This window comes from Struthio camelus, chromosome 13 (assembly GCF_040807025.1).
Source record: "Struthio camelus isolate bStrCam1 chromosome 13, bStrCam1.hap1, whole genome shotgun sequence".
Classification (NCBI taxonomy): domain Eukaryota; kingdom Metazoa; phylum Chordata; class Aves; order Struthioniformes; family Struthionidae; genus Struthio; species Struthio camelus.
In genome coordinates, this window is record NC_090954.1 from 24,425,772 (window position 1) to 24,495,098 (window position 69,327).

Below are 69,327 nucleotides of genomic sequence, written 5' to 3' on the forward strand. Positions count from 1 at the left end.
GCCAGGGAGGAGGGGGTGGGCAGGGGCAGGGCTGGCACACAGCTGGGGACCTCCAGGGCTGGCCCAGGCTACGGTGCTGCGGCCAAGGAAGTGCCACTGACAGAGCGCTCTGGGCCTGCAGCACTGCCGTGAGCATGTGGAAGGTGCTGATGGATAAGCCGATGCTTGCGCCGGACATGCTGCGGGAGCTGCTGAGCTTGCTGGAGGAGCGGCCACTGCGCAAGCAGTCCAGCTCCGACAGGGACAACAACTGCATCCTTCCGCTGGCCGTGAGTTAGGGGACGAGACCTCCCGTGCCCCCAGGCTGGTGCCTGCCTCCCTGGGCCCCCTCCCCCTCTCCACTGCTTGTGTGCCCCCAAGCAGGGACCTCTCCTGGGCCCATGGCTACAACATGGCCAGCGCCAGGCCTCCGACTGTGCCAGCGCACAGGGCTGCCAAGTGCTGCCTGGCCTCTCTGCACACCAACAGCCAGGCTGGCCATGCCCAGGAAATCTCCATCCGACGCTGTCCCTGCATCCGCCGACCTCGCTCAGCAGGCTGGAAAGCCAGGGTCGGGTTGGGGGCAAGGTGAGGGGCAGGAGTAGGGCTCCTGCAAAACCTGGGCAGGCAGCACGGCCTGGGACAGGGAGCCTGGCCAAGCGTGCACGCTACACGAAGCCTGCCGAGGTGATGGTCATGCTGAGGCAGGAAGGCTCACTGTGTACAACCAGGAGCTGAGGCCCAAGAGCCTGCGGGCGCTGGCCCTGGTCAGGCAGCCAGGCTGAGGCCTCCAGCTGCATTTCCCATGCTCCAAGGCTGTGCTCGAGCCTCCCACCTGGAGGGCTGTGGAAGCATGCTGGGGACTGCTCGGGAGTGAGAGGTGTGTCTGGGTGTTTTCTGCAGGCAACGAGGGCACTGTGTGAGATCATCCGGGAGCCCGTCTGCCCAGAGGCGGTGAAGGCGTTTTTCCCCCAGCTCTTCCTGGCGCTGCTCTTGCAGATGGTCTTCACAGCAGAGTTCAGCCACCAGGAAGCAAATATCTTCTTGAGGGAATGTCAACGGGATGAGTCCCGTCCCACCAGCCACGTCAGGTGCTCGATCCCGCTCGCCCTGTCTCTGCACTGCACCTGGAGGCAGGGCCGGGCTGCCAGTGTGACCTGGGCTTTGCTCTGCATGCAGGTGCGCCGTGCAGGCCATGAAAAGTCTGCTGCGCTGCGCCCACTATGAGACCATAGCCGTGGCTGTTGAGAGGAAGGGCGGCTGGGACCTATTTCTGCATGCGGACACCTCCCAGAAGGGAGTGGTGGTGCTGGCCAGGTAGAGCCCTTTCCGGCCTGCTCTGGCCCAGCACCTCTTCCCTGGCTGTGGGGTGTGCCTCCCCATGTGCTTCTTGGTGGGGGAGGGGGAACGCCACTTCTCCAAGAAAGGGGCTGCAGCCTCAGCCCTTGTGGCAAGGGCTCGCCCAGCAGAAGGGCCCTGGGAGCTGCCATGCTGCCCAGCTTGGAGAGCTGCTGGGGGAGCAGGTGGTGTTAGGAGCTGTGGGAGAGGGTCGTGCGCAGGAGAACCTGGGGAGGGCCCAGGGGCACAGGAATCCAAAGCGGGCAGGAGAGGGGATGTGTGGGCAGGCCATGCCGCCTGGGCAGGAAGGCTGTTTCTCCGGTCTCCCACCAAAAGGAACGTAATGATGCCTGACGCTGACTTTCTAATGGCAAGGTGTGGTAGGGCAAGAGCAGTGCTCCATGAGCAAATGCCGCTGGCTGCAGGAGCTGCGTGCCAAGCAGAGCGATGCCAGAGGAGGTTTGCCTGCTCGGCTGAGGCCCAACACTGCCTTCTTGCCTCTGACAGAGCAATGAGAGGGGCTGCCAGTCACCTGCGTCGCTGGATCTTCCGCCAGCTGGCAAGGCTGCTGAGGAGGGAGGACCAGTTTCATCAGCTGCCCGTCATGGCTTTCTTTGTCGAGGTGGGCCTCATGGCAAGCAGTGCCTCTCTGGAGGGGCCTCTAAATGCTGTGCTCGCTTGTGCACATGCATGTGGGGTGATGCTGGTGAATGGAGCTGGGGCAATGCATACGCTCCTGTTAGTAGCCCCGGCCTTGGCTCGTTTCTGCTGGGCGACCACTCGTAAGCACTTGTATTTCGTGCCTGCTTTGTGGCAGCTCTCTGTGTTCAATTGCTCCTCCAAGGGATGAGAACAAGAGGCTGCGGAGGGTTCAGGGGACGGGAGGAGGAGGCGAGCAGTGTGTGCAGTGTGCCGTGAGGCGCGGGGCTGGGAGCAGGGCCCAGGGGTGTCTGCACAATGCCTGCTGTGTTTGGGCTGAGCTTTGTGAGGGCCTGGTGCCCTTGCCCTGGATGGTGGGTGGGATGGAGAGCTGCACGCTGCAGGCAGTGCTGCCGGCTGTGCCAGTCTTTCAGTGCTGTGTCCATTTCAGCTGCTGGAATGCCCTGACCTTGCCGACATGGATGAGGAGGTCCTGCCACTCGTCCAGGGTTATGCGCAGAGTGAGAGCCTGGAGATGCGCAGACTGGCGTTCAGAGGCCTCGTGGCCCTGTTGAATAGACCCAAGATGGTGAGGAGGGGGGCAGGCGGGTGAAGCCATGCTGGCAGCCTGGGGCTTGACAGGAGACACTGGGTCAGAGAGTGGCTTGGACTTGGCTGGCAATCCGGAGGTGTGGTAGCTGCTCCCAAGTCTCCGCTGCCCCATTCATCTGCCCCGAGTGTCATGCCAGGCCCTTGGCCGTGCTGCACAAGGAGAAAGGCACCAGTGCCCAGCGGGAAGATCTAGGAGAGGGACAATGAGCTGGAGCACAGGGCCGGGCTAAGGCAGCCAGCTGCTCCTGGGCCTTGAGGCAGCAGCTTTGCTCCCTACAGAGGCCAGTGCATGCTGAGGGCCCCCTTGGAGATCTGTGCCCTGCACTGCAGCCTCTGTGCCCAAGGCCTGCGTGTGTGCAGAGCCCTGGCCCTGGCCACTGAGCCCTGATGGGAAAAGAGCAGGCAGAGCACTTTTGGGCGGGCGGGGGGGGGTCGGGTCTGGCCTTGCTTCCCACAAAGAAAGTTGTGCGTTTCCCACAGAAAAGGAGAATGCAGAGCCTGCTCCCAGACAGCATGGAGTGGCTGCAGGATGCTTGCAGGGAAGTGCGTGTGGGAAGCCTGATGCTGCTGAGAAACATCCTCAGCTACCTGGAACAGAAGGGCTCCAACCCGATTGTTCTGCAGCTGGCCGAGAAGCTTCTGCCTCGCTTTGATGACGTAAGGCTGATGGGAGAGCCGGGGCTCTGCTGGTGTGTCCGGGGGTCCGTATGCGTGGTCTGGGTGCTGTGTGCCCCTCTGCATACGTGCCTGTTGGCACGTCCCCGCACAGGCCCTGCTGTATGTCAGGAAACCTTTTGCCCTGTGGTTCTCAGCCCATGCCCTGTGCTGGCCTTGGTGTCCGGGGCTGTGGGAGTAGAGCAAACCAGCCCCCTGTCTGCTCTCGGCTGCTGCGTCTCGTGCTTGGCTGCGTGCGGCGCTTGCCGTGGCCTGGGGCAGCGATGAGCAGAGAGGTAGGAGCAGGCTAGAGAGCGAGGGAGAGGCCGTGCCGCGGGGCTGTCCCTTTCTGTCCTCTTGTTGTGTGCGGGGGCCCTGATGGAGGCCTCGGGAAATCCAAGAAGCTCCCTCCAGAGGGAGAGGGAGACAGAGCCCGTCATCAAAGCGGGGCTCATTGTCCAGGCTGCCTCAGCAGAGGCTTGTCCTCAGCTCTGACCTCTGGCCGGGCTGGGGGACAGTTGTGCCCGGAGAGGACGAGGCCTTGCAATGGCAAACGCTCTTGTCGGGCCCCGTTCCTGGAGTCGTTGCTGAGGCCTCCCCTCCTCTCCTCCCTGGCTGCAGGAAGACAGCAGAGTGCGAGAGCTCTCCATGCTCCTCTTCAAAGACCTGCTGGAGATTGTGGTGGGGAAGAACAAACGGAACCTGAAGCAGCATGCACAGAGGAGCCTGGTGCCGCTCTTCCTCCACATGAGTGACAAGGTGCAAAGAGTGGCCCAGGTAGGGAGCAGTGTTTTGGGGAAGCAATGCTGACATGCCGAGGGTGGAGGTGAGCAGCAAGGCAAGGGCTGCTGCCAAGTGTGCCTTGGAACGCATGGCAGCATGAGGTGCAGCTTCCTGTGTGCCGAAGGACAAGGCAGAGCTGCCTCTGCCTTCAGGGAGGGCCAGACCTAGTGGCACGCTGCGTCGTGCCATTTGGGGCTGGGAAAGGCTGGGAGCCTTGCCAAGACGAGGGGGACCCAGGGTGTCCTGCCGTGGCTGCGGTGGCATCTCCTGGTCTCTGTTGCTCTGCAGGCCTCTCAGGAAGCCCTGGTGAGCGCTGCACAGTTCCTCAAGTGGGAGGAGCTCAAGCAGCTGGCCAGAAGAGCGGAGACATGGAAGATCGGGGAGTGCGTGGTAAGGACGTGGCCAAAGGCCCCGGGGCCGCGGCGGGATGAGGCCTGCCGCCATGGCCAGTGGGCAGGGTGCACAGCTGTGCCCCTCACGCACTGCTGCAGCCCAGAGCCCTCTACTCTAAGTGCCCGCTGGGGTGCTGAAGGGGCCCCTGGCCTGGCTGGGCCTTGGCAGAAGCATGGCGGGGATCTCAGCACCCGCAGGCCCCGCTCTGCCCTCTGCTCCCTCTGAACCTGGCTACCAGCCAGCTTCTAGCTGGGAGGCGTGGGCAGGAAGGAAGAGGAGGCCGGAGCTGGGAGGAGGGACAGGCCTGGCCTTCTGGGGAGGCTCGGTGCCAACCCCCTGTCCTTGTGCTGTCTGCAGCTGCTGAGGGACAGGAGCAGAGCGGAGCAACACCTGCGCCAGAGCCTGCCATACCTGGAGAACCCGGACGCATCCTTGCGGGAGGCAGCTGTGAGGTTCATTGGTGAGCCACAAGCCCAGGGCCATGCCTGCCCACCCAGACGGGCACACAGGAGGGTCTTGAGTCCCTCCCACCGTCCCTGGGTCCTGCACCGTGGGGACGGGGCTGGGGCCAGCCTTGCCCAAGGGGAGCAGGCTGCATGGCCAAGCTGGCAAGGCCAGATGGGAGCTGTGCTGCTGGGGGCTTGCTGGGGAGTATGAGGGGTGAGCGGAGGTGTTTGCCTAGGGCTCATCGGGCAGCAAGTGAAGAAGCGGAGGAAGGAGAAGGTGCAGGAGCTGTGCACTGGTGAGTGAGAGCAGCGCTGTGTCAGGCAGCCCTGGCAGGGAGGAGGGAGGAGGCTGGGAAGTGAGCTGCAGTTCACTGGCCTGCCCCAGGTGAGGAAGGCTCTGTGTCCCTACGTGGGGGAGAGCAGGGGGTATTTGGGGCGCATCTGGGGCTTGGCCGACCTGCAAGTGCCAGCTGATCCATTTGTCCTACCTGCTGCCTCCTCCGCATGGGAAGAGCTGAGTGGGGCTGGCCCTGCCTGGGGGGGGATTCCTGGGATCTCTGCAAAGGTGGGAGTCTGTTCTCAGCTCGGTGCCTTTCTCTCGCAGCCCTCCAGCCCCTGGAAAATGATGCGGAACCTTTAGTCCGTTGCCTGGTGTCACAGACCATCATGAACCTGAGGGTGCCAAGGAGAACATCAAGATTCCACCTCGGAGCACTGTGTCCCTGGCTCCCGAGAGCATGGGCGAGGTGGCACCCTCCCGCCAGGACGTGACTCTGTTTGAGCAGAGCTGACGCAGCTGTGCCAATGTCATGGTGCTGCACACCACGGACACACGCAAGTGTGCTGGAAGGTCTGGCTCATTGCTGGCATCTCCCGCAGCCCCAGGACAGCTCGACTCCTCAAGCACAGCCCCTGTTGTGCTACCGCTTCATGGCTTTGTTGGGCTTCCCGCAAAGATACAGCCCCGTTTCCTCAGCCGGAGTGAGTGTTCTTTTTTTAGGGAGCCAAAGGCAAGGGGCAAAACTTGCTGCCTGCATGAATCTGGCTTGTCCTGGGGGGGACGGGGTGTCCACTCGTTCCAATATGCCAGGCCAGCGTAGAGCGGCCTGACACACTTTGGTTTTGCTGCAAAGCGTCAACTGCTCTGCTGGCCCACAATAGCCAAGGGAAAGGGGGAGAAAAGCTTTGGCCTCCCCTGCCCTCTCCAGTCACCCCAGGGCAAGAGCAGGCCCCTGCTGTCTTCAGGGCTTGCATCTCAGGTGGAAGGGCAGAGCTGGGGTATGACATGCAGCTCTGTTTCTATCGCCACTGCCTACCCTGCGCATGCAGGCCTCAAGGCCGAACCGTCCATGAACTCCAGAATCATTGCTGAGCATGTAACGGCCAAACCCATTAAAAGCAGCTAATAAAGATACACAGCTAGCTCATGGGGCTAAAAAGTAGACTGCAGGGGACAAGATGGGATGCACGTGGGTTGGGGTTGACCTCGGAGGAGATAAGGGACTGTGGGAAACAAGGACATGGCAACCAGTGTGGGCTGAAGGCCAAGACCAACCAGAAGGAGAGAGACACCAACCAGAAGGAGAGTAAAGAAGACTCAGTAAAGAAGATTGGGGGAGACCTTCCCTGGCAGGTGGGAAATAAAACTGTAAAGGGTCTAATTAGGCCAGAATTCCTTTGTTCAAGGTCCCTCCCTGGAGGCACCCAGCTCCAGCAGTTACTATGCTGCACCATCATTTAAAGAAATAAAATTTTGCTGCTAGATGTGCGTGAGGCTCTGCTTCTTGGAAACCTAGGATCAAAGTGTTTCCACAGCACTTTGGCACCCCAGATGGGAGTGTAGCCAACCACCATTGGACCCTCTTGGCTCCAAACATCCAAATTTAGAAAAGGAAAAGGAACAAAAAGGAGAAAAAAGCCGTTACAGTCAAATCGATCCCTAGCTAGTTAGCTGTCCCTTTATGTCAGGATGATTGTCCATCTTACAATTAATGTGGGGGTTAACCCAAGGAAGGATCCTTCGATTCTAAGAAATGAGCTCTGCTGCAGCTTATATTGGAAGATGAAAAGCCTCACTGAATGGATTATTGGTATGTGTGGGATAATTGGATGTGGGACCGGCGAGATCCAAGGAGGACAAACGGCACCCTCTGTAAAACTACTCTTGCTGCAGCAGATATAGGTGTCCCAAATAACGCCCCAGGAGCTACTGCTCCGCCTTACACTCCTCCGGTGGCGCCTCCCGAAGATCTGTCTATCTGTCCCTCTCCTCCTCTTACTCAGACTTCCCCTCCTCCCGTGGCAGGACTCCATCCTATGGTTGCTAATGTTTTACCTAATGCAGCAGCACTCCAACCGAGTGCAGCGGGGGCGGGGGGGGGAGCTAACCCCCCCTCACGTGGTACTGCATGTATTTACTAGCCAACCCTGGAGTCCGAGTGATTGAGCATTGTGGGCAAGCAAAATGCCCAGGTTGAGGGAGGATGCGGAAAGGAGCGCTCAGCTGTTTTCTAATATATATGCACTGGGTAGAATCCAAACTGGCGGGATACCCAAGTACTCTTGAGAGAGTTGTTCTGACCAAACTGGCGGGATACCCAAATACTCTTGAGAGAGTTGTTCTGACCAAACGAGCGAGATGATAAAATAGTTAATAAAGAGGCAAAGTTTGTACAACAGACTGGGGGAAACACAAATCGTTAGCCAGCAAACGATCCAAATTGGGATTACAATAACGCAGGGGACAGAGTCGCTTGCCAGACAGGACTCCGGAACTCGGTAGAAGCTATTAGAGCATGTAGCAAACTAGGAGTGGATTGGACTAGAGTGCAGGAGCGTAGACAGAGCTTGGACAAAGAGGCCAGGGATTTTGGGGGACGACTAGGGCAAGCCTTGTTGAACTATGGGGGAAGGACTTTCCAGAATTGGAATGATGCACTAGCCATTAGTGTCTTTGTCCATCAGGCCGCTCCGGATAGCCCAAAAGAGTTGAAGGAGCACATGCCAGGGTGGCAAGGAGAAACTTCACAAAGGATTTTAAGCGTGGCAGTATTGGTCTATGACGGGAGAGAGGAGAAACAGCAAGGGAAGCAAGCAAAGGAACGGAAAAAGGAAAACCAAGAAGAGGCTAATCTCTTAGCAGCAGCTTCAGCACAGAACTTGCAAATTAGAGGAAGGGGTAGAGGAAGAGACAGAGGAGGCCGAGGAAGGCTAGGGCAATGCCAAGGGCAAGGACGAGAAGGGGACAGGAGAAGACGGGGAGACAGTGAGGGACCGGAATGTTATTTCTGTGGCAATGTAGGACGTATGCAGAGAGAATGTCCCCTTTGTCCAAGAAGGCCCCCAGGAGTAAGGAGCCCCCAGGCAAGCGGATCAGCTTGGGAGGGTGGACAGTATTCACAATGACTAGAGACAGGGGAATCCAGAAACTCTGAGGAGAGAGAAATGTTTAGCATATTGTGTACATCTTCGAGATGCTGTCTCTTAGGGAGATACCTGCTTTTTCAAGAGCTGCAGACAAACTTCCAAAAGAGCAGTACCATCTTCATGTTTGCTTAACAGAAGGATTATCCTAGTTAAGGCGGGCTTATCTCCTTCAGTGTTCTGCCTTCAATAACTAAAAATGGTAACGTAACTTCTTGTTTGTCATAACGCACTATTGGGAACGGGATTACAATCGAAAAAGAGGAATGCCTATACTTTGTGCTTCACGAATTAGTGCCTGGCTGCAAAAGCACAGCTGCATCTCAGTTCTTGAGTCTCCAAACCAAATCCGTGCAGTAAGGCTTTCTTAACAACCCAGCAACACCTTGGCGCCTTTTCAAGTGACTTGTGATTTGTGGCATAATGATTAAAGCTTTTGCTTCTCTCTATTTGGTTTTCCGAAACATTAATTTGTAATTTAACTCGATTGCCTTGTCTGATGTGTTTGTATGAGAACCCTTTGTCATTTTATAATCAAAAATACTATTGTTGTAGCTGCAAGCAATCACCCAAAGATTTCTATCTGTAACTTTACTGGGATCCTGGGATGCAACTGGAATTACTCAGCTCCTATTACATCTCAACAGCAGCTGCAGTCCAATTCTACACTAAACCAGTACAAAAGAAAAATCAAAAGAACTTCATTAGTGAGGAACTCTTTTTGAAAGGTCACTAACAGCAACAGGAATTTTTAACCTTCACCTGGTAGTGATATTGCTAGCATCAACATTGTTCTCTTTACTGCTCATAATCCTCCTACACCTCTGTGTGTGTGGTAGTTATTGCGAAAGACACAAGCCCTGCTGTTATATACTGAATTAATATATGCTGATCAGTAGACACTGAGGTCTATTTATACCACGAGGCAAGAGGCTCCTGTACGGCCACTTTGTGAGGTGGAGGGTTTGACTCTAGTTGTGGGGGGGAAGGTGGCAGGACCTTCGCCCTCCACTTTCCCAAGTGATCGACCATGACCTTGGCACATACAAACAACTAGTGGTAAAGTCACTAGCAGAAAGCCCGGCTGAGAAGTCCTCGCTGGGGAGCAAACGAGAAACTTCCTCCTGAAATTTGAAAGGTACGTGACTTCCAATATGACACACCGTGGCTAGATCACACCTGATTTGGCTAATGGTACAAATCATGGACGTAGTATAAATAGACATCACTCAGGACAGCCATTTGAACTCTCCTGAGGAACAACGCGCCTCTACACTGCGATCTCCCCTCGACTGGGGACATCTCTTAAAGTTGAAAGATCCCGCACACTCCATGAACAGAGGTCAAAAAACCTATCATTTAATCTAAGGTAAACTTCACAAAAAAAAAAAAAAAAGGAGAAAAAGTGCCTCACATTCTCCTCTATGATGTGCACAAATACTCTACCCCAATATATGTATCCAGCAGGTGTGCTCATAGAAACCAAGGGAGGACTGTTGGAGAAGGAAATTGTAGCCGATTTAGCTTCAGCTTCGCATAAGTCTCACTCTTGCTTAGCATCAGTGCCTAAAGTAGATGAAGCCTGCAGGCCTCAAGGCTGAACTGTCCTTGAACTCCAGAAACATTGCGAAGGATGTGACCTTGCCAGTGTTGTAACTGCCAAACCAGTTAAAACTAGCTGACAAAGATAGAAAACTAGCTCATGAGGCTACAAAGTAGACTGCAGGAGACAAGATGGGATGCACGTGGGTTGGGCTTGACCTTGGAGGAGATAAGGGCCTGGGAGAAACAAGGACATGGCATCCAGCCTGGGCTGTAGGCCAGGAGCTGTCAGAAGGAGAGAGACACCAATCAGAAGGGGAGAGACCACCTACTCAGTAAAGAAGATTGGAGGAGGCCTTCACTGGCAGGTGGGAAAATAAAACTGTAAGGGGTCTAATTACCCCAGAATTTCTTTGTCCGGTGTCCTTCTCCAGAGGCACCCACTTCGAGCTGTTTCTATGCTGTAAAATCATTTAAATAAGTAATTATTTTATTTAAAATAATGCCCTGAAGCCTGCAGGCCGAAGCTTTTACCGAACCTGTGGGCTGCTGCTGACGCAACAACTGCAGAAGCAGCCAGAATCAGCCCTCCAACTTACAGAACACAATGGACAGAGGTCACGGTTAGCCTCCGGATAAGATAAGGCACTTTGAAGCAGGAACACAGCAACCGTCCTGGGATGTAGACACAATCCATTTACAAGGAAAGAGACCAGCAACTCAGGAAAGAAGACTGGAAGAGACTGTCACTGGCAGGCGGGGAAATAAGACTGGAAGGAGTATAATTAGCCCAGAATGTCTTTGTTCTGGGTCCCTCTTTGGAGGCACCCAGCTCCAGCTGAAACAAACGATCGTATAAGAGTCTGACTCTGACTTAATGGTGAATGCCTGCGGACCTTTATAACACACCCATCTCGGAAGGACTGTCATTGAGCTCCATGGCTTGAGAGATAAAGTAGCCCCTGTAGCCACTAGAAAGGTTACTTGCTTTCCAGCAACTTTCCTGGTTATGCAGCCCTGACTAGCCAAAGGGATTGCATCCAAAAACATACATACACATCGAATACAAGCACAAGGATATTCCTCCTCAACTAGTCATTCATCAGTTCGGCCTACATCTTGATTTTCTCCCAAAGGAGGATTCACCCCTGACTGTGGCTGAATTCGTGCACAGCTTGGGCACTCACGCTGCATATGTCCTCACTTCCCACAATAATAACCCTCCCAAGAACCTAACCCAGGTGCAGAAGTTAATGGAATTCCCCTTCCTCCCCTCATGACTCCTTGTCCTACTGCCATCCCACCCGTCCACCATCCAGAAAAAGAGCCACAACCTTGTTTAATCACAACCTCATGGGCAGAGAGGAACCTTCTCAAGTTCAACAAAGGCAAGTGCAGGGTCCTGCACCTAGGGAGGAAGAACTCCATGGCCCAGGACAGGCTGGGGGTTGACCTGCTGGAAAGAGGGTACAAGAGAGACATGGCCCTACTGGAGAGAGTCCGGCGGAGGGCTACAAAGATGATGAGGGGACTGCAGCATGTCTCCTGTGAAGAAAGGCTGCGAGAGCTCGGCCTGTAGAGCCTGGAGAAGACAAGACTGAGAGGGGATCTCAGTAGAGCCCAGGGACAGGACAAGAGGCAACGGGCACAAACTGAACCACAGGCAGTTCCATGTGCACAGGAGGAAAAACTTCTGGGCTGGGAGGGTGACGGAGCACTGGCACAGGTTGCCCAGAGGGGCTGTGCAGTCTCCTTCCCTGGAGATACTCAAAAGCCATCTGGGTGGGGTCCTGGGCAATGTGCTCTGGAGGACCCTGCTTGAGCAGGGGGGTTGGACTAGATGATCTCCAGAGGTCCATTCCAACCTCAGCCGTCCTGTGATCGGTGATTCTCCAGGACCTTGACAGTGTTTGCAAAGGAATTTGTGCAGCTACTGACACAAACCCCTCATCTAGGGGACTTCCTCTTGTAGACATGGCCCCACCCTAGGTTTCCGAGGAGCAGAGTCTCATGCACATATAGGAGCAGAATTAATTATTTCTTTGACATGAATTACAAGAATAAATGACAGTACAGGAAGTAACAGCTCGAGCTGGCTGCCTCCACGCAGGGACCCTGAACAAAGACATTCTGGGCTAATCAGACCCTTTGCAGTCTTATTTCCCCTCCTGCCAGTGACAGTCTCCTCCAGTCTTCTTTACTGAGTCACTGGTCTCTCCCCTTCTGACTGGTCTCTCTCTCCTTCAGACAGCTCCTGGCCTACAGCCCAGGCCCTTATCTCCTCCAAGGTCAACCCCAACCCACGTGCATCCCATCTTGTCTCCTGCATCCTATTTTACATCCTCATTAGCTGCTTTTGTAGCCTTAGTAGCTGGTCATAAATGGTTTTGCAGCTACATTGCCAGCAATGTTTCTCAAGTTCATTCACAGTTTGGCCTTGAGGCCCGCAGGCTTCATCTACTTTAGGCCCTGAGACTAAGCTGAAGCTAAATCAGATACAATGTCCTTCTCTGACACTTCCCATGGTGGGAGGGTGTCACTTACTTAGCCAACTTGAGACTTCCCACAAATCCAATCCCCACTTAGAAGTATTCTAAGAGAGAAGAGTCACTCTTGCATTGCTGTCCTTTCTCTCATCCATTGCATCTTTCTCCTCCCCCATTGCATTGAGCTCGACACGGTAGGTGCAAAGTCCACTGGACTCCACGGGAAGAACTCCACCTTTGCAGTTCTTTGTTCTTACAGATGTCATCCATTATCAGATTGCATTTCTCTGGGAAAGGGCAAAGGAGCAAGCCACCGCTTCAAACCAGCAATGCTTGCTGCACCAGCTGCAGCTCACCTGCGCAGCACATTCCCTCTACTGCTCATCGTTTCTGCTCCTGGAAGGATGGATTTCCAGCCTTCAGGTGCTTGCAGGAGTCCAGGGCATGCCTTAAAACAAAGGCCAGCCTGTGGCGCCCTTTGTGCTGAGATTCATCCAGCTTTCTTGGCAACACCTGTGGTCAGTCACAGCCAGGCTTCTGCCCTCAACCTTCTTCCATTGTGCGGATGTATTGCTTGGCCACAACGCAATAAGCAGAGAGAGTTCCACTTCTTGGAATAGGTGCTAGCATGCCACACTAGAAAGCACAGCGGTGCCTCTGTCAACATCAACACCTACCGGTGGGAAAAGAGCCTCCTAGGCTGAAATCGACTCACGTATGAAGGTCAAAGAACACCAACTCAAGGGTTTGGAAAAGAAAGAGTGCTTTTCTCCTCAAAACAAACAAAAAAAAAACCCTCAGTTTTCATACAGTCCTCCCAGAGAAATTGCTCCTTGAGTTCACACGAGGTTAGCTGTTTTGCTTTTGTAAAACACAGGGAAAAGGTTTTAGGTTTTACAACAATTTCTTTTAGACAACGGGCAGGCGTCCTTTTCCAGCTCCAACCGTGCCAGCTGAACGGGCCAACATCCTCCTACTTGCAGGAGTGGAGGGCATAATTTCTACGCCGTACAACGTGCTCCAGCCTGAAGCAGTCCAGGCTGCTCACCAGCTCTTTGCCCGACGTCCGTGTGGTTTTCCGCCCACTTGGGAGCCCGGCCACGGCCCCGGGGGCCAGCAGAACTGGCAAGGCCAATAATCTGTGCCGTGCAGAGAAGGGGCCAGGTGCCGGGCGGGAGAACGCTGCCCGGAGGCGGCGGGGCTGCGGGCAGAGCGAGCGGCTCTCTGCAGCCGCCTCTTCTCCACAGAGCCGAGCTGCAGCTTCTGCTTGGCGCCAGCAGCTGCCGCGGGCGGGTGGAGAGCCCGCCCCCCGCCCGGCCAATCGGGGAGCGAGGGGAGGCAGCGAGCGAATGGGTGCCCGGGAGGGGCGGGGTGAGCCGTGAGCGACACGCAGGCCGCCCAACGGCCGCCCGGCGGGCTGTCCCTGCGGCCGCGGCCGGGGCCAGCGTGGCGCAGGGCCCGGCGGCGGCGGCCTGCTGCGTGCGCGGGGGCCGGGGCTGGCCCGGGCGGGGCCCGTGGGCGAGGGGCGTGCGGCGGGGGCGTCTGCGCCACGGCCGCGCCCCAGCAGCCTGCTGCGCTCCCTGTGCCGGCGCGGGGGGCCCGGCTGGCGCCCCGTGCCTGCCATGGCCCCGCCCCTCCGCCCCCGGCCCCGGCCCCGGAGTTGGGTGCTGCCGTGGCCCAAAATGGCGAAGCAGGCAATTCCCCCTGAGCGCAGGAAAGCGCTTTTTCCCCGCGAGGGCGCTTAAGCAGTGGAGCAGGTTCCCCGAGAGGCTGTGGAGTCTCCGCTGCAGGAGAAGCTGCAAAGCCGCCTGTGCTGGTGTGGGGCAACGTGCTGTAGGTGCCCCTGCTGGAGCGGGGCTGGAGCAGAGCATCTGCAGCGGTGCCTGCCACGCTCAGCTGCCCCAGCACGGCCCGGTCCTGCCCTTCCTCTGCCTGCTGGGGTGGGGCGCGAGGGGGCCCGGCGGGAGCGTGAGCGGCGGGGCTGCAGGGTAGGGGGCTGGTGCGAGGGGGAGGGCGGCTGGGGAAGGGGTTGGGGCTGGCAGTGGGGGTTCGGGCATCTCCCTGGGGTTGGTGCTTGGGGGCTGGTGTTGAGGGCAGGGCTGGGGACGAGAGCTGGCTGCATGGGGTGAGGGGTTGGGTGAGGCGTGGGGCGAGGTTTGGTGGTTGTGCTGCGGGTTTCCGGTGCTTGCTGTGAGTGTTGGCTAGCTTTGTGGGGGAGTGGGCTATGGCAGGGGTGAGGACTGGGGTGAAGGCTAGCATTTGTTGGCTAGGGCTGAGGGTTGGAGATGCCGGTGAGGGCTGGAGCAAGAGTTAGGGAAAGGGGTTGGAGGTCTGGGTTGTGGCTGGAGGGTTAGAGTTTGGGGTGAGGGATGAGAGGAGGGGATTGGGGCAAGAGGTATGGTGGGGTCAGGTTTTGAGGTGGTGCTGGTGGTTAGTGGTGAGCAGGTGAGTGCAGCCAGGCGTGGGCAGCCGGGGATGAAAGAGGAGGGAGGTGGCCATGCGGAGCCGCGCGCGGCCCCTCGAGCTGCCTCGCCCTGCCCTGCCCCAGCTCCCTCCTGCCCGGGGCGGCCGCGCTGCGGCCCTGGAGCCCCTGGTGGCGCCGGCTGCTGCTGCTGGAGCAGCTCGCGCAGCAGAGGTGACCTCAGAGCCGCCCCCGGCGGGGCCATTGTGACCCCCCCCGTTGTGACACCGGCGGCGCTGTCAGGTGCGGGCAGTGTCCGGGCGGACGGTGACGGGAGAGGGCAGGAGCGCGTGGAGCTCGAGGAGGAGCCCCCGAGCGCAGCCGCGTCTTTCCCTGCCGCCCCGGCAGCCCCGCGGAGTCGAGGCGCTTGCCGAGGCCTTGCCAGCTCCTGCTGCGGGTGAGAGCGACGGGGCCGGGCTCGGCAGTGCCACGGGGCTGCGGGGGCCCTCGGCCGCGGCGGGGGCAGGACCTTGCGGCAGGGGCTGAGGCGCAGGAGAGCTGGCTCCAGGGCCGGGGCGGGCGCGGGGACCTTTGACTGCGCTGCCCCCACCTCCGTGGGGACCCTCCCCAGCTCTGCATTAAACAAGTGTCCCCCTCCTGCCTCTGCTCCGTGCCGCAGGATGGCGGAGAGACCCCCCAGCCGCCCGCGGGTGGCCTGGGAGCAGGAGTACGGCTGCCCGCGCCGGGCATCCCAGGAGCAGGACAGGGTTGCCGAGGAGAGCAGCTCTGCCTCGAGGCCCTTGGAGGGGTTCGAGTCCCAGGCGTGGCGGAGAGGTGAGTGAGCGGCCCCGTGGGGCTGGGCCGGGCTGGGGTGAGGGCCGGGGAGCGCACCCTGCTCTGCGCCGGGCTCCCATCTCCCCAGCACGTGGTGTCGGGGTGCCCGGGGTGGTGGCACAGCGGTGCCCGGATGCCAGGGCCCGCTCGGGGCTTGGGAGCTGGCCCCAGCGCAGCACGCGCCCGGGAGGGAGATCGCAGATGGACGCAGCTCCTGCTGCCTGGGACGGGCAGCGAGCGGCAGCTCCGTGGCAGGAGGAGAGATGCTGCCCGTCTGGCAGCACGTTCCCCAGCCTGGTGCAGTTGAGGTTTGCCCTGCCTGGCTGGCTGCAGCAGGGCAGCCCATGTGCTGGGCACCGTGCAGCCTTGAGCAGCGTGGGGGAGACTGCGTGCCCGGGAGCAGGCCCATGGCTGGCCGGCGGGCAGAGCTCACTGCGCGGCTCTCTGCTGCCTGCCCTCCATCTCTGCAGTGCTCCTGGCTCTCTTCCTTTCTCAGGTGCAAGGTTTTCCATCAGCAGCTGGTCCGAGCTGTCCAGAGAGGATGAGGAAGCCTTGGACTTCATCCAGGCCTTTGTGGGTGGCCGAGAACAGGTAAGTGCAGCCGTTTCCATGGGGGCTGTGCCTGGGTCTCCCTGCGGGTCCGCCCATGTCTGCTGGCAGGCTGCTGGGGAGGTGCTGGCTGTGCAGAGCTGCTGCCGTCCGGGGTCCCGCCCAGCACTGCAGCCCCCTGGCTGCTCTGGTCCTGCTGGCCTTTCCTGTCCCCTCTCGCGCTCACTCTGTCTCTCTTCCCCGTCTGTCAGCAAGAGGCGCAGAAGCTGAAGTTTCTAGCGTCCATCGGCACCCTCTGTGGAGGCAGCAGCGCCAAGACCTTGTCCTGGGGCCTGGAGGTGTTCTGCTGCCGACACGAGCTGGCCGAGCATATCGAGGTGAGGGGAGAGGCAGCAGGTGTGAGGACAGGGGCAAGGCCAGCTGGGCCCTGGGTCTGCTGGTGCTGGGTGATGGCAGTTGCCGCGCTGACTGCCGGTTGTGCTGTGCAGGTGCTGCTGGAAGAGGAGCCCTTGGAGCGCCTGGGCACAGCGGTGCGCCAGCAAGCCATGCTTGCTATCACGGCAATGAGGTAGCTAGCAGAGCCCCTGGTTTGGCCAGGACCTGTGCACAGCATGTGCCTGATGGCACCATGCCTGGCTGGGAGGTGTGCACCATGGTGGGAGGAGGCTGGCGGTGCTGTCTGCTGCGCTTCTGCTCTCCCCTTGCTTGTCAGTAGGGCAGATGGGAGGGCAGAGGGTTGCCTGCTGCAGCTCCCCAGGGCCCCTTGGCTTGTAGTGCAGAAGGGGAGGCAGGTGGTAGAGAAGGGGGGAGGCCTAGCTGCCTGGGCTCTCCTCTGGCCCTGGGCCAGTTCATGGAGGGAGGAGGTGCCTCCCTGCAGGGCTCCCTCACGTGCTCTCTGTAGCAGCCGGGGGACTCCTGCCCCAGCGGCCCACAGCCACCTCCCCAGGGCATCCAGGCACTGCTCCCAGCACCAGTGTCCAACAGGCATCTCTCTCTCTCTCTCGCTCTCTCTTTGCAGTGCAGTGGAGCCGGTTCTGGAGGGCAAAAAGAGCAGCCTTCTCCATGCCTGCTTCAAGAGTGTCTTCTTGCTTCCTCCAAGAGAAGACATGGAGACCGTGGACATGTCCCTCTACTCCAAGGTAGGTGCTGGGTGAGCTACAGGGAGCCCGCCAGCCCCTCTGGGCTTGCCCCTGGCTCCGCTGTGCTGAGAGGTGACTGCCAGCTCCAAGGCTGGGCAGGATCTCAGCTTTGTTTTCCCACCCTCCTGCCTTCATGCCCTTCCCGTGGGCTGGGCCATGGGCAGTGCCCAGGGGCTGGTCCGTGCACAGCAGGTCTCCTGCCCTGAGGCCTCTCGTTGGCCCGTGCAGGGCAGCGGGTGTCCTCGCTGGGCAGCAGGGGTTCAACTGAGTCTGCTGTGGGTCAGAGGCAGTGGGGAAGGAATGCCACAACCCCCTGTCCTCCTTGCAGACCCTCGATGCCATGGACAACATGTTGGAGGTGCTGGTGCTCAAGTCGGCCACTTCCAGCCTCCTGGAGCTGCAGAAGATCTTGCAGGTGTGGCATTTGCAAAGAGTGGGCTGCATTGGGCCTGTTCCTCGGCCCAGAGGGAAGTGACACCCTCGAGTGGACATTCCCCCCCCGAGTGCCATGTACAGGCAGCACGCTGCAGGCAGGGGGCGTTTCTCGCTTGGGTGAGCGGAGGTTCCCCACTGGGCTCTTCTGTGAGCCCAGTGTCCCCTGGCTACAGCCCAAGTCCCTTCCCACCCCAAACATCCTCCAGGCTCTTGGGAACACCTTGCCCCCATGAGCACTCCTGGGCCACCTCTGCCCCCAAAGCTCTCCTTGCACCAAAGCAGTGGGAGGAATGTCACCCTTCTTCTCTAGGCACTGCACTGATGGCAGCTGGTGCTGCTGTCCCCCCGCCTCCGCGTGCCTTGTGCTTTCCTTGCCAGATCAGAATGGGGCAGAGACCCACTGGGAGCTGCCCGTGCTGCAAGGGGAGCCGAGCCCAGAAGCTTGGTTCTTCTGCCATGCCAGGAGGCCGGAGGCCAGGCTGCCCACTGCAGACCCCTAGGGAAGGTGTGGCCTGAAAGGCCTGCCATCCTGAAGAGGGCACCCGGGGCCATGTGCATGGCCAGGAGCAGAGGCTGGGAGGGGGCTTAGGTGTGGCTGGCTGCCTGAGGGCAAGGTGGGCCTTGCAGGCTGGGGCCTGTAGGGGCAGGAAGGCCATTCCAGGCTTGCTCTAGCTCCGAGGAAGCCTTGGTGCACTGTAGGACTGCAGGCAGGCGCTTAGCAGAGCTGCTCCTGCTGGAGTGGGCGTCAGCTCCCCGGGCAGAGCAGTAGCCTTTCTCCTTGCAGATGCTGCTGCCCTTCACCAAGACGGAGAGAGCAGCTGTGCGTGAGAGGGCCGTGGGGAGGATTGGGAGGCTGAGCAAGTTGCTGGCCAACTATTCCTCGCTGGAGGTAAGGAGCCAAGCACCGTGCAGCCCCCGCTTTGGCCCTTTGCAGCAGCCCAGAGCACAGTGCAGCTCAGGGGGTCCCTCGGAGGGAAGCGTGGGCACAGGTTAAGGCACTGAGCAAGGCTCTGCCCTGAAGCAAAGCTCTTTGGCCCTCTCTCCATGGGCTTTTCTCTGCAGTCCCTTTGTCGCAGGAGCCAGCTGTGCCCCCAGCCCTGTGCAGGGGAGCAGTGCGCGCGGAGCATGATGTGAGCCACAGCCTGGCAGTGCTGCCTTTGCTGGGCTGCTGCTTTGGGAGGCAAGGCCTGCAGGGCCCTCGAGAGCTTTGGCTCCGCTGGGATCCATGCCTGGGCAGAGTCTTGGCTTCAGGGCTTTGGTGGCGACTGCCTCCCGTCAGCCCTTCTACCTGTCCCACCCGCCTTGCCCAGGTGTGGCACCCCTTTGGAGGAGTGGATGAGAGCCCTGCCTGCTATGGGAAGATCCCCGTGCCGATGCTGGGACAGCTGGTGGGCTGTCTCATCCTTTGCTGTGCTTACGAGGACGCGGAGACCAAGGGCGGGGCCTTGGATGCTCTTCATTGCCTCTTCAGATTCGTCGTGCAGCGAAAACGTAAGAGAAGCTGTGCTGGGCTGTGTGCTTCTGCACGCGGCCACGCTGGCAAGGCCGGGGAAGGCATCGCACTGCCTCGGCCCCTCTGCTCAGTGAGGCAAAGGAGCAGGAGGCGCGGCTGATGTAGGAGCAGGGGAGCAGGCTGTTAGTACCTGTCCTGGATACCACTGGCCTGGAAAACGCTCAGCAGCCCCTGCTCAGAGGCTACGGCTTGTGTCGGGCTTCGCACCGGAAAGCCCGTGAGGCTTTTGGTACCCTTTGAAGCAGTTGCCCTTCTCTGCCCTGGAATAGGCCCCGACCCTCCCTGGGAATCCTGCTCCCCATCCATTCCTGGCATGCCCTTTGTCTCTGCCAGGCTGGTTTCTCTCTGACGCCATGAGTCTGCCAGCTGCAGCTCTGCATGACTCCTGCTGACCGCTGTGTCTTTCTGCTGCTGTTCAGGCCGGGCGATGCTGCAGGATGATCCAGAGTATGTGGAGCCCCAGAAGGAGAGGGAAGCCGACAATGAGCTCTGCCTTTCGTGGACGAGCAACATGAGCGTGATCATGAGGGTGAGGAGCACTTCCCTTGCTGGGACTGTTGGGCATGGGGTCCTGAGGAGACGTGGATGAGCAAAGGGATGCCTAACGAGTGGGGCTGAGGGGGCCTTGGGGTTGATGCAGAGGTGGTGGTGGAGAAGGAAGCAGCTCTGAGTGGCACCTAGAGTACTGGTTGCTGCCTGGTAGCAGCCCTGCTCTCACTGCTGTGTCTCCCGCTGTCCCTGAGCAGGGACTAGCCAGAGGCTTGGCTCCAAGAGTCCCAGCAGCAGCTGCAGCCTGCTGGCCACCGGCAAGCTAGGGTTGCCTGCAGAGCCAGTGCACTGTGAGCCTGCTCCCGAGCATCCTGCCTTGCCCTGGTGGCCCTCTGGCCACATGCCCCATGCTGCTGCTACCCAGCACAGCGCGTGCTCCTGGCTCTCCTGGGCCACGGTGCCAGCACTGCCCCGCACCTCTCTCCAGAGCCACATCCACTGCTTAGCTAAGCAGCAGTAGTGCGGCCCGCAGCGTGACATTTCTTCTCTCCTGGGTCCTTTCTGCCCCAGCTGTTTGTGAAAAACCTGCAGCCTTCCGAAAGGACAGACGTCATTGTCACAGCCATCGAGGGCATGAGGAACTGCAGCACCTACAATACGGAGGTGGCTTCCCACATGCTGACCATGTTCCTGCTGGACGCTTTCTCTGTGCTGGAAGATGTAAGGAGCCTGGGGCTGGCGTGCATGGGGCTCGACCCTCTGGGGCGCTGTTTCCCCGCCGAGAGCCAGTGTTCTTGGGCAGCGGAGCCCCTTGGAAGGCAGCAAGGAGCGGTGGGAGTGGTGGAGAGGGAAGGAGAAGTGAGTGGGAGCTGGGGTATTGGCTGCTCTCTGGGAGCAGCCTCACCGTCCGCCTTGTGTCTTCCAGGTGCCACGCATCATAAGGTGCCTCTACAGGAACGTCAAGTATGTGAGGGAGCTGTCGGCCCGGGTCACCCTAAACAAGACCCTTTGCCAGCTGGCCTGCTTGGAGCCCAGCGAGGTGACCATGAGCCTGCTGTACTGCTCGCCACTGTGCAACAGGTATGGGGCCTGTCAGCCTGGACGGGCTCCTTAGCCATGGGGAGAAGGGCCCAAAGAGGGCCAGAGGCAAGCAGAAGGCCAGCACACGGCTGAGGGGCAGGGCCCTGTGTCTCGCCCACCGTTTCCCAGCCCTGGTGCCTCAAGCAGGCCTTGAGGAGCCAGAGCTGAGCAAGTGTCCCTGCCTTGAGCCGCAGAGCGCAGCGGCTCTGCACGCTCCCTGCCGCGCAAGGGGCTTCAGCTTGGTCATGTGCTGCCTGCCTGGGCAGGACCCTCTTGGGGCTGCCAGGGAGGAGGGGGTGGGCAGGGGCAGGGCTGGCACACAGCTGGGGACCTCCAGGGCTGGCCCAGGCTACGGTGCTGCGGCCAAGGAAGTGCCACTGACAGAGCGCTCTGGGCCTGCAGCACTGCCGTGAGCATGTGGAAGGTGCTGATGGATAAGCCGATGCTTGCGCCGGACATGCTGCGGGAGCTGCTGAGCTTGCTGGAGGAGCGGCCACTGCGCAAGCAGTCCAGCTCCGACAGGGACAACAACTGCATCCTTCCGCTGGCCGTGAGTTAGGGGACGAGACCTCCCGTGCCCCCAGGCTGGTGCCTGCCTCTCTGGGCCCCCTCCCCCTCTCCACTGCTTGTGTGCCCCCAAGCAGGGACCTCTCCTGGGCCCATGGCTACAACATGGCCAGCGCCAGGCCTCCGACTGTGCCAGCGCACAGGGCTGCCAAGTGCTGCCTGGCCTCTCTGCACACCAACAGCCAGGCTGGCCATGCCCAGGAAATCTCCATCCGACGCTGTCCCTGCATCCGCCGACCTCGCTCAGCAGGCTGGAAAGCCAGGGTCGGGTTGGGGGCAAGGTGAGGGGCAGGAGTAGGGCTCCTGCAAAACCTGGGCAGGCAGCACGGCCTGGGACAGGGAGCCTGGCCGAGCGTGCACGCTACACGAAGCCTGCCGAGGTGATGGTCATGCTGAGGCAGGAAGGCTCACTGTGTACAACCAGGAGCTGAGGCCCAAGAGCCTGCGGGCGCTGGCCCTGGTCAGGCAGCCAGGCTGAGGCCTCCAGCTGCATTTCCCATGCTCCAAGGCTGTGCTTGAGCCTCCCACCTGGAGGGCTGTGGAAGCATGCCGGGGACTGCTCGGGAGTGAGAGGTGTATCTGGGTGTTTTCTGCAGGCAACGAGGGCACTGTGTGAGATCATCCGGGAGCCCGTCTGCCCAGAGGCGGTGAAGGCGTTTTTCCCCCAGCTCTTCCTGGCGCTGCTCTTGCAGATGGTCTTCACAGCAGAGTTCAGCCACCAGGAAGCAAATATCTTCTTGAGGGAATGCCAACGGGATGAGTCCCGTCCCACCAGCCACGTCAGGTGCTCGATCCCGCTCGCCCTGTCTCTGCACTGCACCTGGAGGCAGGGCCAGGCTGCCAGTGTGACCTGGGCTTTGCTCTGCATGCAGGTGCGCCGTGCAGGCCATGAAAAGTCTGCTGCGCTGCGCCCACTATGAGACCATAGCCGTGGCTGTTGAGAGGAAGGGCGGCTGGGACCTATTTCTGCATGCGGACACCTCGCAGAAGGGAGTGGTGGTGCTGGCCAGGTAGAGCCCTTTCCGGCCTGCTCTGGCCCAGCACCTCTTCCCTGGCTGTGGGGTGTGCCTCCCCATGTGCTTCTTGGTGGGGGAGGGGGAACGCCACTTCTCCAAGAAAGGGGCTGCAGCCTCAGCCCTTGTGGCAAGGGCTCGCCCAGCAGAAGGGCCCTGGGAGCTGCCATGCTGCCCAGCTTGGAGAGCTGCTGGGGGAGCAGGTGGTGTTAGGAGCTGTGGGAGAGGGTCGTGCGCAGGAGAACCTGGGGAGGGCCCAGGGGCACAGGAATCCAAAGCGGGCAGGAGAGGGGATGTGTGGGCAGGCCATGCCGCCTGGGCAGGAAGGCTGTTTCTCCGGTCTCCCACCAAAAGGAACGTAATGATGCCTGACGCTGACTTTCTAATGGCAAGGTGTGGTAGGGCAAGAGCAGTGCTCCATGAGCAAATGCCGCTGGCTGCAGGAGCTGCGTGCCAAGCAGAGCGATGCCAGAGGAGGTTTGCCTGCTCGGCTGAGGCCCAACACTGCCTTCTTGCCTCTGACAGAGCAATGAGAGGGGCTGCCAGTCACCTGCGTCGCTGGATCTTCCGCCAGCTGGCAAGGCTGCTGAGGAGGGAGGACCAGTTTCATCAGCTGCCCGTCATGGCTTTCTTTGTCGAGGTGGGCCTCATGGCAAGCAGTGCCTCTCTGGAGGGGCCTCTAAATGCTGTGCTCGCTTGTGCACATGCATGTGGGGTGATGCTGGTGAATGGAGCTGGGGCAATGCATACGCTCCTGTTAGTAGCCCCGGCCTTGGCTCGTTTCTGCTGGGCGACCACTCGTAAGCACTTGTATTTCGTGCCTGCTTTGTGGCAGCTGTCTGTGTTCAATTGCTCCTCCAAGGGATGAGAACAAGAGGCTGCGGAGGGTTCAGGGGACGGGAGGAGGAGGCGAGCAGTGTGTGCAGTGTGCCGTGAGGCGCGGGGCTGGGAGCAGGGCCCAGGGGTGTCTGCACAATGCCTGCTGTGTTTGGGCTGAGCTTTGTGAGGGCCTGGTGCCCTTGCCCTGGATGGTGGGTGGGATGGAGAGCTGCACGCTGCAGGCAGTGCTGCCGGCTGTGCCAGTCTTTCAGTGCTGTGTCCATTTCAGCTGCTGGAATGCCCTGACCTTGCCGACATGGATGAGGAGGTCCTGCCACTCGTCCAGGGTTATGCGCAGAGTGAGAGCCTGGAGATGCGCAGACTGGCGTTCAGAGGCCTCGTGGCCCTGTTGAATAGACCCAAGATGGTGAGGAGGGGGGCAGGCGGGTGAAGCCATGCTGGCAGCCTGGGGCTTGACAGGAGACACTGGGTCAGAGAGTGGCTTGGACTTGGCTGGCAATCCGGAGGTGTGGTAGCTGCTCCCAAGTCTCCGCTGCCCCATTCATCTGCCCCGAGTGTCATGCCAGGCCCTTGGCCGTGCTGCACAAGGAGAAAGGCACCAGTGCCCAGCGGGAAGATCTAGGAGAGGGACAATGAGCTGGAGCACAGGGCCGGGCTAAGGCAGCCAGCTGCTCCTGGGCCTTGAGGCAGCAGCTTTGCTCCCTACAGAGGCCAGTGCATGCTGAGGGCCCCCTTGGAGATCTGTGCCCTGCACTGCAGCCTCTGTGCCCAAGGCCTGCGTGTGTGCAGAGCCCTGGCCCTGGCCACTGAGCCCTGATGGGAAAAGAGCAGGCAGAGCACTTTTGGGCGGGCGGGGGGGGGTCGGGTCTGGCCTTGCTTCCCACAAAGAAAGTTGTGCGTTTCCCACAGAAAAGGAGAATGCAGAGCCTGCTCCCAGACAGCATGGAGTGGCTGCAGGATGCTTGCAGGGAAGTGCGTGTGGGAAGCCTGATGCTGCTGAGAAACATCCTCAGCTACCTGGAACAGAAGGGCTCCAACCCGATTGTTCTGCAGCTGGCCGAGAAGCTTCTGCCTCGCTTTGATGACGTAAGGCTGATGGGAGAGCCGGGGCTCTGCTGGTGTGTCCGGGGGTCCGTATGCGTGGTCTGGGTGCTGTGTGCCCCTCTGCATACGTGCCTGTTGGCACGTCCCCGCACAGGCCCTGCTGTATGTCAGGAAACCTTTTGCCCTGTGGTTCTCAGCCCATGCCCTGTGCTGGCCTTGGTGTCCGGGGCTGTGGGAGTAGAGCAAACCAGCCCCCTGTCTGCTCTCGGCTGCTGCGTCTCGTGCTTGGCTGCGTGCGGCGCTTGCCGTGGCCTGGGGCAGCGATGAGCAGAGAGGTAGGAGCAGGCTAGAGAGCGAGGGAGAGGCCGTGCCGCGGGGCTGTCCCTTTCTGTCCTCTTGTTGTGTGCGGGGGCCCTGATGGAGGCCTCGGGAAATCCAAGAAGCTCCCTCCAGAGGGAGAGGGAGACAGAGCCCGTCATCAAAGCGGGGCTCATTGTCCAGGCTGCCTCAGCAGAGGCTTGTCCTCAGCTCTGACCTCTGGCCGGGCTGGGGGACAGTTGTGCCCGGAGAGGACGAGGCCTTGCAATGGCAAACGCTCTTGTCGGGCCCCGTTCCTGGAGTCGTTGCTGAGGCCTCCCCTCCTCTCCTCCCTGGCTGCAGGAAGACAGCAGAGTGCGAGAGCTCTCCATGCTCCTCTTCAAAGACCTGCTGGAGATTGTGGTGGGGAAGAACAAACGGAACCTGAAGCAGCATGCACAGAGGAGCCTGGTGCCGCTCTTCCTCCACATGAGTGACAAGGTGCAAAGAGTGGCCCAGGTAGGGAGCAGTGTTTTGGGGAAGCAATGCTGACATGCCGAGGGTGGAGGTGAGCAGCAAGGCAAGGGCTGCTGCCAAGTGTGCCTTGGAACGCATGGCAGCATGAGGTGCAGCTTCCTGTGTGCCGAAGGACAAGGCAGAGCTGCCTCTGCCTTCAGGGAGGGCCAGACCTAGTGGCACGCTGCGTCGTGCCATTTGGGGCTGGGAAAGGCTGGGAGCCTTGCCAAGACGAGGGGGACCCAGGGTGTCCTGCCGTGGCTGCGGTGGCATCTCCTGGTCTCTGTTGCTCTGCAGGCCTCTCAGGAAGCCCTGGTGAGCGCTGCACAGTTCCTCAAGTGGGAGGAGCTCAAGCAGCTGGCCAGAAGAGCGGAGACATGGAAGATCGGGGAGTGCGTGGTAAGGACGTGGCCAAAGGCCCCGGGGCCGCGGCGGGATGAGGCCTGCCGCCATGGCCAGTGGGCAGGGTGCACAGCTGTGCCCCTCACGCACTGCTGCAGCCCAGAGCCCTCTACTCTAAGTGCCCGCTGGGGTGCTGAAGGGGCCCCTGGCCTGGCTGGGCCTTGGCAGAAGCATGGCGGGGATCTCAGCACCCGCAGGCCCCGCTCTGCCCTCTGCTCCCTCTGAACCTGGCTACCAGCCAGCTTCTAGCTGGGAGGCGTGGGCAGGAAGGAAGAGGAGGCCGGAGCTGGGAGGAGGGACAGGCCTGGCCTTCTGGGGAGGCTCGGTGCCAACCCCCTGTCCTTGTGCTGTCTGCAGCTGCTGAGGGACAGGAGCAGAGCGGAGCAACACCTGCGCCAGAGCCTGCCATACCTGGAGAACCCGGACGCATCCTTGCGGGAGGCAGCTGTGAGGTTCATTGGTGAGCCACAAGCCCAGGGCCATGCCTGCCCACCCAGACGGGCACACAGGAGGGTCTTGAGTCCCTCCCACCGTCCCTGGGTCCTGCACCGTGGGGACGGGGCTGGGGCCAGCCTTGCCCAAGGGGAGCAGGCTGCATGGCCAAGCTGGCAAGGCCAGATGGGAGCTGTGCTGCTGGGGGCTTGCTGGGGAGTATGAGGGGTGAGCGGAGGTGTTTGCCTAGGGCTCATCGGGCAGCAAGTGAAGAAGCGGAGGAAGGAGAAGGTGCAGGAGCTGTGCACTGGTGAGTGAGAGCAGCGCTGTGTCAGGCAGCCCTGGCAGGGAGGAGGGAGGAGGCTGGGAAGTGAGCTGCAGTTCACTGGCCTGCCCCAGGTGAGGAAGGCTCTGTGTCCCTATGTGGGGGAGAGCAGGGGGTATTTGGGGCGCATCTGGGGCTTGGCCGACCTGCAAGTGCCAGCTGATCCATTTGTCCTACCTGCTGCCTCCTCCGCATGGGAAGAGCTGAGTGGGGCTGGCCCTGCCTGGGGGGGGATTCCTGGGATCTCTGCAAAGGTGGGAGTCTGTTCTCAGCTCGGTGCCTTTCTCTCGCAGCCCTCCAGCCCCTGGAAAATGATGCGGAACCTTTAGTCCGTTGCCTGGTGTCACAGACCATCATGAACCTGAGGGTGCCAAGGAGAACATCAAGATTCCACCTCGGAGCACTGTGTCCCTGGCTCCCGAGAGCATGGGCGAGGTGGCACCCTCCCGCCAGGACGTGACTCTGTTTGAGCAGAGCTGACGCAGCTGTGCCAATGTCATGGTGCTGCACACCACGGACACACGCAAGTGTGCTGGAAGGTCTGGCTCATTGCTGGCATCTCCCGCAGCCCCAGGACAGCTCGACTCCTCAAGCACAGCCCCTGTTGTGCTACCGCTTCATGGCTTTGTTGGGCTTCCCGCAAAGATACAGCCCCGTTTCCTCAGCCGGAGTGAGTGTTCTTTTTTTAGGGAGCCAAAGGCAAGGGGCAAAACTTGCTGCCTGCATGAATCTGGCTTGTCCTGGGGGGGACGGGGTGTCCACTCGTTCCAATATGCCAGGCCAGCGTAGAGCGGCCTGACACACTTTGGTTTTGCTGCAAAGCGTCAACTGCTCTGCTGGCCCACAATAGCCAAGGGAAAGGGGGAGAAAAGCTTTGGCCTCCCCTGCCCTCTCCAGTCACCCCAGGGCAAGAGCAGGCCCCTGCTGTCTTCAGGGCTTGCATCTCAGGTGGAAGGGCAGAGCTGGGGTATGACATGCAGCTCTGTTTCTATCGCCACTGCCTACCCTGCGCATGCAGGCCTCAAGGCCGAACCGTCCATGAACTCCAGAATCATTGCTGAGCATGTAACGGCCAAACCCATTAAAAGCAGCTAATAAAGATACACAGCTAGCTCATGGGGCTAAAAAGTAGACTGCAGGGGACAAGATGGGATGCACGTGGGTTGGGGTTGACCTCGGAGGAGATAAGGGACTGTGGGAAACAAGGACATGGCAACCAGTGTGGGCTGAAGGCCAAGACCAACCAGAAGGAGAGAGACACCAACCAGAAGGAGAGTAAAGAAGACTCAGTAAAGAAGATTGGGGGAGACCTTCCCTGGCAGGTGGGAAATAAAACTGTAAAGGGTCTAATTAGGCCAGAATTCCTTTGTTCAAGGTCCCTCCCTGGAGGCACCCAGCTCCAGCAGTTACTATGCTGCACCATCATTTAAAGAAATAAAATTTTGCTGCTAGATGTGCGTGAGGCTCTGCTTCTTGGAAACCTAGGATCAAAGTGTTTCCACAGCACTTTGGCACCCCAGATGGGAGTGTAGCCAACCACCATTGGACCCTCTTGGCTCCAAACATCCAAATTTAGAAAAGGAAAAGGAACAAAAAGGAGAAAAAAGCCGTTACAGTCAAATCGATCCCTAGCTAGTTAGCTGTCCCTTTATGTCAGGATGATTGTCCATCTTACAATTAATGTGGGGGTTAACCCAAGGAAGGATCCTTCGATTCTAAGAAATGAGCTCTGCTGCAGCTTATATTGGAAGATGAAAAGCCTCACTGAATGGATTATTGGTATGTGTGGGATAATTGGATGTGGGACCGGCGAGATCCAAGGAGGACAAACGGCACCCTCTGTAAAACTACTCTTGCTGCAGCAGATATAGGTGTCCCAAATAACGCCCCAGGAGCTACTGCTCCGCCTTACACTCCTCCGGTGGCGCCTCCCAAAGATCTGTCTATCTGTCCCTCTCCTCCTCTTACTCAGACTTCCCCTCCTCCCGTGGCAGGACTCCATCCTATGGTTGCTAATGTTTTACCTAATGCAGCAGCACTCCAACCGAGTGCAGCGGGGGCGGGGGGGGGAGCTAACCCCCCCTCACGTGGTACTGCATGTATTTACTAGCCAACCCTGGAGTCCGAGTGATTGAGCATTGTGGGCAAGCAAAATGCCCAGGTTGAGGGAGGATGCGGAAAGGAGCGCTCAGCTGTTTTCTAATATATATGCACTGGGTAGAATCCAAACTGGCGGGATACCCAAGTACTCTTGAGAGAGTTGTTCTGACCAAACTGGCGGGATACCCAAGTACTCTTGAGAGAGTTGTTCTGACCAAACGAGCGAGATGATAAAATAGTTAATAAAGAGGCAAAGTTTGTACAACAGACTGGGGGAAACACAAATCGTTAGCCAGCAAACGATCCAAATTGGGATTACAATAACGCAGGGGACAGAGTCGCTTGCCAGACAGGACTCCGGAACTCGGTAGAAGCTATTAGAGCATGTAGCAAACTAGGAGTGGATTGGACTAGAGTGCAGGAGCGTAGACAGAGCTTGGACAAAGAGGCCAGGGATTTTGGGGGACGACTAGGGCAAGCCTTGTTGAACTATGGGGGAAGGACTTTCCAGAATTGGAATGATGCACTAGCCATTAGTGTCTTTGTCCATCAGGCCGCTCCGGATAGCCCAAAAGAGTTGAAGGAGCACATGCCAGGGTGGCAAGGAGAAACTTCACAAAGGATTTTAAGCGTGGCAGTATTGGTCTATGACGGGAGAGAGGAGAAACAGCAAGGGAAGCAAGCAAAGGAACGGAAAAAGGAAAACCAAGAAGAGGCTAATCTCTTAGCAGCAGCTTCAGCACAGAACTTGCAAATTAGAGGAAGGGGTAGAGGAAGAGACAGAGGAGGCCGAGGAAGGCTAGGGCAATGCCAAGGGCAAGGACGAGAAGGGGACAGGAGAAGACGGGGAGACAGTGAGGGACCGGAATGTTATTTCTGTGGCAATGTAGGACGTATGCAGAGAGAATGTCCCCTTTGTCCAAGAAGGCCCCCAGGAGTAAGGAGCCCCCAGGCAAGCGGATCAGCTTGGGAGGGTGGACAGTATTCACAATGACTAGAGACAGGGGAATCCAGAAACTCTGAGGAGAGAGAAATGTTTAGCATATTGTGTACATCTTCGAGATGCTGTCTCTTAGGGAGATACCTGCTTTTTCAAGAGCTGCAGACAAACTTCCAAAAGAGCAGTACCATCTTCATGTTTGCTTAACAGAAGGATTATCCTAGTTAAGGCGGGCTTATCTCCTTCAGTGTTCTGCCTTCAATAACTAAAAATGGTAACGTAACTTCTTGTTTGTCATAACGCACTATTGGGAACGGGATTACAATCGAAAAAGAGGAATGCCTATACTTTGTGCTTCACGAATTAGTGCCTGGCTGCAAAAGCACAGCTGCATCTCAGTTCTTGAGTCTCCAAACCAAATCCGTGCAGTAAGGCTTTCTTAACAACCCAGCAACACCTTGGCGCCTTTTCAAGTGACTTGTGATTTGTGGCATAATGATTAAAGCTTTTGCTTCTCTCTATTTGGTTTTCCGAAACATTAATTTGTAATTTAACTCGATTGCCTTGTCTGATGTGTTTGTATGAGAACCCTTTGTCATTTTATAATCAAAAATACTATTGTTGTAGCTGCAAGCAATCACCCAAAGATTTCTATCTGTAACTTTACTGGGATCCTGGGATGCAACTGGAATTACTCAGCTCCTATTACATCTCAACAGCAGCTGCAGTCCAATTCTACACTAAACCAGTACAAAAGAAAAATCAAAAGAACTTCATTAGTGAGGAACTCTTTTTGAAAGGTCACTAACAGCAACAGGAATTTTTAACCTTCACCTGGTAGTGATATTGCTAGCATCAACATTGTTCTCTTTACTGCTCATAATCCTCCTACACCTCTGTGTGTGTGGTAGTTATTGCGAAAGACACAAGCCCTGCTGTTATATACTGAATTAATATATGCTGATCAGTAGACACTGAGGTCTATTTATACCACGAGGCAAGAGGCTCCTGTACGGCCACTTTGTGAGGTGGAGGGTTTGACTCTAGTTGTGGGGGGGAAGGTGGCAGGACCTTCGCCCTCCACTTTCCCAAGTGATCGACCATGACCTTGGCACATACAAACAACTAGTGGTAAAGTCACTAGCAGAAAGCCCGGCTGAGAAGTCCTCGCTGGGGAGCAAACGAGAAACTTCCTCCTGAAATTTGAAAGGTACGTGACTTCCAATATGACACACCGTGGCTAGATCACACCTGATTTGGCTAATGGTACAAATCATGGACGTAGTATAAATAGACATCACTCAGGACAGCCATTTGAACTCTCCTGAGGAACAACGCGCCTCTACACTGCGATCTCCCCTCGACTGGGGACATCTCTTAAAGTTGAAAGATCCCGCACACTCCATGAACAGAGGTCAAAAAACCTATCATTTAATCTAAGGTAAACTTCACAAAAAAAAAAAAAAAAGGAGAAAAAGTGCCTCACATTCTCCTCTATGATGTGCACAAATACTCTACCCCAATATATGTATCCAGCAGGTGTGCTCATAGAAACCAAGGGAGGACTGTTGGAGAAGGAAATTGTAGCCGATTTAGCTTCAGCTTCGCATAAGTCTCACTCTTGCTTAGCATCAGTGCCTAAAGTAGATGAAGCCTGCAGGCCTCAAGGCTGAACTGTCCTTGAACTCCAGAAACATTGCGAAGGATGTGACCTTGCCAGTGTTGTAACTGCCAAACCAGTTAAAACTAGCTGACAAAGATAGAAAACTAGCTCATGAGGCTACAAAGTAGACTGCAGGAGACAAGATGGGATGCACGTGGGTTGGGCTTGACCTTGGAGGAGATAAGGGCCTGGGAGAAACAAGGACATGGCATCCAGCCTGGGCTGTAGGCCAGGAGCTGTCAGAAGGAGAGAGACACCAATCAGAAGGGGAGAGACCACCTACTCAGTAAAGAAGATTGGAGGAGGCCTTCACTGGCAGGTGGGAAAATAAAACTGTAAGGGGTCTAATTACCCCAGAATTTCTTTGTCCGGTGTCCTTCTCCAGAGGCACCCACTTCGAGCTGTTTCTATGCTGTAAAATCATTTAAATAAGTAATTATTTTATTTAAAATAATGCCCTGAAGCCTGCAGGCCGAAGCTTTTACCGAACCTGTGGGCTGCTGCTGACGCAACAACTGCAGAAGCAGCCAGAATCAGCCCTCCAACTTACAGAACACAATGGACAGAGGTCACGGTTAGCCTCCGGATCAGATAAGGCACTTTGAAGCAGGAACACAGCAACCGTCCTGGGATGTAGACACAATCCATTTACAAGGAAAGAGACCAGCAACTCAGGAAAGAAGACTGGAAGAGACTGTCACTGGCAGGCGGGGAAATAAGACTGGAAGGAGTATAATTAGCCCAGAATGTCTTTGTTCTGGGTCCCTCTTTGGAGGCACCCAGCTCCAGCTGAAACAAACGATCGTATAAGAGTCTGACTCTGACTTAATGGTGAATGCCTGCGGACCTTTATAACACACCCATCTCGGAAGGACTGTCATTGAGCTCCATGGCTTGAGAGATAAAGTAGCCCCTGTAGCCACTAGAAAGGTTACTTGCTTTCCAGCAACTTTCCTGGTTATGCAGCCCTGACTAGCCAAAGGGATTGCATCCAAAAACATACATACACATCGAATACAAGCACAAGGATATTCCTCCTCAACTAGTCATTCATCAGTTCGGCCTACATCTTGATTTTCTCCCAAAGGAGGATTCACCCCTGACTGTGGCTGAATTCGTGCACAGCTTGGGCACTCACGCTGCATATGTCCTCACTTCCCACAATAATAACCCTCCCAAGAACCTAACCCAGGTGCAGAAGTTAATGGAATTCCCCTTCCTCCCCTCATGACTCCTTGTCCTACTGCCATCCCACCCGTCCACCATCCAGAAAAAGAGCCACAACCTTGTTTAATCACAACCTCATGGGCAGAGAGGAACCTTCTCAAGTTCAACAAAGGCAAGTGCAGGGTCCTGCACCTAGGGAGGAAGAACTCCATGGCCCAGGACAGGCTGGGGGTTGACCTGCTGGAAAGAGGGTACAAGAGAGACATGGCCCTACTGGAGAGAGTCCGGCGGAGGGCTACAAAGATGATGAGGGGACTGCAGCATGTCTCCTGTGAAGAAAGGCTGCGAGAGCTCGGCCTGTAGAGCCTGGAGAAGACAAGACTGAGAGGGGATCTCAGTAGAGCCCAGGGACAGGACAAGAGGCAACGGGCACAAACTGAACCACAGGCAGTTCCATGTGCACAGGAGGAAAAACTTCTGGGCTGGGAGGGTGACGGAGCACTGGCACAGGTTGCCCAGAGGGGCTGTGCAGTCTCCTTCCCTGGAGATACTCAAAAGCCATCTGGGTGGGGTCCTGGGCAATGTGCTCTGGAGGACCCTGCTTGAGCAGGGGGGTTGGACTAGATGATCTCCAGAGGTCCATTCCAACCTCAGCCGTCCTGTGATCGGTGATTCTCCAGGACCTTGACAGTGTTTGCAAAGGAATTTGTGCAGCTACTGACACAAACCCCTCATCTAGGGGACTTCCTCTTGTAGACATGGCCCCACCCTAGGTTTCCGAGGAGCAGAGTCTCATGCACATATAGGAGCAGAATTAATTATTCCTTTGACATGAATTACAAGAATAAATGACAGTACAGGAAGTAACAGCTCGAGCTGGCTGCCTCCACGCAGGGACCCTGAACAAAGACATTCTGGGCTAATCAGACCCTTTGCAGTCTTATTTCCCCTCCTGCCAGTGACAGTCTCCTCCAGTCTTCTTTACTGAGTCACTGGTCTCTCCCCTTCTGACTGGTCTCTCTCTCCTTCAGACAGCTCCTGGCCTACAGCCCAGGCCCTTATCTCCTCCAAGGTCAACCCCAACCCACGTGCATCCCATCTTGTCTCCTGCATCCTATTTTACATCCTCATTAGCTGCTTTTGTAGCCTTAGTAGCTGGTCATAAATGGTTTTGCAGCTACATTGCCAGCAATGTTTCTCAAGTTCATTCACAGTTTGGCCTTGAGGCCCGCAGGCTTCATCTACTTTAGGCCCTGAGACTAAGCTGAAGCTAAATCAGATACAATGTCCTTCTCTGACACTTCCCATGGTGGGAGGGTGTCACTTACTTAGCCAACTTGAGACTTCCCACAAATCCAATCCCCACTTAGAAGTATTCTAAGAGAGAAGAGTCACTCTTGCATTGCTGTCCTTTCTCTCATCCATTGCATCTTTCTCCTCCCCCATTGCATTGAGCTCGACACGGTAGGTGCAAAGTCCACTGGACTCCACGGGAAGAACTCCACCTTTGCAGTTCTTTGTTCTTACAGATGTCATCCATTATCAGATTGCATTTCTCTGGGAAAGGGCAAAGGAGCAAGCCACCGCTTCAAACCAGCAATGCTTGCTGCACCAGCTGCAGCTCACCTGCGCAGCACATTCCCTCTACTGCTCATCGTTTCTGCTCCTGGAAGGATGGATTTCCAGCCTTCAGGTGCTTGCAGGAGTCCAGGGCATGCCTTAAAACAAAGGCCAGCCTGTGGCGCCCTTTGTGCTGAGATTCATCCAGCTTTCTTGGCAACACCTGTGGTCAGTCACAGCCAGGCTTCTGCCCTCAACCTTCTTCCATTGTGCGGATGTATTGCTTGGCCACAACGCAATAAGCAGAGAGAGTTCCACTTCTTGGAATAGGTGCTAGCATGCCACACTAGAAAGCACAGCGGTGCCTCTGTCAACATCAACACCTACCGGTGGGAAAAGAGCCTCCTAGGCTGAAATCGACTCACGTATGAAGGTCAAAGAACACCAACTCAAGGGTTTGGAAAAGAAAGAGTGCTTTTCTCCTCAAAACAAACAAAAAAAAACCCCTCAGTTTTCATACAGTCCTCCCAGAGAAATTGCTCCTTGAGTTCACACGAGGTTAGCTGTTTTGCTTTTGTAAAACACAGGGAAAAGGTTTTAGGTTTTACAACAATTTCTTTTAGACAACGGGCAGGCGTCCTTTTCCAGCTCCAACCGTGCCAGCTGAACGGGCCAACATCCTCCTACTTGCAGGAGTGGAGGGCATAATTTCTACGCCGTACAACGTGCTCCAGCCTGAAGCAGTCCAGGCTGCTCACCAGCTCTTTGCCCGACGTCCGTGTGGTTTTCCGCCCACTTGGGAGCCCGGCCACGGCCCCGGGGGCCAGCAGAACTGGCAAGGCCAATAATCTGTGCCGTGCAGAGAAGGGGCCAGGTGCCGGGCGGGAGAACACTGCCCGGAGGCGGCGGGGCTGCGGGCAGAGCGAGCGGCTCTCTGCAGCCACCTCTTCTCCACAGAGCCGAGCTGCAGCTTCTGCTTGGCGCCAGCAGCTGCCGCGGGCGGGTGGAGAGCCCGCCCCCCGCCCGGCCAATCGGGGAGCGAGGGGAGGCAGCGAGCGAATGGGTGCCCGGGAGGGGCGGGGTGAGCCGTGAGCGACACGCAGGCCGCCCAACGGCCGCCCGGCGGGCTGTCCCTGCGGCCGCGGCCGGGGCCAGCGTGGCGCAGGGCCCGGCGGCGGCGGCCTGCTGCGTGCGCGGGGGCCGGGGCTGGCCCGGGCGGGGCCCGTGGGCGAGGGGCGTGCGGCGGGGGCGTCTGCGCCACGGCCGCGCCCCAGCAGCCTGCTGCGCTCCCTGTGCCGGCGCGGGGGGCCCGGCTGGCGCCCCGTGCCTGCCATGGCCCCGCCCCTCCGCCCCCGGCCCCGGCCCCGGAGTTGGGTGCTGCCGTGGCCCAAAATGGCGAAGCAGGCAATTCCCCCTGAGCGCAGGAAAGCGCTTTTTCCCCGCGAGGGCGCTTAAGCAGTGGAGCAGGTTCCCCGAGAGGCTGTGGAGTCTCCGCTGCAGGAGAAGCTGCAAAGCCGCCTGTGCTGGTGTGGGGCAACGTGCTGTAGGTGCCCCTGCTGGAGCGGGGCTGGAGCAGAGCATCTGCAGCGGTGCCTGCCACGCTCAGCTGCCCCAGCACGGCCCGGTCCTGCCCTTCCTCTGCCTGCTGGGGTGGGGCGCGAGGGGGCCCGGCGGGAGCGTGAGCGGCGGGGCTGCAGGGTAGGGGGCTGGTGCGAGGGGGAGGGCGGCTGGGGAAGGGGTTGGGGCTGGCAGTGGGGGTTCGGGCATCTCCCTGGGGTTGGTGCTTGGGGGCTGGTGTTGAGGGCAGGGCTGGGGACGAGAGCTGGCTGCATGGGGTGAGGGGTTGGGTGAGGCGTGGGGCGAGGTTTGGTGGTTGTGCTGCGGGTTTCCGGTGCTTGCTGTGAGTGTTGGCTAGCTTTGTGGGGGAGTGGGCTATGGCAGGGGTGAGGACTGGGGTGAAGGCTAGCATTTGTTGGCTAGGGCTGAGGGTTGGAGATGCCGGTGAGGGCTGGAGCAAGAGTTAGGGAAAGGGGTTGGAGGTCTGGGTTGTGGCTGGAGGGTTAGAGTTTGGGGTGAGGGATGAGAGGAGGGGATTGGGGCAAGAGGTATGGTGGGGTCAGGTTTTGAGGTGGTGCTGGTGGTTAGTGGTGAGCAGGTGAGTGCGGCCAGGCATGGGCAGCCGGGGATGAAAGAGGAGGGAGGTGGCCATGCGGAGCCGCGCGCGGCCCCTCGAGCTGCCTCGCCCTGCCCTGCCCCAGCTCCCTCCTGCCCGGGGCGGCCGCGCTGCGGCCCTGGAGCCCCTGGTGGCGCCGGCTGCTGCTGCTGGAGCAGCTCGCGCAGCAGAGGTGACCTCAGAGCCGCCCCCGGCGGGGCCATTGTGACCCCCCCCGTTGTGACACCGGCGGCGCTGTCAGGTGCGGGCAGTGTCCGGGCGGACGGTGACGGGAGAGGGCAGGAGCGCGTGGAGCTCGAGGAGGAGCCCCCGAGCGCAGCCGCGTCTTTCCCTGCCGCCCCGGCAGCCCCGCGGAGTCGAGGCGCTTGCCGAGGCCTTGCCAGCTCCTGCTGCGGGTGAGAGCGACGGGGCCGGGCTCGGCAGTGCCACGGGGCTGCGGGGGCCCTCGGCCGCGGCGGGGGCAGGACCTTGCGGCAGGGGCTGAGGCGCAGGAGAGCTGGCTCCAGGGCCGGGGCGGGCGCGGGGACCTTTGACTGCGCTGCCCCCACCTCCGTGGGGACCCTCCCCAGCTCTGCATTAAACAAGTGTCCCCCTCCTGCCTCTGCTCCGTGCCGCAGGATGGCGGAGAGACCCCCCAGCCGCCCGCGGGTGGCCTGGGAGCAGGAGTACGGCTGCCCGCGCCGGGCATCCCAGGAGCAGGACAGGGTTGCCGAGGAGAGCAGCTCTGCCTCGAGGCCCTTGGAGGGGTTCGAGTCCCAGGCGTGGCGGAGAGGTGAGTGAGCGGCCCCGTGGGGCTGGGCCGGGCTGGGGTGAGGGCCGGGGAGCGCACCCTGCTCTGCGCCGGGCTCCCATCTCCCCAGCAGGTGGTGTCGGGGTGCCCGGGGTGGTGGCACAGCGGTGCCCGGATGCCAGGGCCCGCTCGGGGCTTGGGAGCTGGCCCCAGCGCAGCACGCGCCCGGGAGGGAGATCGCAGATGGACGCAGCTCCTGCTGCCTGGGACGGGCAGCGAGCGGCAGCTCCGTGGCAGGAGGAGAGATGCTGCCCGTCTGGCAGCACGTTCCCCAGCCTGGTGCAGTTGAGGTTTGCCCTGCCTGGCTGGCTGCAGCAGGGCAGCCCATGTGCTGGGCACCGTGCAGCCTTGAGCAGCGTGGGGGAGACTGCGTGCCCGGGAGCAGGCCCATGGCTGGCCGGCGGGCAGAGCTCACTGCGCGGCTCTCTGCTGCCTGCCCTCCATCTCTGCAGTGCTCCTGGCTCTCTTCCTTTCTCAGGTGCAAGGTTTTCCATCAGCAGCTGGTCCGAGCTGTCCAGAGAGGATGAGGAAGCCTTGGACTTCATCCAGGCCTTTGTGGGTGGCCGAGAACAGGTAAGTGCAGCCGTTTCCATGGGGGCTGTGCCTGGGTCTCCCTGCGGGTCCGCCCATGTCTGCTGGCAGGCTGCTGGGGAGGTGCTGGCTGTGCAGAGCTGCTGCCGTCCGGGGTCCCGCCCAGCACTGCAGCCCCCTGGCTGCTCTGGTCCTGCTGGCCTTTCCTGTCCCCTCTCGCGCTCACTCTGTCTCTCTTCCCCGTCTGTCAGCAAGAGGCGCAGAAGCTGAAGTTTCTAGCGTCCATCGGCACCCTCTGTGGAGGCAGCAGCGCCAAGACCTTGTCCTGGGGCCTGGAGGTGTTCTGCTGCCGACACGAGCTGGCCGAGCATATCGAGGTGAGGGGAGAGGCAGCAGGTGTGAGGACAGGGGCAAGGCCAGCTGGGCCCTGGGTCTGCTGGTGCTGGGTGATGGCAGTTGCCGTGCTGACTGCCGGTTGTGCTGTGCAGGTGCTGCTGGAAGAGGAGCCCTTGGAGCGCCTGGGCACAGCGGTGCGCCAGCAAGCCATGCTTGCTATCACGGCAATGAGGTAGCTAGCAGAGCCCCTGGTTTGGCCAGGACCTGTGCACAGCATGTGCCTGATGGCACCATGCCTGGCTGGGAGGTGTGCACCATGGTGGGAGGAGGCTGGCGGTGCTGTCTGCTGCGCTTCTGCTCTCCCCTTGCTTGTCAGTAGGGCAGATGGGAGGGCAGAGGGTTGCCTGCTGCAGCTCCCCAGGGCCCCTTGGCTTGTAGTGCAGAAGGGGAGGCAGGTGGTAGAGAAGGGGGGAGGCCTAGCTGCCTGGGCTCTCCTCTGGCCCTGGGCCAGTTCATGGAGGGAGGAGGTGCCTCCCTGCAGGGCTCCCTCACGTGCTCTCTGTAGCAGCCGGGGGACTCCTGCCCCAGCGGCCCACAGCCACCTCCCCAGGGCATCCAGGCACTGCTCCCAGCACCAGTGTCCAACAGGCATCTCTCTCTCTCTCTCGCTCTCTCTTTGCAGTGCAGTGGAGCCGGTTCTGGAGGGCAAAAAGAGCAGCCTTCTCCATGCCTGCTTCAAGAGTGTCTTCTTGCTTCCTCCAAGAGAAGACATGGAGACCGTGGACATGTCCCTCTACTCCAAGGTAGGTGCTGGGTGAGCTACAGGGAGCCCGCCAGCCCCTCTGGGCTTGCCCCTGGCTCCGCTGTGCTGAGAGGTGACTGCCAGCTCCAAGGCTGGGCAGGATCTCAGCTTTGTTTTCCCACCCTCCTGCCTTCATGCCCTTCCCGTGGGCTGGGCCATGGGCAGTGCCCAGGGGCTGGTCCGTGCACAGCAGGTCTCCTGCCCTGAGGCCTCTCGTTGGCCCGTGCAGGGCAGCGGGTGTCCTCGCTGGGCAGCAGGGGTTCAACTGAGTCTGCTGTGGGTCAGAGGCAGTGGGGAAGGAATGCCACAACCCCCTGTCCTCCTTGCAGACCCTCGATGCCATGGACAACATGTTGGAGGTGCTGGTGCTCAAGTCGGCCACTTCCAGCCTCCTGGAGCTGCAGAAGATCTTGCAGGTGTGGCATTTGCAAAGAGTGGGCTGCATTGGGCCTGTTCCTCGGCCCAGAGGGAAGTGACACCCTCGAGTGGACATTCCCCCCCCGAGTGCCATGTACAGGCAGCACGCTGCAGGCAGGGGGCGTTTCTCGCTTGGGTGAGCGGAGGTTCCCCACTGGGCTCTTCTGTGAGCCCAGTGTCCCCTGGCTACAGCCCAAGTCCCTTCCCACCCCAAACATCCTCCAGGCTCTTGGGAACACCTTGCCCCCATGAGCACTCCTGGGCCACCTCTGCCCCCAAAGCTCTCCTTGCACCAAAGCAGTGGGAGGAATGTCACCCTTCTTCTCTAGGCACTGCACTGATGGCAGCTGGTGCTGCTGTCCCCCCGCCTCCGCGTGCCTTGTGCTTTCCTTGCCAGATCAGAATGGGGCAGAGACCCACTGGGAGCTGCCCGTGCTGCAAGGGGAGCCGAGCCCAGAAGCTTGGTTCTTCTGCCATGCCAGGAGGCCGGAGGCCAGGCTGCCCACTGCAGACCCCTAGGGAAGGTGTGGCCTGAAAGGCCTGCCATCCTGAAGAGGGCACCCGGGGCCATGTGCATGGCCAGGAGCAGAGGCTGGGAGGGGGCTTAGGTGTGGCTGGCTGCCTGAGGGCAAGGTGGGCCTTGCAGGCTGGGGCCTGTAGGGGCAGGAAGGCCATTCCAGGCTTGCTCTAGCTCCGAGGAAGCCTTGGTGCACTGTAGGACTGCAGGCAGGCGCTTAGCAGAGCTGCTCCTGCTGGAGTGGGCGTCAGCTCCCCGGGCAGAGCAGTAGCCTTTCTCCTTGCAGATGCTGCTGCCCTTCACCAAGACGGAGAGAGCAGCTGTGCGTGAGAGGGCCGTGGGGAGGATTGGGAGGCTGAGCAAGTTGCTGGCCAACTATTCCTCGCTGGAGGTAAGGAGCCAAGCACCGTGCAGCCCCCGCTTTGGCCCTTTGCAGCAGCCCAGAGCACAGTGCAGCTCAGGGGGTCCCTCGGAGGGAAGCGTGGGCACAGGTTAAGGCACTGAGCAAGGCTCTGCCCTGAAGCAAAGCTCTTTGGCCCTCTCTCCATGGGCTTTTCTCTGCAGTCCCTTTGTCGCAGGAGCCAGCTGTGCCCCCAGCCCTGTGCAGGGGAGCAGTGCGCGCGGAGCATGATGTGAGCCACAGCCTGGCAGTGCTGCCTTTGCTGGGCTGCTGCTTTGGGAGGCAAGGCCTGCAGGGCCCTCGAGAGCTTTGGCTCCGCTGGGATCCATGCCTGGGCAGAGTCTTGGCTTCAGGGCTTTGGTGGCGACTGCCTCCCGTCAGCCCTTCTACCTGTCCCACCCGCCTTGCCCAGGTGTGGCACCCCTTTGGAGGAGTGGATGAGAGCCCTGCCTGCTATGGGAAGATCCCCGTGCCGATGCTGGGACAGCTGGTGGGCTGTCTCATCCTTTGCTGTGCTTACGAGGACGCGGAGACCAAGGGCGGGGCCTTGGATGCTCTTCATTGCCTCTTCAGATTCGTCGTGCAGCGAAAACGTAAGAGAAGCTGTGCTGGGCTGTGTGCTTCTGCACGCGGCCACGCTGGCAAGGCCGGGGAAGGCATCGCACTGCCTCGGCCCCTCTGCTCAGTGAGGCAAAGGAGCAGGAGGCGCGGCTGATGTAGGAGCAGGGGAGCAGGCTGTTAGTACCTGTCCTGGATACCACTGGCCTGGAAAACGCTCAGCAGCCCCTGCTCAGAGGCTACGGCTTGTGTCGGGCTTCGCACCGGAAAGCCCGTGAGGCTTTTGGTACCCTTTGAAGCAGTTGCCCTTCTCTGCCCTGGAATAGGCCCCGACCCTCCCTGGGAATCCTGCTCCCCATCCATTCCTGGCATGCCCTTTGTCTCTGCCAGGCTGGTTTCTCTCTGACGCCATGAGTCTGCCAGCTGCAGCTCTGCATGACTCCTGCTGACCGCTGTGTCTTTCTGCTGCTGTTCAGGCCGGGCGATGCTGCAGGATGATCCAGAGTATGTGGAGCCCCAGAAGGAGAGGGAAGCCGACAATGAGCTCTGCCTTTCGTGGACGAGCAACATGAGCGTGATCATGAGGGTGAGGAGCACTTCCCTTGCTGGGACTGTTGGGCATGGGGTCCTGAGGAGACGTGGATGAGCAAAGGGATGCCTAACGAGTGGGGCTGAGGGGGCCTTGGGGTTGATGCAGAGGTGGTGGTGGAGAAGGAAGCAGCTCTGAGTGGCACCTAGAGTACTGGTTGCTGCCTGGTAGCAGCCCTGCTCTCACTGCTGTGTCTCCCGCTGTCCCTGAGCAGGGACTAGCCAGAGGCTTGGCTCCAAGAGTCCCAGCAGCAGCTGCAGCCTGCTGGCCACCGGCAAGCTAGGGTTGCCTGCAGAGCCAGTGCACTGTGAGCCTGCTCCCGAGCATCCTGCCTTGCCCTGGTGGCCCTCTGGCCACATGCCCCATGCTGCTGCTACCCAGCACAGCGCGTGCTCCTGGCTCTCCTGGGCCACGGTGCCAGCACTGCCCCGCACCTCTCTCCAGAGCCACATCCACTGCTTAGCTAAGCAGCAGTAGTGCGGCCCGCAGCGTGACATTTCTTCTCTCCTGGGTCCTTTCTGCCCCAGCTGTTTGTGAAAAACCTGCAGCCTTCCGAAAGGACAGACGTCATTGTCACAGCCATCGAGGGCATGAGGAACTGCAGCACCTACAATACGGAGGTGGCTTCCCACATGCTGACCATGTTCCTGCTGGACGCTTTCTCTGTGCTGGAAGATGTAAGGAGCCTGGGGCTGGCGTGCATGGGGCTCGACCCTCTGGGGCGCTGTTTCCCCGCCGAGAGCCAGTGTTCTTGGGCAGCGGAGCCCCTTGGAAGGCAGCAAGGAGCGGTGGGAGTGGTGGAGAGGGAAGGAGAAGTGAGTGGGAGCTGGGGTATTGGCTGCTCTCTGGGAGCAGCCTCACCGTCCGCCTTGTGTCTTCCAGGTGCCACGCATCATAAGGTGCCTCTACAGGAACGTCAAGTATGTGAGGGAGCTGTCGGCCCGGGTCACCCTAAACAAGACCCTTTGCCAGCTGGCCTGCTTGGAGCCCAGCGAGGTGACCATGAGCCTGCTGTACTGCTCGCCACTGTGCAACAGGTATGGGGCCTGTCAGCCTGGACGGGCTCCTTAGCCATGGGGAGAAGGGCCCAAAGAGGGCCAGAGGCAAGCAGAAGGCCAGCACACGGCTGAGGGGCAGGGCCCTGTGTCTCGCCCACCGTTTCCCAGCCCTGGTGCCTCAAGCAGGCCTTGAGGAGCCAGAGCTGAGCAAGTGTCCCTGCCTTGAGCCGCAGAGCGCAGCGGCTCTGCACGCTCCCTGCCGCGCAAGGGGCTTCAGCTTGGTCATGTGCTGCCTGCCTGGGCAGGACCCTCTTGGGGCTGCCAGGGAGGAGGGGGTGGGCAGGGGCAGGGCTGGCACACAGCTGGGGACCTCCAGGGCTGGCCCAGGCTACGGTGCTGCGGCCAAGGAAGTGCCACTGACAGAGCGCTCTGGGCCTGCAGCACTGCCGTGAGCATGTGGAAGGTGCTGATGGATAAGCCGATGCTTGCGCCGGACATGCTGCGGGAGCTGCTGAGCTTGCTGGAGGAGCGGCCACTGCGCAAGCAGTCCAGCTCCGACAGGGACAACAACTGCATCCTTCCGCTGGCCGTGAGTTAGGGGACGAGACCTCCCGTGCCCCCAGGCTGGTGCCTGCCTCTCTGGGCCCCCTCCCCCTCTCCACTGCTTGTGTGCCCCCAAGCAGGGACCTCTCCTGGGCCCATGGCTACAACATGGCCAGCGCCAGGCCTCCGACTGTGCCAGCGCACAGGGCTGCCAAGTGCTGCCTGGCCTCTCTGCACACCAACAGCCAGGCTGGCCATGCCCAGGAAATCTCCATCCGACGCTGTCCCTGCATCCGCCGACCTCGCTCAGCAGGCTGGAAAGCCAGGGTCGGGTTGGGGGCAAGGTGAGGGGCAGGAGTAGGGCTCCTGCAAAACCTGGGCAGGCAGCACGGCCTGGGACAGGGAGCCTGGCCGAGCGTGCACGCTACACGAAGCCTGCCGAGGTGATGGTCATGCTGAGGCAGGAAGGCTCACTGTGTACAACCAGGAGCTGAGGCCCAAGAGCCTGCGGGCGCTGGCCCTGGTCAGGCAGCCAGGCTGAGGCCTCCAGCTGCATTTCCCATGCTCCAAGGCTGTGCTTGAGCCTCCCACCTGGAGGGCTGTGGAAGCATGCCGGGGACTGCTCGGGAGTGAGAGGTGTATCTGGGTGTTTTCTGCAGGCAACGAGGGCACTGTGTGAGATCATCCGGGAGCCCGTCTGCCCAGAGGCGGTGAAGGCGTTTTTCCCCCAGCTCTTCCTGGCGCTGCTCTTGCAGATGGTCTTCACAGCAGAGTTCAGCCACCAGGAAGCAAATATCTTCTTGAGGGAATGCCAACGGGATGAGTCCCGTCCCACCAGCCACGTCAGGTGCTCGATCCCGCTCGCCCTGTCTCTGCACTGCACCTGGAGGCAGGGCCAGGCTGCCAGTGTGACCTGGGCTTTGCTCTGCATGCAGGTGCGCCGTGCAGGCCATGAAAAGTCTGCTGCGCTGCGCCCACTATGAGACCATAGCCGTGGCTGTTGAGAGGAAGGGCGGCTGGGACCTATTTCTGCATGCGGACACCTCGCAGAAGGGAGTGGTGGTGCTGGCCAGGTAGAGCCCTTTCCGGCCTGCTCTGGCCCAGCACCTCTTCCCTGGCTGTGGGGTGTGCCTCCCCATGTGCTTCTTGGTGGGGGAGGGGGAACGCCACTTCTCCAAGAAAGGGGCTGCAGCCTCAGCCCTTGTGGCAAGGGCTCGCCCAGCAGAAGGGCCCTGGGAGCTGCCATGCTGCCCAGCTTGGAGAGCTGCTGGGGGAGCAGGTGGTGTTAGGAGCTGTGGGAGAGGGTCGTGCGCAGGAGAACCTGGGGAGGGCCCAGGGGCACAGGAATCCAAAGCGGGCAGGAGAGGGGATGTGTGGGCAGGCCATGCCGCCTGGGCAGGAAGGCTGTTTCTCCGGTCTCCCACCAAAAGGAACGTAATGATGCCTGACGCTGACTTTCTAATGGCAAGGTGTGGTAGGGCAAGAGCAGTGCTCCATGAGCAAATGCCGCTGGCTGCAGGAGCTGCGTGCCAAGCAGAGCGATGCCAGAGGAGGTTTGCCTGCTCGGCTGAGGCCCAACACTGCCTTCTTGCCTCTGACAGAGCAATGAGAGGGGCTGCCAGTCACCTGCGTCGCTGGATCTTCCGCCAGCTGGCAAGGCTGCTGAGGAGGGAGGACCAGTTTCATCAGCTGCCCGTCATGGCTTTCTTTGTCGAGGTGGGCCTCATGGCAAGCAGTGCCTCTCTGGAGGGGCCTCTAAATGCTGTGCTCGCTTGTGCACATGCATGTGGGGTGATGCTGGTGAATGGAGCTGGGGCAATGCATACGCTCCTGTTAGTAGCCCCGGCCTTGGCTCGTTTCTGCTGGGCGACCACTCGTAAGCACTTGTATTTCGTGCCTGCTTTGTGGCAGCTGTCTGTGTTCAATTGCTCCTCCAAGGGATGAGAACAAGAGGCTGCGGAGGGTTCAGGGGACGGGAGGAGGAGGCGAGCAGTGTGTGCAGTGTGCCGTGAGGCGCGGGGCTGGGAGCAGGGCCCAGGGGTGTCTGCACAATGCCTGCTGTGTTTGGGCTGAGCTTTGTGAGGGCCTGGTGCCCTTGCCCTGGATGGTGGGTGGGATGGAGAGCTGCACGCTGCAGGCAGTGCTGCCGGCTGTGCCAGTCTTTCAGTGCTGTGTCCATTTCAGCTGCTGGAATGCCCTGACCTTGCCGACATGGATGAGGAGGTCCTGCCACTCGTCCAGGGTTATGCGCAGAGTGAGAGCCTGGAGATGCGCAGACTGGCGTTCAGAGGCCTCGTGGCCCTGTTGAATAGACCCAAGATGGTGAGGAGGGGGGCAGGCGGGTGAAGCCATGCTGGCAGCCTGGGGCTTGACAGGAGACACTGGGTCAGAGAGTGGCTTGGACTTGGCTGGCAATCCGGAGGTGTGGTAGCTGCTCCCAAGTCTCCGCTGCCCCATTCATCTGCCCCGAGTGTCATGCCAGGCCCTTGGCCGTGCTGCACAAGGAGAAAGGCACCAGTGCCCAGCGGGAAGATCTGGGAGAGGGACAATGAGCTGGAGCACAGGGCCGGGCTAAGGCAGCCAGCTGCTCCTGGGCCTTGAGGCAGCAGCTTTGCTCCCTACAGAGGCCAGTGCATGCTGAGGGCCCCCTTGGAGATCTGTGCCCTGCACTGCAGCCTCTGTGCCCAAGGCCTGCGTGTGTGCAGAGCCCTGGCCCTGGCCACTGAGCCCTGATGGGAAAAGAGCAGGCAGAGCACTTTTGGGCGGGCGGGGGGGGGTCGGGTCTGGCCTTGCTTCCCACAAAGAAAGTTGTGCGTTTCCCACAGAAAAGGAGAATGCAGAGCCTGCTCCCAGACAGCATGGAGTGGCTGCAGGATGCTTGCAGGGAAGTGCGTGTGGGAAGCCTGATGCTGCTGAGAAACATCCTCAGCTACCTGGAACAGAAGGGCTCCAACCCGATTGTTCTGCAGCTGGCCGAGAAGCTTCTGCCTCGCTTTGATGACGTAAGGCTGATGGGAGAGCCGGGGCTCTGCTGGTGTGTCCGGGGGTCCGTATGCGTGGTCTGGGTGCTGTGTGCCCCTCTGCATACGTGCCTGTTGGCACGTCCCCGCACAGGCCCTGCTGTATGTCAGGAAACCTTTTGCCCTGTGGTTCTCAGCCCATGCCCTGTGCTGGCCTTGGTGTCCGGGGCTGTGGGAGTAGAGCAAACCAGCCCCCTGTCTGCTCTCGGCTGCTGCGTCTCGTGCTTGGCTGCGTGCGGCGCTTGCCGTGGCCTGGGGCAGCGATGAGCAGAGAGGTAGGAGCAGGCTAGAGAGCGAGGGAGAGGCCGTGCCGCGGGGCTGTCCCTTTCTGTCCTCTTGTTGTGTGCGGGGGCCCTGATGGAGGCCTCGGGAAATCCAAGAAGCTCCCTCCAGAGGGAGAGGGAGACAGAGCCCGTCATCAAAGCGGGGCTCATTGTCCAGGCTGCCTCAGCAGAGGCTTGTCCTCAGCTCTGACCTCTGGCCGGGCTGGGGGACAGTTGTGCCCGGAGAGGACGAGGCCTTGCAATGGCAAACGCTCTTGTCGGGCCCCGTTCCTGGAGTCGTTGCTGAGGCCTCCCCTCCTCTCCTCCCTGGCTGCAGGAAGACAGCAGAGTGCGAGAGCTCTCCATGCTCCTCTTCAAAGACCTGCTGGAGATTGTGGTGGGGAAGAACAAACGGAACCTGAAGCAGCATGCACAGAGGAGCCTGGTGCCGCTCTTCCTCCACATGAGTGACAAGGTGCAAAGAGTGGCCCAGGTAGGGAGCAGTGTTTTGGGGAAGCAATGCTGACATGCCGAGGGTGGAGGTGAGCAGCAAGGCAAGGGCTGCTGCCAAGTGTGCCTTGGAACGCATGGCAGCATGAGGTGCAGCTTCCTGTGTGCCGAAGGACAAGGCAGAGCTGCCTCTGCCTTCAGGGAGGGCCAGACCTAGTGGCACGCTGCGTCGTGCCATTTGGGGCTGGGAAAGGCTGGGAGCCTTGCCAAGACGAGGGGGACCCAGGGTGTCCTGCCGTGGCTGCGGTGGCATCTCCTGGTCTCTGTTGCTCTGCAGGCCTCTCAGGAAGCCCTGGTGAGCGCTGCACAGTTCCTCAAGTGGGAGGAGCTCAAGCAGCTGGCCAGAAGAGCGGAGACATGGAAGATCGGGGAGTGCGTGGTAAGGACGTGGCCAAAGGCCCCGGGGCCGCGGCGGGATGAGGCCTGCCGCCATGGCCAGTGGGCAGGGTGCACAGCTGTGCCCCTCACGCACTGCTGCAGCCCAGAGCCCTCTACTCTAAGTGCCCGCTGGGGTGCTGAAGGGGCCCCTGGCCTGGCTGGGCCTTGGCAGAAGCATGGCGGGGATCTCAGCACCCGCAGGCCCCGCTCTGCCCTCTGCTCCCTCTGAACCTGGCTACCAGCCAGCTTCTAGCTGGGAGGCGTGGGCAGGAAGGAAGAGGAGGCCGGAGCTGGGAGGAGGGACAGGCCTGGCCTTCTGGGGAGGCTCGGTGCCAACCCCCTGTCCTTGTGCTGTCTGCAGCTGCTGAGGGACAGGAGCAGAGCGGAGCAACACCTGCGCCAGAGCCTGCCATACCTGGAGAACCCGGACGCATCCTTGCGGGAGGCAGCTGTGAGGTTCATTGGTGAGCCACAAGCCCAGGGCCATGCCTGCCCACCCAGACGGGCACACAGGAGGGTCTTCAGTCCCTCCCACCGTCCCTGGGTCCTGCACCGTGGGGACGGGGCTGGGGCCAGCCTTGCCCAAGGGGAGCAGGCTGCATGGCCAAGCTGGCAAGGCCAGATGGGAGCTGTGCTGCTGGGGGCTTGCTGGGGAGTATGAGGGGTGAGCGGAGGTGTTTGCCTAGGGCTCATCGGGCAGCAAGTGAAGAAGCGGAGGAAGGAGAAGGTGCAGGAGCTGTGCACTGGTGAGTGAGAGCAGCGCTGTGTCAGGCAGCCCTGGCAGGGAGGAGGGAGGAGGCTGGGAAGTGAGCTGCAGTTCACTGGCCTGCCCCAGGTGAGGAAGGCTCTGTGTCCCTACGTGGGGGAGAGCAGGGGGTATTTGGGGCGCATCTGGGGCTTGGCCGACCTGCAAGTGCCAGCTGATCCATTTGTCCTACCTGCTGCCTCCTCCGCATGGGAAGAGCTGAGTGGGGCTGGCCCTGCCTGGGGGGGGATTCCTGGGATCTCTGCAAAGGTGGGAGTCTGTTCTCAGCTCGGTGCCTTTCTCTCGCAGCCCTCCAGCCCCTGGAAAATGATGCGGAACCTTTAGTCCGTTGCCTGGTGTCACAGACCATCATGAACCTGAGGGTGCCAAGGAGAACATCAAGATTCCACCTCGGAGCACTGTGTCCCTGGCTCCCGAGAGCATGGGCGAGGTGGCACCCTCCCGCCAGGACGTGACTCTGTTTGAGCAGAGCTGACGCAGCTGTGCCAATGTCATGGTGCTGCACACCACGGACACACGCAAGTGTGCTGGAAGGTCTGGCTCATTGCTGGCATCTCCCGCAGCCCCAGGACAGCTCGACTCCTCAAGCACAGCCCCTGTTGTGCTACCGCTTCATGGCTTTGTTGGGCTTCCCGCAAAGATACAGCCCCGTTTCCTCAGCCGGAGTGAGTGTTCTTTTTTTAGGGAGCCAAAGGCAAGGGGCAAAACTTGCTGCCTGCATGAATCTGGCTTGTCCTGGGGGGGACGGGGTGTCCACTCGTTCCAATATGCCAGGCCAGCGTAGAGCGGCCTGACACACTTTGGTTTTGCTGCAAAGCGTCAACTGCTCTGCTGGCCCACAATAGCCAAGGGAAAGGGGGAGAAAAGCTTTGGCCTCCCCTGCCCTCTCCAGTCACCCCAGGGCAAGAGCAGGCCCCTGCTGTCTTCAGGGCTTGCATCTCAGGTGGAAGGGCAGAGCTGGGGTATGACATGCAGCTCTGTTTCTATCGCCACTGCCTACCCTGCGCATGCAGGCCTCAAGGCCGAACCGTCCATGAACTCCAGAATCATTGCTGAGCATGTAACGGCCAAACCCATTAAAAGCAGCTAATAAAGATACACAGCTAGCTCATGGGGCTAAAAAGTAGACTGCAGGGGACAAGATGGGATGCACGTGGGTTGGGGTTGACCTCGGAGGAGATAAGGGACTGTGGGAAACAAGGACATGGCAACCAGTGTGGGCTGAAGGCCAAGACCAACCAGAAGGAGAGAGACACCAACCAGAAGGAGAGTAAAGAAGACTCAGTAAAGAAGATTGGGGGAGACCTTCCCTGGCAGGTGGGAAATAAAACTGTAAAGGGTCTAATTAGGCCAGAATTCCTTTGTTCAAGGTCCCTCCCTGGAGGCACCCAGCTCCAGCAGTTACTATGCTGCACCATCATTTAAAGAAATAAAATTTTGCTGCTAGATGTGCGTGAGGCTCTGCTTCTTGGAAACCTAGGATCAAAGTGTTTCCACAGCACTTTGGCACCCCAGATGGGAGTGTAGCCAACCACCATTGGACCCTCTTGGCTCCAAACATCCAAATTTAGAAAAGGAAAAGGAACAAAAAGGAGAAAAAAGCCGTTACAGTCAAATCGATCCCTAGCTAGTTAGCTGTCCCTTTATGTCAGGATGATTGTCCATCTTACAATTAATGTGGGGGTTAACCCAAGGAAGGATCCTTCGATTCTAAGAAATGAGCTCTGCTGCAGCTTATATTGGAAGATGAAAAGCCTCACTGAATGGATTATTGGTATGTGTGGGATAATTGGATGTGGGACCGGCGAGATCCAAGGAGGACAAACGGCACCCTCTGTAAAACTACTCTTGCTGCAGCAGATATAGGTGTCCCAAATAACGCCCCAGGAGCTACTGCTCCGCCTTACACTCCTCCGGTGGCGCCTCCCAAAGATCTGTCTATCTGTCCCTCTCCTCCTCTTACTCAGACTTCCCCTCCTCCCGTGGCAGGACTCCATCCTATGGTTGCTAATGTTTTACCTAATGCAGCAGCACTCCAACCGAGTGCAGCGGGGGCGGGGGGGGGAGCTAACCCCCCCTCACGTGGTACTGCATGTATTTACTAGCCAACCCTGGAGTCCGAGTGATTGAGCATTGTGGGCAAGCAAAATGCCCAGGTTGAGGGAGGATGCGGAAAGGAGCGCTCAGCTGTTTTCTAATATATATGCACTGGGTAGAATCCAAACTGGCGGGATACCCAAGTACTCTTGAGAGAGTTGTTCTGACCAAACTGGCGGGATACCCAAATACTCTTGAGAGAGTTGTTCTGACCAAACGAGCGAGATGATAAAATAGTTAATAAAGAGGCAAAGTTTGTACAACAGACTGGGGGAAACACAAATCGTTAGCCAGCAAACGATCCAAATTGGGATTACAATAACGCAGGGGACAGAGTCGCTTGCCAGACAGGACTCCGGAACTCGGTAGAAGCTATTAGAGCATGTAGCAAACTAGGAGTGGATTGGACTAGAGTGCAGGAGCGTAGACAGAGCTTGGACAAAGAGGCCAGGGATTTTGGGGGACGACTAGGGCAAGCCTTGTTGAACTATGGGGGAAGGACTTTCCAGAATTGGAATGATGCACTAGCCATTAGTGTCTTTGTCCATCAGGCCGCTCCGGATAGCCCAAAAGAGTTGAAGGAGCACATGCCAGGGTGGCAAGGAGAAACTTCACAAAGGATTTTAAGCGTGGCAGTATTGGTCTATGACGGGAGAGAGGAGAAACAGCAAGGGAAGCAAGCAAAGGAACGGAAAAAGGAAAACCAAGAAGAGGCTAATCTCTTAGCAGCAGCTTCAGCACAGAACTTGCAAATTAGAGGAAGGGGTAGAGGAAGAGACAGAGGAGGCCGAGGAAGGCTAGGGCAATGCCAAGGGCAAGGACGAGAAGGGGACAGGAGAAGACGGGGAGACAGTGAGGGACCGGAATGTTATTTCTGTGGCAATGTAGGACGTATGCAGAGAGAATGTCCCCTTTGTCCAAGAAGGCCCCCAGGAGTAAGGAGCCCCCAGGCAAGCGGATCAGCTTGGGAGGGTGGACAGTATTCACAATGACTAGAGACAGGGGAATCCAGAAACTCTGAGGAGAGAGAAATGTTTAGCATATTGTGTACATCTTCGAGATGCTGTCTCTTAGGGAGATACCTGCTTTTTCAAGAGCTGCAGACAAACTTCCAAAAGAGCAGTACCATCTTCATGTTTGCTTAACAGAAGGATTATCCTAGTTAAGGCGGGCTTATCTCCTTCAGTGTTCTGCCTTCAATAACTAAAAATGGTAACGTAACTTCTTGTTTGTCATAACGCACTATTGGGAACGGGATTACAATCGAAAAAGAGGAATGCCTATACTTTGTGCTTCACGAATTAGTGCCTGGCTGCAAAAGCACAGCTGCATCTCAGTTCTTGAGTCTCCAAACCAAATCCGTGCAGTAAGGCTTTCTTAACAACCCAGCAACACCTTGGCGCCTTTTCAAGTGACTTGTGATTTGTGGCATAATGATTAAAGCTTTTGCTTCTCTCTATTTGGTTTTCCGAAACATTAATTTGTAATTTAACTCGATTGCCTTGTCTGATGTGTTTGTATGAGAACCCTTTGTCATTTTATAATCAAAAATACTATTGTTGTAGCTGCAAGCAATCACCCAAAGATTTCTATCTGTAACTTTACTGGGATCCTGGGATGCAACTGGAATTACTCAGCTCCTATTACATCTCAACAGCAGCTGCAGTCCAATTCTACACTAAACCAGTACAAAAGAAAAATCAAAAGAACTTCATTAGTGAGGAACTCTTTTTGAAAGGTCACTAACAGCAACAGGAATTTTTAACCTTCACCTGGTAGTGATATTGCTAGCATCAACATTGTTCTCTTTACTGCTCATAATCCTCCTACACCTCTGTGTGTGTGGTAGTTATTGCGAAAGACACAAGCCCTGCTGTTATATACTGAATTAATATATGCTGATCAGTAGACACTGAGGTCTATTTATACCACGAGGCAAGAGGCTCCTGTACGGCCACTTTGTGAGGTGGAGGGTTTGACTCTAGTTGTGGGGGGGAAGGTGGCAGGACCTTCGCCCTCCACTTTCCCAAGTGATCGACCATGACCTTGGCACATACAAACAACTAGTGGTAAAGTCACTAGCAGAAAGCCCGGCTGAGAAGTCCTCGCTGGGGAGCAAACGAGAAACTTCCTCCTGAAATTTGAAAGGTACGTGACTTCCAATATGACACACCGTGGCTAGATCACACCTGATTTGGCTAATGGTACAAATCATGGACGTAGTATAAATAGACATCACTCAGGACAGCCATTTGAACTCTCCTGAGGAACAACGCGCCTCTACACTGCGATCTCCCCTCGACTGGGGACATCTCTTAAAGTTGAAAGATCCCGCACACTCCATGAACAGAGGTCAAAAAACCTATCATTTAATCTAAGGTAAACTTCACAAAAAAAAAAAAAAAAGGAGAAAAAGTGCCTCACATTCTCCTCTATGATGTGCACAAATACTCTACCCCAATATATGTATCCAGCAGGTGTGCTCATAGAAACCAAGGGAGGACTGTTGGAGAAGGAAATTGTAGCCGATTTAGCTTCAGCTTCGCATAAGTCTCACTCTTGCTTAGCATCAGTGCCTAAAGTAGATGAAGCCTGCAGGCCTCAAGGCTGAACTGTCCTTGAACTCCAGAAACATTGCGAAGGATGTGACCTTGCCAGTGTTGTAACTGCCAAACCAGTTAAAACTAGCTGACAAAGATAGAAAACTAGCTCATGAGGCTACAAAGTAGACTGCAGGAGACAAGATGGGATGCACGTGGGTTGGGCTTGACCTTGGAGGAGATAAGGGCCTGGGAGAAACAAGGACATGGCATCCAGCCTGGGCTGTAGGCCAGGAGCTGTCAGAAGGAGAGAGACACCAATCAGAAGGGGAGAGACCACCTACTCAGTAAAGAAGATTGGAGGAGGCCTTCACTGGCAGGTGGGAAAATAAAACTGTAAGGGGTCTAATTACCCCAGAATTTCTTTGTCCGGTGTCCTTCTCCAGAGGCACCCACTTCGAGCTGTTTCTATGCTGTAAAATCATTTAAATAAGTAATTATTTTATTTAAAATAATGCCCTGAAGCCTGCAGGCCGAAGCTTTTACCGAACCTGTGGGCTGCTGCTGACGCAACAACTGCAGAAGCAGCCAGAATCAGCCCTCCAACTTACAGAACACAATGGACAGAGGTCACGGTTAGCCTCCGGATAAGATAAGGCACTTTGAAGCAGGAACACAGCAACCGTCCTGGGATGTAGACACAATCCATTTACAAGGAAAGAGACCAGCAACTCAGGAAAGAAGACTGGAAGAGACTGTCACTGGCAGGCGGGGAAATAAGACTGGAAGGAGTATAATTAGCCCAGAATGTCTTTGTTCTGGGTCCCTCTTTGGAGGCACCCAGCTCCAGCTGAAACAAACGATCGTATAAGAGTCTGACTCTGACTTAATGGTGAATGCCTGCGGACCTTTATAACACACCCATCTCGGAAGGACTGTCATTGAGCTCCATGGCTTGAGAGATAAAGTAGCCCCTGTAGCCACTAGAAAGGTTACTTGCTTTCCAGCAACTTTCCTGGTTATGCAGCCCTGACTAGCCAAAGGGATTGCATCCAAAAACATACATACACATCGAATACAAGCACAAGGATATTCCTCCTCAACTAGTCATTCATCAGTTCGGCCTACATCTTGATTTTCTCCCAAAGGAGGATTCACCCCTGACTGTGGCTGAATTCGTGCACAGCTTGGGCACTCACGCTGCATATGTCCTCACTTCCCACAATAATAACCCTCCCAAGAACCTAACCCAGGTGCAGAAGTTAATGGAATTCCCCTTCCTCCCCTCATGACTCCTTGTCCTACTGCCATCCCACCCGTCCACCATCCAGAAAAAGAGCCACAACCTTGTTTAATCACAACCTCATGGGCAGAGAGGAACCTTCTCAAGTTCAACAAAGGCAAGTGCAGGGTCCTGCACCTAGGGAGGAAGAACTCCATGGCCCAGGACAGGCTGGGGGTTGACCTGCTGGAAAGAGGGTACAAGAGAGACATGGCCCTACTGGAGAGAGTCCGGCGGAGGGCTACAAAGATGATGAGGGGACTGCAGCATGTCTCCTGTGAAGAAAGGCTGCGAGAGCTCGGCCTGTAGAGCCTGGAGAAGACAAGACTGAGAGGGGATCTCAGTAGAGCCCAGGGACAGGACAAGAGGCAACGGGCACAAACTGAACCACAGGCAGTTCCATGTGCACAGGAGGAAAAACTTCTGGGCTGGGAGGGTGACGGAGCACTGGCACAGGTTGCCCAGAGGGGCTGTGCAGTCTCCTTCCCTGGAGATACTCAAAAGCCATCTGGGTGGGGTCCTGGGCAATGTGCTCTGGAGGACCCTGCTTGAGCAGGGGGGTTGGACTAGATGATCTCCAGAGGTCCATTCCAACCTCAGCCGTCCTGTGATCGGTGATTCTCCAGGACCTTGACAGTGTTTGCAAAGGAATTTGTGCAGCTACTGACACAAACCCCTCATCTAGGGGACTTCCTCTTGTAGACATGGCCCCACCCTAGGTTTCCGAGGAGCAGAGTCTCATGCACATATAGGAGCAGAATTAATTATTTCTTTGACATGAATTACAAGAATAAATGACAGTACAGGAAGTAACAGCTCGAGCTGGCTGCCTCCACGCAGGGACCCTGAACAAAGACATTCTGGGCTAATCAGACCCTTTGCAGTCTTATTTCCCCTCCTGCCAGTGACAGTCTCCTCCAGTCTTCTTTACTGAGTCACTGGTCTCTCCCCTTCTGACTGGTCTCTCTCTCCTTCAGACAGCTCCTGGCCTACAGCCCAGGCCCTTATCTCCTCCAAGGTCAACCCCAACCCACGTGCATCCCATCTTGTCTCCTGCATCCTATTTTACATCCTCATTAGCTGCTTTTGTAGCCTTAGTAGCTGGTCATAAATGGTTTTGCAGCTACATTGCCAGCAATGTTTCTCAAGTTCATTCACAGTTTGGCCTTGAGGCCCGCAGGCTTCATCTACTTTAGGCCCTGAGACTAAGCTGAAGCTAAATCAGATACAATGTCCTTCTCTGACACTTCCCATGGTGGGAGGGTGTCACTTACTTAGCCAACTTGAGACTTCCCACAAATCCAATCCCCACTTAGAAGTATTCTAAGAGAGAAGAGTCACTCTTGCATTGCTGTCCTTTCTCTCATCCATTGCATCTTTCTCCTCCCCCATTGCATTGAGCTCGACACGGTAGGTGCAAAGTCCACTGGACTCCACGGGAAGAACTCCACCTTTGCAGTTCTTTGTTCTTACAGATGTCATCCATTATCAGATTGCATTTCTCTGGGAAAGGGCAAAGGAGCAAGCCACCGCTTCAAACCAGCAATGCTTGCTGCACCAGCTGCAGCTCACCTGCGCAGCACATTCCCTCTACTGCTCATCGTTTCTGCTCCTGGAAGGATGGATTTCCAGCCTTCAGGTGCTTGCAGGAGTCCAGGGCATGCCTTAAAACAAAGGCCAGCCTGTGGCGCCCTTTGTGCTGAGATTCATCCAGCTTTCTTGGCAACACCTGTGGTCAGTCACAGCCAGGCTTCTGCCCTCAACCTTCTTCCATTGTGCGGATGTATTGCTTGGCCACAACGCAATAAGCAGAGAGAGTTCCACTTCTTGGAATAGGTGCTAGCATGCCACACTAGAAAGCACAGCGGTGCCTCTGTCAACATCAACACCTACCGGTGGGAAAAGAGCCTCCTAGGCTGAAATCGACTCACGTATGAAGGTCAAAGAACACCAACTCAAGGGTTTGGAAAAGAAAGAGTGCTTTTCTCCTCAAAACAAACAAAAAAAAACCCCTCAGTTTTCATACAGTCCTCCCAGAGAAATTGCTCCTTGAGTTCACACGAGGTTAGCTGTTTTGCTTTTGTAAAACACAGGGAAAAGGTTTTAGGTTTTACAACAATTTCTTTTAGACAACGGGCAGGCGTCCTTTTCCAGCTCCAACCGTGCCAGCTGAACGGGCCAACATCCTCCTACTTGCAGGAGTGGAGGGCATAATTTCTACGCCGTACAACGTGCTCCAGCCTGAAGCAGTCCAGGCTGCTCACCAGCTCTTTGCCCGACGTCCGTGTGGTTTTCCGCCCACTTGGGAGCCCGGCCACGGCCCCGGGGGCCAGCAGAACTGGCAAGGCCAATAATCTGTGCCGTGCAGAGAAGGGGCCAGGTGCCGGGCGGGAGAACACTGCCCGGAGGCGGCGGGGCTGCGGGCAGAGCGAGCGGCTCTCTGCAGCCGCCTCTTCTCCACAGAGCCGAGCTGCAGCTTCTGCTTGGCGCCAGCAGCTGCCGCGGGCGGGTGGAGAGCCCGCCCCCCGCCCGGCCAATCGGGGAGCGAGGGGAGGCAGCGAGCGAATGGGTGCCCGGGAGGGGCGGGGTGAGCCGTGAGCGACACGCAGGCCGCCCAACGGCCGCCCGGCGGGCTGTCCCTGCGGCCGCGGCCGGGGCCAGCGTGGCGCAGGGCCCGGCGGCGGCGGCCTGCTGCGTGCGCGGGGGCCGGGGCTGGCCCGGGCGGGGCCCGTGGGCGAGGGGCGTGCGGCGGGGGCGTCTGCGCCACGGCCGCGCCCCAGCAGCCTGCTGCGCTCCCTGTGCCGGCGCGGGGGGCCCGGCTGGCGCCCCGTCCCTGCCATGGCCCCGCCCCTCCGCCCCCGGCCCCGGCCCCGGAGTTGGGTGCTGCCGTGGCCCAAAATGGCGAAGCAGGCAATTCCCCCTGAGCGCAGGAAAGCGCTTTTTCCCCGCGAGGGCGCTTAAGCAGTGGAGCAGGTTCCCCGAGAGGCTGTGGAGTCTCCGCTGCAGGAGAAGCTGCAAAGCCGCCTGTGCTGGTGTGGGGCAACGTGCTGTAGGTGCCCCTGCTGGAGCGGGGCTGGAGCAGAGCATCTGCAGCGGTGCCTGCCACGCTCAGCTGCCCCAGCACGGCCCGGTCCTGCCCTTCCTCTGCCTGCTGGGGTGGGGCGCGAGGGGGCCCGGCGGGAGCGTGAGCAGAGGGGCTGCAGGGTAGGGGGCTGGTGCGAGGGGGAGGGCGGCTGGGGAAGGGGTTGGGGCTGGCAGTGGGGGTTCGGGCATCTCCCTGGGGTTGGTGCTTGGGGGCTGGTGTTGAGGGCAGGGCTGGGGACGAGAGCTGGCTGCATGGGGTGAGGGGTTGGGTGAGGCGTGGGGCGAGGTTTGGTGGTTGTGCTGCGGGTTTCCGGTGCTTGCTGTGAGTGTTGGCTAGCTTTGTGGGGGAGTGGGCTATGGCAGGGGTGAGGACTGGGGTGAAGGCTAGCATTTGTTGGCTAGGGCTGAGGGTTGGAGATGCCGGTGAGGGCTGGAGCAAGAGTTAGGGAAAGGGGTTGGAGGTCTGGGTTGTGGCTGGAGGGTTAGAGTTTGGGGTGAGGGATGAGAGGAGGGGATTGGGGCAAGAGGTATGGTGGGGTCAGGTTTTGAGGTGGTGCTGGTGGTTAGTGGTGAGCAGGTGAGTGCGGCCAGGCATGGGCAGCCGGGGATGAAAGAGGAGGGAGGTGGCCATGCGGAGCCGCGCGCGGCCCCTCGAGCTGCCTCGCCCTGCCCTGCCCCAGCTCCCTCCTGCCCGGGGCGGCCGCGCTGCGGCCCTGGAGCCCCTGGTGGCGCCGGCTGCTGCTGCTGGAGCAGCTCGCGCAGCAGAGGTGACCTCAGAGCCGCCCCCGGCGGGGCCATTGTGACCCCCCCCGTTGTGACACCGGCGGCGCTGTCAGGTGCGGGCAGTGTCCGGGCGGACGGTGACGGGAGAGGGCAGGAGCGCGTGGAGCTCGAGGAGGAGCCCCCGAGCGCAGCCGCGTCTTTCCCTGCCGCCCCGGCAGCCCCGCGGAGTCGAGGCGCTTGCCGAGGCCTTGCCAGCTCCTGCTGCGGGTGAGAGCGACGGGGCCGGGCTCGGCAGTGCCACGGGGCTGCGGGGGCCCTCGGCCGCGGCGGGGGCAGGACCTTGCGGCAGGGGCTGAGGCGCAGGAGAGCTGGCTCCAGGGCCGGGGCGGGCGCGGGGACCTTTGACTGCGCTGCCCCCACCTCCGTGGGGACCCTCCCCAGCTCTGCATTAAACAAGTGTCCCCCTCCTGCCTCTGCTCCGTGCCGCAGGATGGCGGAGAGACCCCCCAGCCGCCCGCGGGTGGCCTGGGAGCAGGAGTACGGCTGCCCGCGCCGGGCATCCCAGGAGCAGGACAGGGTTGCCGAGGAGAGCAGCTCTGCCTCGAGGCCCTTGGAGGGGTTCGAGTCCCAGGCGTGGCGGAGAGGTGAGTGAGCGGCCCCGTGGGGCTGGGCCGGGCTGGGGTGAGGGCCGGGGAGCGCACCCTGCTCTGCGCCGGGCTCCCATCTCCCCAGCAGGTGGTGTCGGGGTGCCCGGGGTGGTGGCACAGCGGTGCCCGGATGCCAGGGCCCGCTCGGGGCTTGGGAGCTGGCCCCAGCGCAGCACGCGCCCGGGAGGGAGATCGCAGATGGACGCAGCTCCTGCTGCCTGGGACGGGCAGCGAGCGGCAGCTCCGTGGCAGGAGGAGAGATGCTGCCCGTCTGGCAGCACGTTCCCCAGCCTGGTGCAGTTGAGGTTTGCCCTGCCTGGCTGGCTGCAGCAGGGCAGCCCATGTGCTGGGCACCGTGCAGCCTTGAGCAGCGTGGGGGAGACTGCGTGCCCGGGAGCAGGCCCATGGCTGGCCGGCGGGCAGAGCTCACTGCGCGGCTCTCTGCTGCCTGCCCTCCATCTCTGCAGTGCTCCTGGCTCTCTTCCTTTCTCAGGTGCAAGGTTTTCCATCAGCAGCTGGTCCGAGCTGTCCAGAGAGGATGAGGAAGCCTTGGACTTCATCCAGGCCTTTGTGGGTGGCCGAGAACAGGTAAGTGCAGCCGTTTCCATGGGGGCTGTGCCTGGGTCTCCCTGCGGGTCCGCCCATGTCTGCTGGCAGGCTGCTGGGGAGGTGCTGGCTGTGCAGAGCTGCTGCCGTCCGGGGTCCCGCCCAGCACTGCAGCCCCCTGGCTGCTCTGGTCCTGCTGGCCTTTCCTGTCCCCTCTCGCGCTCACTCTGTCTCTCTTCCCCGTCTGTCAGCAAGAGGCGCAGAAGCTGAAGTTTCTAGCGTCCATCGGCACCCTCTGTGGAGGCAGCAGCGCCAAGACCTTGTCCTGGGGCCTGGAGGTGTTCTGCTGCCGACACGAGCTGGCCGAGCATATCGAGGTGAGGGGAGAGGCAGCAGGTGTGAGGACAGGGGCAAGGCCAGCTGGGCCCTGGGTCTGCTGGTGCTGGGTGATGGCAGTTGCCGTGCTGACTGCCGGTTGTGCTGTGCAGGTGCTGCTGGAAGAGGAGCCCTTGGAGCGCCTGGGCACAGCGGTGCGCCAGCAAGCCATGCTTGCTATCACGGCAATGAGGTAGCTAGCAGAGCCCCTGGTTTGGCCAGGACCTGTGCACAGCATGTGCCTGATGGCACCATGCCTGGCTGGGAGGTGTGCACCATGGTGGGAGGAGGCTGGCGGTGCTGTCTGCTGCGCTTCTGCTCTCCCCTTGCTTGTCAGTAGGGCAGATGGGAGGGCAGAGGGTTGCCTGCTGCAGCTCCCCAGGGCCCCTTGGCTTGTAGTGCAGAAGGGGAGGCAGGTGGTAGAGAAGGGGGGAGGCCTAGCTGCCTGGGCTCTCCTCTGGCCCTGGGCCAGTTCATGGAGGGAGGAGGTGCCTCCCTGCAGGGCTCCCTCACGTGCTCTCTGTAGCAGCCGGGGGACTCCTGCCCCAGCGGCCCACAGCCACCTCCCCAGGGCATCCAGGCACTGCTCCCAGCACCAGTGTCCAACAGGCATCTCTCTCTCTCTCTCGCTCTCTCTTTGCAGTGCAGTGGAGCCGGTTCTGGAGGGCAAAAAGAGCAGCCTTCTCCATGCCTGCTTCAAGAGTGTCTTCTTGCTTCCTCCAAGAGAAGACATGGAGACCGTGGACATGTCCCTCTACTCCAAGGTAGGTGCTGGGTGAGCTACAGGGAGCCCGCCAGCCCCTCTGGGCTTGCCCCTGGCTCCGCTGTGCTGAGAGGTGACTGCCAGCTCCAAGGCTGGGCAGGATCTCAGCTTTGTTTTCCCACCCTCCTGCCTTCATGCCCTTCCCGTGGGCTGGGCCATGGGCAGTGCCCAGGGGCTGGTCCGTGCACAGCAGGTCTCCTGCCCTGAGGCCTCTCGTTGGCCCGTGCAGGGCAGCGGGTGTCCTCGCTGGGCAGCAGGGGTTCAACTGAGTCTGCTGTGGGTCAGAGGCAGTGGGGAAGGAATGCCACAACCCCCTGTCCTCCTTGCAGACCCTCGATGCCATGGACAACATGTTGGAGGTGCTGGTGCTCAAGTCGGCCACTTCCAGCCTCCTGGAGCTGCAGAAGATCTTGCAGGTGTGGCATTTGCAAAGAGTGGGCTGCATTGGGCCTGTTCCTCGGCCCAGAGGGAAGTGACACCCTCGAGTGGACATTCCCCCCCCGAGTGCCATGTACAGGCAGCACGCTGCAGGCAGGGGGCGTTTCTCGCTTGGGTGAGCGGAGGTTCCCCACTGGGCTCTTCTGTGAGCCCAGTGTCCCCTGGCTACAGCCCAAGTCCCTTCCCACCCCAAACATCCTCCAGGCTCTTGGGAACACCTTGCCCCCATGAGCACTCCTGGGCCACCTCTGCCCCCAAAGCTCTCCTTGCACCAAAGCAGTGGGAGGAATGTCACCCTTCTTCTCTAGGCACTGCACTGATGGCAGCTGGTGCTGCTGTCCCCCCGCCTCCGCGTGCCTTGTGCTTTCCTTGCCAGATCAGAATGGGGCAGAGACCCACTGGGAGCTGCCCGTGCTGCAAGGGGAGCCGAGCCCAGAAGCTTGGTTCTTCTGCCATGCCAGGAGGCCGGAGGCCAGGCTGCCCACTGCAGACCCCTAGGGAAGGTGTGGCCTGAAAGGCCTGCCATCCTGAAGAGGGCACCCGGGGCCATGTGCATGGCCAGGAGCAGAGGCTGGGAGGGGGCTTAGGTGTGGCTGGCTGCCTGAGGGCAAGGTGGGCCTTGCAGGCTGGGGCCTGTAGGGGCAGGAAGGCCATTCCAGGCTTGCTCTAGCTCCGAGGAAGCCTTGGTGCACTGTAGGACTGCAGGCAGGCGCTTAGCAGAGCTGCTCCTGCTGGAGTGGGCGTCAGCTCCCCGGGCAGAGCAGTAGCCTTTCTCCTTGCAGATGCTGCTGCCCTTCACCAAGACGGAGAGAGCAGCTGTGCGTGAGAGGGCCGTGGGGAGGATTGGGAGGCTGAGCAAGTTGCTGGCCAACTATTCCTCGCTGGAGGTAAGGAGCCAAGCACCGTGCAGCCCCCGCTTTGGCCCTTTGCAGCAGCCCAGAGCACAGTGCAGCTCAGGGGGTCCCTCGGAGGGAAGCGTGGGCACAGGTTAAGGCACTGAGCAAGGCTCTGCCCTGAAGCAAAGCTCTTTGGCCCTCTCTCCATGGGCTTTTCTCTGCAGTCCCTTTGTCGCAGGAGCCAGCTGTGCCCCCAGCCCTGTGCAGGGGAGCAGTGCGCGCGGAGCATGATGTGAGCCACAGCCTGGCAGTGCTGCCTTTGCTGGGCTGCTGCTTTGGGAGGCAAGGCCTGCAGGGCCCTCGAGAGCTTTGGCTCCGCTGGGATCCATGCCTGGGCAGAGTCTTGGCTTCAGGGCTTTGGTGGCGACTGCCTCCCGTCAGCCCTTCTACCTGTCCCACCCGCCTTGCCCAGGTGTGGCACCCCTTTGGAGGAGTGGATGAGAGCCCTGCCTGCTATGGGAAGATCCCCGTGCCGATGCTGGGACAGCTGGTGGGCTGTCTCATCCTTTGCTGTGCTTACGAGGACGCGGAGACCAAGGGCGGGGCCTTGGATGCTCTTCATTGCCTCTTCAGATTCGTCGTGCAGCGAAAACGTAAGAGAAGCTGTGCTGGGCTGTGTGCTTCTGCACGCGGCCACGCTGGCAAGGCCGGGGAAGGCATCGCACTGCCTCGGCCCCTCTGCTCAGTGAGGCAAAGGAGCAGGAGGCGCGGCTGATGTAGGAGCAGGGGAGCAGGCTGTTAGTACCTGTCCTGGATACCACTGGCCTGGAAAACGCTCAGCAGCCCCTGCTCAGAGGCTACGGCTTGTGTCGGGCTTCGCACCGGAAAGCCCGTGAGGCTTTTGGTACCCTTTGAAGCAGTTGCCCTTCTCTGCCCTGGAATAGGCCCCGACCCTCCCTGGGAATCCTGCTCCCCATCCATTCCTGGCATGCCCTTTGTCTCTGCCAGGCTGGTTTCTCTCTGACGCCATGAGTCTGCCAGCTGCAGCTCTGCATGACTCCTGCTGACCGCTGTGTCTTTCTGCTGCTGTTCAGGCCGGGCGATGCTGCAGGATGATCCAGAGTATGTGGAGCCCCAGAAGGAGAGGGAAGCCGACAATGAGCTCTGCCTTTCGTGGACGAGCAACATGAGCGTGATCATGAGGGTGAGGAGCACTTCCCTTGCTGGGACTGTTGGCCATGGGGTCCTGAGGAGACGTGGATGAGCAAAGGGATGCCTAACGAGTGGGGCTGAGGGGGCCTTGGGGTTGATGCAGAGGTGGTGGTGGAGAAGGAAGCAGCTCTGAGTGGCACCTAGAGTACTGGTTGCTGCCTGGTAGCAGCCCTGCTCTCACTGCTGTGTCTCCCGCTGTCCCTGAGCGGGGACTAGCCAGAGGCTTGGCTCCAAGAGTCCCAGCAGCAGCTGCAGCCTGCTGGCCACCGGCAAGCTAGGGTTGCCTGCAGAGCCAGTGCACTGTGAGCCTGCTCCCGAGCATCCTGCCTTGCCCTGGTGGCCCTCTGGCCACATGCCCCATGCTGCTGCTACCCAGCACAGCGCGTGCTCCTGGCTCTCCTGGGCCACGGTGCCAGCACTGCCCCGCACCTCTCTCCAGAGCCACATCCACTGCTTAGCTAAGCAGCAGTAGTGCGGCCCGCAGCGTGACATTTCTTCTCTCCTGGGTCCTTTCTGCCCCAGCTGTTTGTGAAAAACCTGCAGCCTTCCGAAAGGACAGACGTCATTGTCACAGCCATCGAGGGCATGAGGAACTGCAGCACCTACAATACGGAGGTGGCTTCCCACATGCTGACCATGTTCCTGCTGGACGCTTTCTCTGTGCTGGAAGATGTAAGGAGCCTGGGGCTGGCGTGCATGGGGCTCGACCCTCTGGGGCGCTGTTTCCCCGCCGAGAGCCAGTGTTCTTGGGCAGCGGAGCCCCTTGGAAGGCAGCAAGGAGCGGTGGGAGTGGTGGAGAGGGAAGGAGAAGTGAGTGGGAGCTGGGGTATTGGCTGCTCTCTGGGAGCAGCCTCACCGTCCGCCTTGTGTCTTCCAGGTGCCACGCATCATAAGGTGCCTCTACAGGAACGTCAAGTATGTGAGGGAGCTGTCGGCCCGGGTCACCCTAAACAAGACCCTTTGCCAGCTGGCCTGCTTGGAGCCCAGCGAGGTGACCATGAGCCTGCTGTACTGCTCGCCACTGTGCAACAGGTATGGGGCCTGTCAGCCTGGACGGGCTCCTTAGCCATGGGGAGAAGGGCCCAAAGAGGGCCAGAGGCAAGCAGAAGGCCAGCACACGGCTGAGGGGCAGGGCCCTGTGTCTCGCCCACCGTTTCCCAGCCCTGGTGCCTCAAGCAGGCCTTGAGGAGCCAGAGCTGAGCAAGTGTCCCTGCCTTGAGCCGCAGAGCGCAGCGGCTCTGCACGCTCCCTGCCGCGCAAGGGGCTTCAGCTTGGTCATGTGCTGCCTGCCTGGGCAGGACCCTCTTGGGGCTGCCAGGGAGGAGGGGGTGGGCAGGGGCAGGGCTGGCACACAGCTGGGGACCTCCAGGGCTGGCCCAGGCTACGGTGCTGCGGCCAAGGAAGTGCCACTGACAGAGCGCTCTGGGCCTGCAGCACTGCCGTGAGCATGTGGAAGGTGCTGATGGATAAGCCGATGCTTGCGCCGGACATGCTGCGGGAGCTGCTGAGCTTGCTGGAGGAGCGGCCACTGCGCAAGCAGTCCAGCTCCGACAGGGACAACAACTGCATCCTTCCGCTGGCCGTGAGTTAGGGGACGAGACCTCCCGTGCCCCCAGGCTGGTGCCTGCCTCTCTGGGCCCCCTCCCCCTCTCCACTGCTTGTGTGCCCCCAAGCAGGGACCTCTCCTGGGCCCATGGCTACAACATGGCCAGCGCCAGGCCTCCGACTGTGCCAGCGCACAGGGCTGCCAAGTGCTGCCTGGCCTCTCTGCACACCAACAGCCAGGCTGGCCATGCCCAGGAAATCTCCATCCGACGCTGTCCCTGCATCCGCCGACCTCGCTCAGCAGGCTGGAAAGCCAGGGTCGGGTTGGGGGCAAGGTGAGGGGCAGGAGTAGGGCTCCTGCAAAACCTGGGCAGGCAGCACGGCCTGGGACAGGGAGCCTGGCCGAGCGTGCACGCTACACGAAGCCTGCCGAGGTGATGGTCATGCTGAGGCAGGAAGGCTCACTGTGTACAACCAGGAGCTGAGGCCCAAGAGCCTGCGGGCGCTGGCCCTGGTCAGGCAGCCAGGCTGAGGCCTCCAGCTGCATTTCCCATGCTCCAAGGCTGTGCTTGAGCCTCCCACCTGGAGGGCTGTGGAAGCATGCCGGGGACTGCTCGGGAGTGAGAGGTGTATCTGGGTGTTTTCTGCAGGCAACGAGGGCACTGTGTGAGATCATCCGGGAGCCCGTCTGCCCAGAGGCGGTGAAGGCGTTTTTCCCCCAGCTCTTCCTGGCGCTGCTCTTGCAGATGGTCTTCACAGCAGAGTTCAGCCACCAGGAAGCAAATATCTTCTTGAGGGAATGCCAACGGGATGAGTCCCGTCCCACCAGCCACGTCAGGTGCTCGATCCCGCTCGCCCTGTCTCTGCACTGCACCTGGAGGCAGGGCCAGGCTGCCAGTGTGACCTGGGCTTTGCTCTGCATGCAGGTGCGCCGTGCAGGCCATGAAAAGTCTGCTGCGCTGCGCCCACTATGAGACCATAGCCGTGGCTGTTGAGAGGAAGGGCGGCTGGGACCTATTTCTGCATGCGGACACCTCGCAGAAGGGAGTGGTGGTGCTGGCCAGGTAGAGCCCTTTCCGGCCTGCTCTGGCCCAGCACCTCTTCCCTGGCTGTGGGGTGTGCCTCCCCATGTGCTTCTTGGTGGGGGAGGGGGAACGCCACTTCTCCAAGAAAGGGGCTGCAGCCTCAGCCCTTGTGGCAAGGGCTCGCCCAGCAGAAGGGCCCTGGGAGCTGCCATGCTGCCCAGCTTGGAGAGCTGCTGGGGGAGCAGGTGGTGTTAGGAGCTGTGGGAGAGGGTCGTGCGCAGGAGAACCTGGGGAGGGCCCAGGGGCACAGGAATCCAAAGCGGGCAGGAGAGGGGATGTGTGGGCAGGCCATGCCGCCTGGGCAGGAAGGCTGTTTCTCCGGTCTCCCACCAAAAGGAACGTAATGATGCCTGACGCTGACTTTCTAATGGCAAGGTGTGGTAGGGCAAGAGCAGTGCTCCATGAGCAAATGCCGCTGGCTGCAGGAGCTGCGTGCCAAGCAGAGCGATGCCAGAGGAGGTTTGCCTGCTCGGCTGAGGCCCAACACTGCCTTCTTGCCTCTGACAGAGCAATGAGAGGGGCTGCCAGTCACCTGCGTCGCTGGATCTTCCGCCAGCTGGCAAGGCTGCTGAGGAGGGAGGACCAGTTTCATCAGCTGCCCGTCATGGCTTTCTTTGTCGAGGTGGGCCTCATGGCAAGCAGTGCCTCTCTGGAGGGGCCTCTAAATGCTGTGCTCGCTTGTGCACATGCATGTGGGGTGATGCTGGTGAATGGAGCTGGGGCAATGCATACGCTCCTGTTAGTAGCCCCGGCCTTGGCTCGTTTCTGCTGGGCGACCACTCGTAAGCACTTGTATTTCGTGCCTGCTTTGTGGCAGCTGTCTGTGTTCAATTGCTCCTCCAAGGGATGAGAACAAGAGGCTGCGGAGGGTTCAGGGGACGGGAGGAGGAGGCGAGCAGTGTGTGCAGTGTGCCGTGAGGCGCGGGGCTGGGAGCAGGGCCCAGGGGTGTCTGCACAATGCCTGCTGTGTTTGGGCTGAGCTTTGTGAGGGCCTGGTGCCCTTGCCCTGGATGGTGGGTGGGATGGAGAGCTGCACGCTGCAGGCAGTGCTGCCGGCTGTGCCAGTCTTTCAGTGCTGTGTCCATTTCAGCTGCTGGAATGCCCTGACCTTGCCGACATGGATGAGGAGGTCCTGCCACTCGTCCAGGGTTATGCGCAGAGTGAGAGCCTGGAGATGCGCAGACTGGCGTTCAGAGGCCTCGTGGCCCTGTTGAATAGACCCAAGATGGTGAGGAGGGGGGCAGGCGGGTGAAGCCATGCTGGCAGCCTGGGGCTTGACAGGAGACACTGGGTCAGAGAGTGGCTTGGACTTGGCTGGCAATCCGGAGGTGTGGTAGCTGCTCCCAAGTCTCCGCTGCCCCATTCATCTGCCCCGAGTGTCATGCCAGGCCCTTGGCCGTGCTGCACAAGGAGAAAGGCACCAGTGCCCAGCGGGAAGATCTGGGAGAGGGACAATGAGCTGGAGCACAGGGCCGGGCTAAGGCAGCCAGCTGCTCCTGGGCCTTGAGGCAGCAGCTTTGCTCCCTACAGAGGCCAGTGCATGCTGAGGGCCCCCTTGGAGATCTGTGCCCTGCACTGCAGCCTCTGTGCCCAAGGCCTGCGTGTGTGCAGAGCCCTGGCCCTGGCCACTGAGCCCTGATGGGAAAAGAGCAGGCAGAGCACTTTTGGGCGGGCGGGGGGGGGTCGGGTCTGGCCTTGCTTCCCACAAAGAAAGTTGTGCGTTTCCCACAGAAAAGGAGAATGCAGAGCCTGCTCCCAGACAGCATGGAGTGGCTGCAGGATGCTTGCAGGGAAGTGCGTGTGGGAAGCCTGATGCTGCTGAGAAACATCCTCAGCTACCTGGAACAGAAGGGCTCCAACCCGATTGTTCTGCAGCTGGCCGAGAAGCTTCTGCCTCGCTTTGATGACGTAAGGCTGATGGGAGAGCCGGGGCTCTGCTGGTGTGTCCGGGGGTCCGTATGCGTGGTCTGGGTGCTGTGTGCCCCTCTGCATACGTGCCTGTTGGCACGTCCCCGCACAGGCCCTGCTGTATGTCAGGAAACCTTTTGCCCTGTGGTTCTCAGCCCATGCCCTGTGCTGGCCTTGGTGTCCGGGGCTGTGGGAGTAGAGCAAACCAGCCCCCTGTCTGCTCTCGGCTGCTGCGTCTCGTGCTTGACTGTGTGCGGCGCTTGCTGTGGCCTGGGGCAGCGATGAGCAGAGAGGTAGGAGCAGGCTAGAGAGCGAGGGAGAGGCCGTGCCGTGGGGCTGTCCCTTTCTGTCCTCTTGTTGTGTGCGGGGGCCCTGATGGAGGCCTCGGGAAATCCAAGAAGCTCCCTCCAGAGGGAGAGGGAGACAGAGCCCGTCATCAAAGCGGGGCTCATTGTCCAGGCTGCCTCAGCAGAGGCTTGTCCTCAGCTCTGACCTCTGGCCGGGCTGGGGGACAGTTGTGCCCGGAGAGGACGAGGCCTTGCAACGGCAAACGCTCTTGTCGGGCCCCGTTCCTGGAGTCGTTGCTGAGGCCTCCCCTCCTCTCCTCCCTGGCTGCAGGAAGACAGCAGAGTGCGAGAGCTCTCCATGCTCCTCTTCAAAGACCTGCTGGAGATTGTGGTGGGGAAGAACAAACGGAACCTGAAGCAGCATGCACAGAGGAGCCTGGTGCCGCTCTTCCTCCACATGAGTGACAAGGTGCAGAGAGTGGCCCAGGTAGGGAGCAGTGTTTTGGGGAAGCAATGCTGACATGCCGTGGGTGGAGGTGAGCAGCAAGGCAAGGGCTGCTGCCAAGTGTGCCTTGGAACGCATGGCAGCATGAGGTGCAGCTTCCTGTGTGCCGAAGGACAAGGCAGAGCTGCCTCTGCCTTCAGGGAGGGCCAGACCTAGTGGCACGCTGCGTCGTGCCATTTGGGGCTGGGAAAGGCTGGGAGCCTTGCCAAGACGAGGGGGACCCAGGGTGTCCTGCCGTGGCTGCGGTGGCATCTCCTGGTCTCTGTTGCTCTGCAGGCCTCTCAGGAAGCCCTGGTGAGCGCTGCACAGTTCCTCAAGTGGGAGGAGCTCAAGCAGCTGGCCAGAAGAGCGGAGACATGGAAGATCGGGGAGTGCGTGGTAAGGACGTGGCCAAAGGCCCCGGGGCCGCGGCGGGATGAGGCCTGCCGCCATGGCCAGTGGGCAGGGTGCACAGCTGTGCCCCTCACGCACTGCTGCAGCCCAGAGCCCTCTACTCTAAGTGCCCGCTGGGGTGCTGAAGGGGCCCCTGGCCTGGCTGGGCCTTGGCAGAAGCATGGCGGGGATCTCAGCACCCGCAGGCCCCGCTCTGCCCTCTGCTCCCTCTGAACCTGGCTACCAGCCAGCTTCTAGCTGGGAGGCGTGGGCAGGAAGGAAGAGGAGGCCGGAGCTGGGAGGAGGGACAGGCCTGGCCTTCTGGGGAGGCTCGGTGCCAACCCCCTGTCCTTGTGCTGTCTGCAGCTGCTGAGAGACAGGAGCAGAGCGGAGCAACACCTGCGCCAGAGCCTGCCATACCTGGAGAACCCGGACGCATCCTTGCGGGAGGCAGCTGTGAGGTTCATTGGTGAGCCACAAGCCCAGGGCCATGCCTGCCCACCCAGACGGGCACACAGGAGGGTCTTCAGTCCCTCCCACCGACCCTGGGTCCTGCACCGTGGGGACGGGGCTGGGGCCAGCCTTGCCCAAGGGGAGCAGGCTGCATGGCCAAGCTGGCAAGGCCAGATGGGAGCTGTGCTGCTGGGGGCTTGCTGGGGAGTATGAGGGGTGAGCGGAGGTGTTTGCCTAGGGCTCATCGGGCAGCAAGTGAAGAAGCGGAGGAAGGAGAAGGTGCAGGAGCTGTGCACTGGTGAGTGAGAGCAGCGCTGTGTCAGGCAGCCCTGGCAGGGAGGAGGGAGGAGGCTGGGAAGTGAGCTGCAGTTCACTGGCCTGCCCCAGGTGAGGAAGGCTCTGTGTCCCTACGTGGGGGAGAGCAGGGGGTATTTGGGGCGCATCTGGGGCTTGGCCGACCTGCAAGTGCCAGCTGATCCATTTGTCCTACCTGCTGCCTCCTCCGCATGGGAAGAGCTGAGTGGGGCTGGCCCTGCCTGGGGGGGGATTCCTGGGATCTCTGCAAAGGTGGGAGTCTGTTCTCAGCTCGGTGCCTTTCTCTCGCAGCCCTCCAGCCCCTGGAAAATGATGCGGAACCTTTAGTCCGTTGCCTGGTGTCACAGACCATCATGAACCTGAGGGTGCCAAGGAGAACATCAAGATTCCACCTCGGAGCACTGTGTCCCTGGCTCCCGAGAGCATGGGCGAGGTGGCACCCTCCCGCCAGGACGTGACTCTGTTTGAGCAGAGCTGACGCAGCTGTGCCAATGTCATGGTGCTGCACACCACGGACACACGCAAGTGTGCTGGAAGGTCTGGCTCATTGCTGGCATCTCCCGCAGCCCCAGGACAGCTCGACTCCTCAAGCACAGCCCCTGTTGTGCTACCGCTTCATGGCTTTGTTGGGCTTCCCGCAAAGATACAGCCCCGTTTCCTCAGCCGGAGTGAGTGTTCTTTTTTTAGGGAGCCAAAGGCAAGGGGCAAAACTTGCTGCCTGCATGAATCTGGCTTGTCCTGGGGGGGACGGGGTGTCCACTCGTTCCAATATGCCAGGCCAGCGTAGAGCGGCCTGACACACTTTGGTTTTGCTGCAAAGCGTCAACTGCTCTGCTGGCCCACAATAGCCAAGGGAAAGGGGGAGAAAAGCTTTGGCCTCCCCTGCCCTCTCCAGTCACCCCAGGGCAAGAGCAGGCCCCTGCTGTCTTCAGGGCTTGCATCTCAGGTGGAAGGGCAGAGCTGGGGTATGACATGCAGCTCTGTTTCTATCGCCACTGCCTACCCTGCGCATGCAGGCCTCAAGGCCGAACCGTCCATGAACTCCAGAATCATTGCTGAGCATGTAACGGCCAAACCCATTAAAAGCAGCTAATAAAGATACACAGCTAGCTCATGGGGCTA